General features: G+C 42.1%; 5 protein-coding genes across 8 annotated transcripts in view; 2 read left to right on the top strand and 3 right to left on the bottom strand.

Annotated features, from left to right (window-relative positions):
• Window positions 1-3,254, bottom strand: part of homeza (homeobox and leucine zipper encoding a) — a 6,455-nt gene extending 3,201 nt beyond the window's left edge. The window contains exons 1-3 of one of the 4 annotated variants that reach the window (XM_063218518.1): window positions 2,566-3,254; window positions 1,206-1,307; window positions 1-730 (exon numbers count right to left, since the gene is read on the bottom strand). The exon at window positions 1-730 is cut by the window's left edge and continues 3,201 nt beyond it. In XM_063218518.1, the coding sequence (XP_063074588.1) occupies window positions 1-696 (696 nt within the window). In that variant the 5' untranslated portion in view covers window positions 697-730; window positions 1,206-1,307; window positions 2,566-3,254. Of the gene's footprint in view, window positions 731-1,205; window positions 1,787-2,565 lie in introns of those variants that run through there. The other 3 variants (XM_063218522.1, XM_063218520.1, XM_063218521.1) reach the window with 3 other exon arrangements.
• Window positions 3,255-4,358: 1,104 nt separating this feature from the next.
• Window positions 4,359-9,255, bottom strand: dhrs1 (dehydrogenase/reductase (SDR family) member 1). The gene is made up of 9 exons (XM_063218517.1): window positions 9,123-9,255; window positions 8,490-8,633; window positions 8,149-8,292; window positions 6,714-6,793; window positions 6,450-6,582; window positions 5,987-6,133; window positions 5,795-5,864; window positions 5,548-5,628; window positions 4,359-5,376 (listed from the first exon to the last, which is right to left on the bottom strand). Exons 2-9 carry the CDS (start codon window positions 8,631-8,633, stop codon window positions 5,240-5,242), a joined length of 936 nt encoding a protein of 311 aa, XP_063074587.1. The 5' UTR covers window positions 9,123-9,255; the 3' UTR covers window positions 4,359-5,239.
• Window positions 9,256-21,980: 12,725 nt separating this feature from the next.
• Window positions 21,981-28,607, bottom strand: LOC134465082 (tripartite motif-containing protein 16-like). The gene is made up of 7 exons (XM_063218516.1): window positions 27,903-28,607; window positions 26,708-26,803; window positions 26,072-26,305; window positions 23,718-23,877; window positions 23,546-23,599; window positions 22,310-23,348; window positions 21,981-22,048 (listed from the first exon to the last, which is right to left on the bottom strand). The coding sequence occupies exons 1-6, from the start codon at window positions 28,491-28,493 to the stop codon at window positions 22,783-22,785; spliced, it is 1,701 nt and encodes a 566-aa protein (XP_063074586.1). The 5' UTR covers window positions 28,494-28,607; the 3' UTR covers window positions 21,981-22,048; window positions 22,310-22,782.
• Window positions 28,608-37,747: 9,140 nt separating this feature from the next.
• Window positions 37,748-49,104, top strand: LOC134465960 (cingulin-like protein 1). The gene is made up of 14 exons (XM_063219859.1): window positions 37,748-37,841; window positions 38,474-38,565; window positions 38,690-38,719; window positions 39,104-39,128; window positions 39,308-39,376; window positions 40,574-40,663; window positions 41,535-41,603; window positions 42,617-42,700; window positions 43,075-43,161; window positions 43,531-43,617; window positions 45,721-45,795; window positions 46,327-46,413; window positions 48,528-48,602; window positions 49,010-49,104. Exons 1-14 carry the CDS (start codon window positions 37,763-37,765, stop codon window positions 49,102-49,104), a joined length of 1,044 nt encoding a protein of 347 aa, XP_063075929.1. The 5' UTR covers window positions 37,748-37,762.
• A 6,775-nt stretch (window positions 49,105-55,879) lies between these two features.
• LOC134465959 (paramyosin-like) lies at window positions 55,880-65,441 on the top strand. Its single transcript, XM_063219858.1, has 22 exons — window positions 55,880-56,084; window positions 56,190-56,279; window positions 56,575-56,637; window positions 56,719-56,781; window positions 56,961-57,029; window positions 57,306-57,362; window positions 57,620-57,682; window positions 57,786-57,842; window positions 58,681-58,758; window positions 59,501-59,587; window positions 60,248-60,328; window positions 60,471-60,539; window positions 61,243-61,332; window positions 61,712-61,789; window positions 61,896-61,985; window positions 62,149-62,238; window positions 62,503-62,592; window positions 62,677-62,739; window positions 63,116-63,175; window positions 63,961-64,044; window positions 64,370-64,417; window positions 64,777-65,441. Exons 1-22 carry the CDS (start codon window positions 55,979-55,981, stop codon window positions 65,337-65,339), a joined length of 2,139 nt encoding a protein of 712 aa, XP_063075928.1. The 5' UTR covers window positions 55,880-55,978; the 3' UTR covers window positions 65,340-65,441.
• Window positions 65,442-70,734: the final 5,293 nt, after the last annotated feature.

Raw genomic sequence — 70,734 nt, 5'->3', positions numbered from 1 at the left:
GACCAGGGACGAGGGGTTACATTTTGGCGTGCTGGGCGATTCTGACTTTATTAACGTTGGAAAGGAGCCGGCGGACGCAATGCCCGGCACGTTCGCTGGCTCTCTGTAGTAGTAAGAGTCCTCGGGGGGTGGCAGGGAGGAGCGGAACGTTGGCGTGCCGTTGGGGGGCCGTCTTACTTTGATCACCTCCTCCTCTTCAGCCGTGGTTTTCACCACGTTATTGTTCGTTTGCATGTACTTGCTCGTGCCCTTCTGCTCCCCGATCTTCAGTCGTACTTGTTCTATGTCCTCCGGGGTCCAGCTGATGCCGTACTTCATGCGCTGCACCATGAACCACACCTTGACCTTCTCCAACGGCTTAGAGCTGCTCACGGCCAGCGTGGTGAGTTCGTTCAGCGTGGGATACGGGAAGGCGTTGAACGCACGCACCAGCTCTGGGATGCGGTCGAGGTCCTGGGTTTGGTCAGAGTAGGTCCACACCACCTTCTGGTCCTCAAAGACCAGGGGGAGGCAAACCATCGGTACATGGTTAAAGGTGGCCCCACTATGGCCGCCATCGCTGTCACTGTCGCTGTCGCCCCCACTGTGCGCTGAGGACAGCCGGACGCGGACTTTGGGGTTGCAATGCGGAGCCAGCAGGAGTCGAGGCTTGCCATTGGTGCTGCTGTTTGACAGGGAGCCGCTGTGTGTTGCCATAGGCAAAGTGCCACCGCCTTGTCCTTTTCTCTCTCTATTTGTGGAAAGAAAGAAAGAAAGAAAGAAAGAAAGAAAGAAAGAAAGAAAGAAAGAAAGAAAGTAAGAAAGAAAAAAGAGAGAAAAAATACACGTCAGTACAACAGATTATTTGCCGTACATTGCCCCCCTCTACCTTACTGTGAGAGCGGCCAGATGCTTGGCTGGGTATAAAACCCTATTGTCACACTGCCACATCCTTTGATGAGGAAGTCTCACAGCCAACTTCTCACTCGAAATTTTACAGAGCTAACAGCTGTGCCCCCTCCCCCTCGGCTCCTGACCATCCCACCATGAAACCGCTTGTAACTCTCTCTCTCGCTCGCTCGCTCTCTCTCTGTGCCTACTCACCCCTCCCCCACTTTCACCAGACTATGGGGGACAGACTTTATTGGGTATGGGGTACACAGGGAGGGGTGGGGTATGGTCGGTCGGGTGTGGGGCCTCCTTTGGTTGGCCTCATCTTTACTCACCCTTTCCCAGGGTCTGTTTTGTCTCCTTTTCTCAGTCCAGCACTCCACCGCCCGCAGGCAGATCACCATACACTTTGAGGGGGATGTGTGGAGAAGTCCTATCTGAACGGAAAGGAAGAGAAAGGGTTTTTTTTCACTTACTGAAAAAAACAAACAAACACATGTCTGTGGCTTCAGGGAGAAATAACACGATAAACACTGAAAACACTAAGGAGTTCCCCCATTTAAAAAAGTAACTCATCAATGCTTTGTTGGCTCCTACTAAGCTGAGTATTTCTGGCTACTTTACTTGTTAAAAACAGACAAACAAGTGAGGTTGTTTTTTTAAAGAAATTGTCATAAATGACATTTGGACTTAAGAGTAAGTTAACACCAGGTTTTAATTGTCCTGTTGCACAAACCAGGAGAATATCTAAACACATACAGACTCACAGAGTGTACAATATCAACTGAACTCACCAATACATTCATCGCATTATAAATTCATACACCTGCTCCATTCACTCATAAATATTCAACGGATTGTGCTAACCAGCATGCACACAGAAAGCCAGATCTGTTCAGAATGAGGATTATCTAACCTGTGACTGTCTCAACTCTGATAAAATGGCATATCTGAGAAATAATTTTGCCAAACCCTTTCTTTAAAGTATGCAACATTTCACAAAATAGGCTATAGGCTACAATAACAACAACAACAACAACAAGAAGAAAACAACAACAGTGATAATAATAATAATAATAATAATAATAAACAAAGCTTGTGCAATCAGAGTTTCTTTACAAAAAAAAACTAAATTGGGAAGAACCATGTCTTTACATTGTATCCAACACATTTTGGATGTTTTCTCCACTTGATTTGGGTCTTAACACTACTTAGAACTAGATGTTGAAGTCAATGCATGTTTACATTGACACACCATTGATAGACATCACTGATCAGCATCGGATCATGACGGCCGAACGTATGTAAGGAGATGCTGAACCAGGTGTAGTTCTAGAACTAGTGTTGTCGAACTGAGATTGCATCCATAAGCGTAGATGAGTTACCCCGGAGCAAGCTAATTAATAGCACACTGCTAAGCTAAGATTAGGAAGTTTGACGCAGTTAACGGATGAGCTTGTATTAACAAATGTTGTCACTGAAGACAAACAAACATACAACTTCGTTTGGAAATCACGAAATTCAGAACGCGTCGAGTTTCGAACAATGAGGGGCCCCTCTTCAGTCGACAATGCCTCATCGATCTCACAAACTTGGGTCTTTTGTGGCGTAGTAACTAGTGCCTATGGTCAGAAAATCCACACGACCGCAATACCACAACCACCTCTCATTGCCAGATCTTTAAAATGAACTTACCCGTAAATATTTCAGCTTTATGTGTCTGTGTACTATCGAATGTAAAACGAGTTGTTGATAGTCCGAACGACAAGAACAATGCGGCTGCCGATGCCTGACCCTTGTCGCTTGCCCTCCTCCTCGAACCTTTCCCCGAATGACTGTCGTGTCCTCAACCACCCGCTTCGAATCCACAGCGAAGATTTTTCTTTTTTACAAAGTTAGTCTGATACTTTGCCGCCCTAGTTCCTGGAACATCTCTTTTACTTCCCCATCACTAAACCAGATTCTGTTGAATTATTATACCTACCGCCCAGGCAGTGATCGGGACTGTTGCTTTGAGCCTCTGTTCGAGCTGGATGTACTTGTTCTGGCAATCCCAAAAACTATGCCCCCCCAAATCGAGGCTAGGCGGCGAATCAGGAAACTCGCAGGCTAGGCCCCGTATTCCTTCCATTCGTGACGAAATTGGGGGTATGCCAGTCCAGAGCCATCTACGGCTCTGGCCAGTCCTTGCAGCAGGGCAAATTGCTGGATGGGTGGGGCTGCTTCAGACAATTTTATTCAATAGGCCTACCGTAGGCCTAGTTTTTTCTGGGATCCACACTGAGTTGAAACAAGTTCAGTGACTTAAAGTGTATGAAGAAGAACTAAGCACTCTTATGTAATTTCGGCGGTAGGCCGGCCTATATTACATGGTTTCAAAATTCTAATTAATATCATTGTAATTAGGTAGGGTGACTTCAGGTAATTTGAGCCATCAGCTAAAATGAGCCATTTAAGGTTTTGGGGTTCTAGCCCCTCTGGAAATGAGACCCAATGACTACAAAGTATGGGAATCTGTTGCCACAACAGTTCATTACATGTAACAGGGGATTTTATTGAGTTTTGATTGATATGGTGGGCGGGATACTTATTCCAATGAAGGCTGCACCAGAAAGTTGCATGGAATTTAGCATGGCACGCTAAAGTTAGCCAAATTATTATAAGTATTATAACTTACATATACCAGTAGATATGCACATAAAAACAAAGTATGTTTTCTGTGTGGATGGTATGCACTATATTAATGTTTGTTAGTGTGGCATATTATTACCCTTTTTGGAAAAAAGTATGTTTATGGTGTTTCAACTGTTAGCTCAGTGGGTTAAGGTAATTTGAGCCACCACGTTCAGCTAATTTGAGCCACCATTATAATCAATGGGAGTTTGCTGCTGTTTGCTGCTGTTTAGCGGTAGCTAGGTCATGTTTGTGTACTTTTGGAGGAAAAATTAAAGAAGATGACAAGTGAAAAGAAATGAATGCAGATGAAAAGAGAGGAGACAGAAAAAGTGAAAAAATAGGATGAACACTGTCCAGAGACATGTGGCTGTACAGAATTGTGATTTAGTATGAAAAGGAATTATGAATTATTGACTTTTTCCCTTTTTTATTTAACCGGCTCAAATTACCAGATAAGGTGGCTCAAATTAGCTGAAGCGGCTCCTTCCAAAAAAGTTGCCACATCCAGGGTTTCAAGACTTGTGGGGCCTAAATAATTATGTTTTATAATATAATTCCAACACAAAATGATGAAAGATAGTAGTTATTAATTATATATACACATTAAAAGTGCATAGATGGTATTTTGTTATTTTCCCAAGCGATTTACCAAAAAGTGGCTCAAATTACCTGAAGTCACCCTAGTAGGCCTAAGCCTACCTCTACTTTATACAACTCTGAAGAACACAAATGGCTATTGTCGAGAAGCGACCAAGTAAATGCAGTTTTCCACAAATGAAATAGGCTAAAACTTGATAAAGAGGTAGGATAAAATTTTGGTAAGAGAATAACACTTTTATTTTTACATAATAGGTGTACAGATGAAAATAGTTCACTTCATCATGAATAGTTGTTTTAATAGAAAAAAGTTAAATGTTTAATGAAAAATGTTACAATTAATGTTGAGTATGCTTCACCAATATACATAGTTATTTGAAGTACGTTACATAACAGTTTGAAGTTAAGAGTTTACATTTGTAATATAATGCATTATTTTAACCACACAAAAAAAAACATACTTCATTTCCCAAATTACATCCAAAAGAGGTGGTAACAACTGGACTTCTTTATGAAGCTTGGAGAGTTTCTGGGGTTTTTTTTCCCCCCTCCCCCTCTATTCAGTTATGGTCTGGTCCAGCTATTGGAGACAGGGCAAAAGAGGACAGGTCTTCAAGCTGCCAAAAGGAATCCAGTTGCTTTACAGCTTAATTCTTTTGGATGACATGTCATGAATGAATAAGAATCTGGCAGACATCTTCCCAATCATGAGCCTTCATCTGATGTGCATAGTGTTATGTAGGAGGGAGAAAGGGCGGGGTACATAAAAAATAGGAAGGGTACTACTTCATCATGACTACTGCAGTGAATGGCTCCACAGCCCCTCGTGTCCTCTAAGAAGTTTCCATAGAAGGAGTAGAAGTCCACACACCGTAGCTCCGCTTTCAAGGTTTATTCAGGTCATACAATGTTTCGACGTGATGATGCCTGATGAAGACCCTGTTGGGTCAAAACGTTGTAGGAGCTGAATAAACCTTCAAAGCGGAGCTACAGTGTGCAGACTTCTACTCTTTCTACTGTCAGAACCCCCTTTGTCCGGCACTTGGCATCAGCGAGGTGGGATGTGCGCTGCACACTCTTACTCTAATGAAGACTTCTAGAAGTGTCCACCAGAAAGCGTGAGCATAAATCGAGGCACACGCAGGAATGACGGAGTAATGGCTGAGAGCCAGGACAGGTAAGGCACCTGTGAGATCATGAACTTCAAGGATGTGTAGTCTGCCACACTGCGTCCTATAAAAAGCCAATTTACAGGTCAGGATGCATTCATTTTACAATAATTATTTTAAAATATTGATAAAATGAAAATAACATGCTCAGTTCAACACAAGTAAAAACGAACTGGGTGCTGCTAATTCCAAAAGAGATATGGTTCAAAAGAGAAGAAAGTATTTTTAATCGTACCATCAACATCCTGAAATCCATAACGTCTCGCCAGGTCACATGTCATCAGGACTTTCCCAGTGAGAGAAGTCAAGTGCTTATCTAGTGAACGAGGGGAAGCATTGAGAAAATTGGTACTAATTTATAAAGATATCAATTTTAGTTGATTTTAGTTGATGGAAGAAAACATTTGGAAATGCAGGTAGGTCTTTCCATTCTATTTGTTACTCAGATTGCTGCATTTTACTCAGTTTTCACTGTAACCTACCTTTGGCCAGCTCAACAATGCATCTCCCACTCAACTCTGTAGTCTCCCCATTTGCAAACACGTCTTTGAACTGCAAAAGGGAAAATGACACAAGATGATGCATTTTCAGACCTCCCCTGAACCCTTTCCAAACCTAAAAACAATAACAACACAGCATGAATATGCCTCTGTCCTATGCTCAGGCCGGATTACCTTCACATCAATTCCTGTGGCAGTTATGTCTTTTTGAACGACCAGCTTTGAGAGGAGTTCAGTCTGAACCGCGCCGGGCCACAGGCTTACAGACACCACCCCCCTCTTCTTAAGCTCCACAGCAGTGTCTGCCGCAAGTCGGTCGCACTGGTATGAAACAGAAGCACAGAAGAGAGATGCATCATAATTGTCGCCAAGTCAAGACGAAAAGACACCTGCAACAGCAGCCAGTCCCCCCCCAAACAAACAACAAAATACCTTACTCTTATGTAATTATGCGTATTAACAAGCACTGTAATAATGTGTACATGAGTAAACATAAATCAATAACAGGAACAGTGAGGGGGGAAATACACCGTCACTAACAGGTGCTTTGCCTCCTGTCTTGCAGATACAGTATACACAAGATGGCGAGGTTACCTTCTCTACAGTCTGAATCAAATGGCACACAGCACATACTCACAGCAGCCTTGCCAACTCCATAGGCCACATTGAAGAGGTAACGCAGTCCACCCATGGAAGAGATCATAACGATTAAACCCTGTCCCTGTTCCACCATCAGTCTGGCAGCGTGAACTGTGCAAAAGTAGTGGCCCCTGGTTGGATATGATGAAGACAAGTATTTAGGGCTTTACAGAAATATGAAGATTTGCCTTCGTTGGAAATGGTTGTTTTTGTAAAAAGACAAAAAGAGGGGTCATATTGTTGCTATGACAAAATGCAGTACCTCAGTCCAACATTGTTAATATCATCCCAAATTGACGGATCAGTCTCCCAGAACTTCTTTCCCATGTTGTCAAATATAGCCTGTAAGTAAATAAATATATATATATTTAAAAGTTAGCATTACCTTCACAATTATGCCATCTAGTCCATAGTCCACTGGATACAGGATGTGTAGCGAACACAGCAATATAAGCATTTTTTCAGTGTGAATTTGTTTATTTTACTTTTAATATCTATTTTATATTCTGTAGATTTTTTGGATTATTGTGTGCACACTTTGGGGAAAATTGTTAAATTAATAACATCATCTAACCATGTTGGCAATTACGTCATCACTTGGTCACGTGATGCTTTTGATTGAGTATGAAACGAAACTCACATTTCTCTGTCAGTGTGCAATAGGAAAGACAAAGGTCTGAAGAAATTTACTTCTAGAAACTCCTAACATTGTGGACAATTGAGTCCAATCTTGTGTTTGTATGTGTGTTTTTTTGTGAGTTTCTCAGTTTCTCTAGTGTTTCTCAACTGGTTCTGGAACTGTCGGAAGACAGCTGAGGGGGGTTTAAAAAAATGAGTGTTTTTTTCTTCAGAATGCATCTTCAGTAGAGCAGATTTAATTCATTTGAACACAAAAATAACAGAATAGTAGTGCTATAATGATTAGTTTTGACTGCTCCATCCACCTACTACTATTGACGATTTCCATAAACAAATTCCTTATCAACACCCACTGACAAGAGGTGCATAGCTGTGACCTAACTGCAAGCCATGCAACTGTACTGTATGTGTATAACAGAACCTAAAGAGGGTAGCTAGAAAGGTGTTTCATGTTTCAACAGCATACAAAATCACAGAAACATCAGGCCTACACATGCTTCCATGCTTAATTGTGATTTATTTCTGTTTGACTGGCCGAACTGAATACAAAGTAGAACATTGTTAGCACCTGACGTAAAAATAAATAAATACAGAATCTACGTATATATTGTGCTGTTCATTTTTATATTATTGTCTACATACAACATTCAGAATAACAAATCAAATTCAAAGTGAAATCAACTGCAATGTTTTCATGACACCAATTACAGGCCTTGATCTTCACATTCCTCCATCGTAGTGGTGCCAAGATGTGACATTTTGTGAGACATTGTGACCAAACTCCTCATTAATGAATGAAAAAGTAAATACAGGCTGTAGCTCAAAAGAAGGAGAAGAGGGAAGCTGTATCCCTAAACCATGCCAGTGTAACCAAGGGCATCCTGAGCAGTCCACCACTTAGGGCTCAAACTCAAACTTCCAAATCACAGCCCCACCCCCCAGAATGACCGATTGAGGGCAAATAATACAACAAGCATTATTAATCATTTATATTTTAAAATAAATAAATATTAAGTACTGGGGGAATAGTACCCTGGCACTGCCCACTTGTCTCTTACCTGTACTCCAGCATAGGCATTGTTTACCAAGATGTCAAGCCGGCCATTTTGTTCTTTCTTTATCCTTTCGAAGAGTGCTGCGATTTCATCTTCTTTGGATGAATCACACACCACTGGTATGCAATCACCCCCCCTTTCCTTGACCTGTGAAAAAAGTCTTCCAGTCATTATCTTCCAGTCATATCCACTTTTGAGCTAGGATTGTAATGCTGGCAGCACTTTAGGTCAAGAGTGGCCCATCTTATTGTGTTAATCTGACAAATAGGGCCCTATACTGTATGGCCTGTGCTTTCTGTAGGCTACTATGCCACATGCCAAAAGGGCCCATCATTCCTCCTCACCTCTCCTGCTGTGTGCTTCAGAGTGCTCTCTTGACGACCTGTGATGTACACTGTGGCTCCCGCCTCGGACAATTGCAAAGCAATTCCTCTCCCAATACCTCTGGAGGCACCGGTTACCAGACAAATCCATCCAGAGAGCGCCATCTATCAGCATTAAATTATTATTAATTAGTATCACAAAGAAAGAAAGACAACCAGTCAGACAGACAGAAAGACAGTGCGTTTGAGAAACAGCGCCTACCAAAGGATGTAGGAATACTAGTCAAAGTTATTACACCGTTATGCAAGTTCAGTTGCATCACCTTGACCAGTGTGGTGGACAATTAGAAAAAAATCAGAACCATCTGAACTGCGCAACGCTATCTCAAAGTCAACCTGTGGGATTAAGATAAACTGGAATCTGGCATCGGTTTACCAGCAAAGTGACACTGAATACCATAGCTGACAGTAAGAACGCTTTCAAGAAAATTTTACAAAAGTGATTAAAGGAACGACTTTCTGCACGACGTGAAATTCTGTGCGCAAAATAGCTACTCGCAAAGCGATGGTTGAAGCTATACGAATTATGGCCGTCACAAGCAGCTTCACTCAAATAGTAAAGTAGGCGATTAAGTACTAGAAAGGATCCAATACCTTGGTCGACAAGGTTCACTGACAGTGCGTGCTTCAGCAAAATATTCTCCTTTCACTGAGATCAGTCATTGCTTCCTCCAAGATGACGGTAACTGTGTCCAAGTTCACAACCGAGATAACAGAAAGAGGAGCCGCCTTCTTCTACCGTAATATGTGTATTAGCTGTATTTCTTGGTAGTGGTCCAGTCCAGTGAAGGCTATGTAGGCTATCCTATATGTAGACTTCACAGCATCCACCCTCACCTACAGGTTTCAGGCCCACAGGTGTCCATTTCAGTTAAAGAAAATAAGCATAGCTAAGCCCCCCACATTTGGGCTTGGATGGAGGGCACGGGTTCGAGTAGGGGTGATTTCACTGCCCTGCCCCATCTCCCTCTCGTTTCCTGTCCATCTCCATATAGCAAGCCTCTTACCAAATCTTTTAAACATAGGTTTTTATTTTCACTTCCATTGTGTGCTTATTATTGTCTTTCCAATGTAAAAGAATAACATTCATTTGCTTCTAAAGAAAGTCCATGGACATTTGAGATATCACTTTAAACGAAGATAATATTTTAGTTAATTTGTGAACTACAGATATTTTTACTTAAAAAAAAATCCCTATACATTAAAAAACAAAAAAATTAGGCCATGAGCCTTTTTGCCAGGTTTTACACACAAGGATTATATCCGGGCCTCTTGAGGACCCAGCAAAGACTTCACCACTAGACCGCATTAGGCCTACAGACTCGGATGCACAAGGAGAGGCTGAGGCAGGGAAGCTTCAAAGTCACAGTTTCTTTTGTTTACTTGTCAAAAAAGGGTTTTTACAAAGCTTGGCAGAGTTCAACATCAGAATAATGGAAATAGACCATAGGCAAAAGTCCAAAGCACAGAAGATCCATCCAAGCAAGTAGAAAAGTTCCAAAAAAGTACATAAACAAGAATTCCCAAGTTACAAACAAAATCAGATGCACTTACAGAATCATGTGGTCACAACTTCAAGGCTGACAAAACCAAGACAGAGCGAATGTTAAAAAAACAGAGGAGGCTTATAAAGGACAATCAATCAAGACACATGTGTAGTGCTGATTACATGAGTGCAAAATTAGGAAACATCAACAGGGCAGAGTGACTCAGCAAAACAAAAGATGAAAATGAGGCCATCTAGTGCTCAAAGTAGTTCAAAGCAGTCCAAAACCACACACTTTAACATAATTTCAAACCAATTCCCTGCTGCCAACAGCGATTCCAGGGAACAGGGCCTGAGTGAATTTTGTTTTGATCGTGTGAAGCACATTCAGCGTTTCAGAGACATTGAAGAATGTCAAAATTCCAGCCTTGTGGTCCAGGTACACTCCTATTCTGCCAGACCTCAGATTTGTAGCGCGAGATATGACTCTTCTTGTGTTGTGCCAGAATGTAATGAATGAATCAGCCTTGCTAGACAGGCTCAGCGTCCAGGACTTGTCATTGTGACCAAGCCCACTGTCATGGCCCATGCCTTTCCCGGCAATTCCTTTGTAAGACACTCCTATGCAATTTTCTTCTGACCACTCCACTTCCCAGTAATGTCGTCTGCTCAGGCCTTCCTGACAGAGGACCTGAGGCCGTGTGTCAAACCCCTGGGTTGACTGCAGAGGGCGACACTGGGGTCCCACCACTCACTTTTGTGTTACCCTCGGACAGGTGCAGCCTGTTACTGTGTGTTTTGGGGTCCAGAGTGGGCTCACAGGCAACTGTAAAATAAGGAAACATGCTAAACATCAAAGTTTTAAAATGCTTTTTGGGGAGGCTTTTATGCCTTTCGTGTAGACAGGACAGGAAGCGAGTGGGAGAGAGAGACGGGCAATAGCGGGGTCGTAGGCATGTGCATTTTTTCTCAGTCATTTCAAATTGGTGTTAAAGTTTGGTTTTCACTTCCAAGTTGAAGTTTAGGGTCTATAGAACAATTTGAGTTCGAGTGTCAAACACACAGATAACAAAATGGCCTGCTGGGGGCGCTCTAAAATGTATAAACTGCTATAACTTTTGATTAGTTTAACCAAATGTAACATATGTGGTATGTGTGGATTCAGCATTAAGAGGAGAAACTGGTGAGCTAAGTATTTGGTCACCAGATGAAAGACACACTATGTAATAAACACACTTTTAGCCCATGGACAGCAAAATTCAGGGGGTTTTTTTAGATAAAGGGTGGAAATGCCCCCAAAGTTACAATGAAACATAATTTATTGTTACAAGCTATTGTAAATAAAGCCTGGGATATCATTCAACTTGATTTGTTCAGAATATCCCTGAAGCACAAAGATACCTAGTATACCTATACACAAATATGGCTGCATAAAGCCTATGTCATACTTAGCACCCAACTTGCAACTTTGAGTTTATGAATTTAGGATCATGAGTACCAGCTTTTTTCAATCAAGCCATACTCTATTAACACATAAAATCACAAAAAAATATATCTGGAAGAAAATAAATCAATATTATTATTATTATTATTATTATTATTATTATTATTATTAAAACTGCATTTCCGGAGAGACAATGCTATTAGTATGCTTGCGGCTTCTGCACACACACACACATACATACAGAGCTGTCGTATACACACACAGAAACACGAGGGAAAGAGATAAAGCTCTGTGTGTGTGTGTGTGTGTGTGTGTGTGTGTGTGTGTGTGTGTGTGTGTGTGTGTGTGTGTGTGTGTGTGTGTGCGTGCGTGCGTGCGTGCGTGCGTGCGTGCGTGCGTGCGTGCGTGCGTGCGTGCGTGCGTGCGTGTGTGTGTGTGTGTGTGTGTGTGTGTGCTGGCATGTGCATGTATGTAGATGCTTCAGGTGCCTTTCAGCAATGGGTGGGTAGGGAGAGGTAAGGTTGGGATTCAAACCTGCAACCCTCTGACAGACCAACACCTGATACCCAGTAGGCCACTGCCACAGCAGCATTAGGCCACGGTTGTCCAGGTTCTACAAGGCTGCATGTGTGAGTGTATGAATGAAGATTCTAAATGTGACAGTTTCGCAGTCAATAGCTGCGTAATATGTGCAGCCTTATCTCCAAAAGTTTTACAAGTTGTCAAATGATATTGACACACAAATGGCATAACCCTGTTCTTCATGTCAAAGCTGAGATCACTTTTCTAGGCCAAATGGTTCAGTCAAAAAGTGGACATATTCAGGCCTATGCGCTGAGCTGTTCACACATTTTTTCTAAGTGAATGGGGTCACATCATAGGGATTTTAAAACTGCTCTCTCTCAAACATTTTTGGCTAATGATCTTAACACAGTTTGTATTCAGAGCCAAGACCTCTCTGACAATGCCTTTACCTAGTCGAAAGGTGAAGCGGTTTAATTTATTCTATTAAAAACCCCAGGACAGGTCACCTCTCACGCTAACTGCCACAGTTTGTGACATAATCATCTTGACCATTCTACCATTCATTTCAATAAGGGGAAAACAGAGAGAAAACTGAGGAAAACGAATATGGTGAACGAATGAAAGGGGGTAGGCCAGCGAAAAATACACCACCTTGAGCCCTTTTCCATATGTTCGTTTTGGCACTCAAACCGTGTCTCTATCTCTAACGCTGCAACGATTCAAAGCCACCATACGTAGAATAATAATAAACTGTCCACGAACAATTAGTATGCTTCACCGCAAGCATACTAAATAATAAACTGTCAGACAACAATTAGTATACTTCCTGGGGGCAGGCAGAGGCCTTTGGCAAGCATACTGAATAATACTATAGGACTATTTCATACCTGGAAGACACAATCATCTGCTGTTATGAAGACATCTCTGTCATCTGGGAACTGTCCATTTGTTACCAGCACAGTTGACAGGAATACAAAATCTTATTATCTGCATTTGCCAGAAATGCCTGCCAATCTGGTAACAAATGGACAGTTCCCAGATTTGGACTACACTACCAAAGATGCCGTTGCCAAAGATGTATTCCAACTAGAGGTGAAGTGCAGCTGTACTAGTACTTGTACAAATACACCTGCCAGATATTGGTGCAAGTGCATGAAGGCAGAGTTAAAGTGCACACGTCTGTGCAAGTGCACATGCAATTTCTAAGACTGACCATTGACAGTTATTGTATCTGTTCTCTGTCATAGTTATTGTAGAGTGGAATATTGGGATAAATGTTAGCCATATGTCTTCTGTTTGTTTTTGAATGCCGGAAAAACTGTTGTTCCTCATAGTATATCATCATCATCATTATCCTTATCATTATTATTATTATCATTATGATTATTATTATTATGATTATTATTATTATTATTATTATTATTATTGATTTACTTTCTTTTAGATATAAAGTTTTTTTGTGAATAAAATGATGGGTTGATTGAAAAAAAGCTGTTACTCATGATCCTAAATTCATAAACTCAAAGTTGCAAGTTGGGTGCTAAGTATGACATAGGCTTTATGCAGTCATATTTGTGTATAGGTATCCTAAGTATCTGTGTGCTTCAGGGATATTCTGAACAAATCAACTTAAGTGATAACCCAGGCTTTATTTACAATAGCTTGTAACAATAAATGATGTTTCATTGCAACTTTGAGGGCATTTCCACTCTTTATCTTTAAAAAGCCCGGATTTTGCTGTCCATTGGCTAAAAGTGTGTTTATTACATAGTCTGTCTTTAATCTGGTAACCGAATACTTCGCCCACCGGTTTCACCTCTTCATGCTGAATCCATACATACCTTATATGTTAAATTTGGTTTAAATAATCAAAAGTTATAGCAGTTTATATATTTTAGAGCGCCCCCCGCAGGCCATTTTGTTATCTGTGTGTTTGACACTCAAACTCAAATTGTTCTATAGACCCTAAACTTCAACTTGGAAGTGAAAACCAAACTTTAACACCAATTTGAAATGACTGAGCCTAATACGACCCCACTACAAGGGAGAGGGCCCAGTCCAGAGTCAAACCCGAGTCGCTTGCATAATGTGCGCTGCATCACGGCACCCCTACATATATTAGATTTTTAATTGCCATGTTTAATTTACAAATTAGAATGCCAGGTTTGGTGAATGGCTGTCTGACTTTATTCTGTATTCCAAAATGTGCAGGCAACATAATATCATTATCAATCTCCTTTGTACTGAATGCCGTCAATCTGTTTTACTGTATACATGGGTTCTAAATTTTGTTTATAACCTGACTGCGCGAACCTAGCTGCGCACAACTAAACCTCTGATTGTTAGAAACCGCTGTCAGTCAAAAAAAATGCTCATGTGGTTGGCTGCCACTGTCTTGCCCCTCCTCATACCGTAACATCGTGTTGATAAACACTGAGAACCCATGTATATCAGGGGTGTAAGTAGTTTTCATGTCTTACCGGTGCCACCCGCCACCCACCACCCGCAAAAACAAATATCAAACAAACCAAATAAACATGCAAACAAAAAAAACATGTGCACTACATATTTGACTATTTTGGGTGTCTCTTCATAGGACACTTGTCTCAAATTCCATAGTGTGGTTGTATGTATGTTCTACGAAAATAGCACGTCTTTTTTCAAATGTGGGTTTTTGACCAGCAACCCTATTTTCTTACCGGTACTGTGCACCAGCTGTACATTTTAAACTGGTGCTGTGCACCTGTGCGCACCCCTCTACTTTCACCCCTGCTGTATATGCTCACCTTGCATCAGCTCTGCTCGGACCCAGGTTCTGTCAAACAGATGTGCAGTACTCCATTGACTACTGTACATGGAACACAAAACAATTGAATTACAGAAGTTTTTTCTTCAACAGCAGCAACATATTTTACAGTTTAAATAAATCAAATATGGGCAATGTTATCACCTGATGCATCGCAGCTCCTAGCTGCAAAGGGCTATTATTTTGTCTGTTTGTATTACTTTATTAAAAAAAGTAGACCCATGCGAAGCTTTGTTCATACACCCCAAAACATTACAATTAAAAGGCTACACATTTTCCTATTTTAAAAAACTCAGCATGAGCAATGACTTCCAGAGTTTTTTTCCCTGCAGAAGCTTATTGCTGTTTATAAGGGGTGACATGGGAAGGCACTGGAGCTGCATCGGGTGGAAGGACGGACCCTACATTGTCTTTTCCTGGTCAAAGCATGTGGATTTTATTTGCAGCAAAGATTAGCAGAGAATACACTTCCTGAGAAGACTGAGATCCTAAGGTGCCATTAAGGAGATTTTACACCAATTCTTCACCTCCACCATCCAAAGTGTTCTACAATATGGAGGGGCAGTCTGGTTCTGTGTCCTCTCAGTCCAATTGAAAAACAAAATACTCAGACTCCTGAACATTTGCTCCAAACTGGTAGGCCACACCCTGGAGGGACATTTCTTGGAAAGTTACACGGAACATACATTCACTCTTGTCAGGAAGATGAAGTCACTGAGGCTAGACTTACCTCTATGCAACTGGGTGTTAAATTTTCTTACCAGCCGCACGCAGGTTGTTAGAGTGGGTGGCACAACATCAAGCCCCCTTACCATCAGCACCGGCTCACCTCAAGGTTGTGTGTTAAACTCCCTACTCTACAACATCTACAATTCTACACCCATGACTGCAGAGCCTGCAGCAATGAGAATTCCATAATCAAGTTTGCTGATGACACTGTCGTGGGACTGATCAATAACAACGATGAACACAGGCATACATAAAGGAAGTTGAGAACATCTTACAGTGGTGTTAACTCAACAACTTGGCACTTAACGTCAGCAAGGCAAAGGAAATGGTGGTGGACTTTCGGAAAAAAGAGGGGAAACTACACTCCAGTTTCCATCTGTAAACAACCTTTTGAGAGGGTAGATTGCTTTAAATACCTTGGTGTTCACATCACAAATTACATATCATTAAGAAATCCAGGCAGAGACTGTACTGTTGAGAAAGTTCAAAGTTTCCACACCCATCCTAAAAGCCCATTTTACTCCTCAGCGCTGGAGATTATCTTGACCGGGTCCGTCATCACCTGGTATGGAAATGCCACAGTGCATTAACAGAAAGAACTACAAAGGATAGTGTGCTCTGCTGAGCGCTGTATTCGTCAACCTCTGCCAACCGTGAAAGACATCTATACAAAGACAGTGTTATCTAGGGCCCATACAATTCTCAAAGACCAATCACACCCAGGATATGGACTATTAAAAAAACTGAGATCTGGAAGGCGACTGTGATGTCACAGAGCTAGAACTGAGAGACTGAGAAAGAGCTTTTTTCCTCATGCCATCTGCTTACTGAATTCCTCTTAATGAATTTGATTGAACACACATGCACACACACACACACCTTTTATTTTTATTTTATTTCTTCTTCACCCTTCGTCTGCACACTTGTTTTGCACCGGCCATGCATTTCAATACAAGTGACACGAAAGTGTCTCTTTGTACTTGACAAATAAATGAATCCTTGAATCCTTGACATTCAGAATGGCGGACAAGATTGCATGTCCTTTGCATGTGCTACACGAGGATAAGGGGGCCTCCATTCCGGAAGACTTTTCAGAATGCCTTCTAAAGGAAACGTTGAACTAGACGTTTAGAACTAAATATAAACACTCTTTTCTCCCTCATTCTATAGCATTGCTTAACAAAAGGGGAGGACAGTAGACATTCATTCATAAATTAATTTTAATAACTTCATTAGTAACTATTCTAATTGGCTTTTTTAGTATTTTTAGTGACTTTTTATAGTAACTTAACTTAGTAACTTAATTAGTAACTTTTTAAATTCATTGCACTGTGCTGCCCTCACAGCTTATGGACCTAGATGACCAGACTCTATCGAAGCCATATTGTGTTTTGTGTTTCTTTAATGTGCATTTTACATGTGGATTGTGGAGAAATGTCACGCAAGACAAATTTCTGTGCAAACAGACAAAGTTTATATTATCTTACCTTATCTACAGCCCTGCCCTCCCGCACGTAGCAGTTGGAGGCTACTCAGGCTTCTCGCCAATGTCTCTCCTCACCTATACGTCTCTCAGCTTCACTTAACAACACGGTAGGGCACAGGCTCACACGTGTTCATTCAAAACGCACATCTCACCAAATTGTGTAAACATAGACTTTTATTTTCACTTCAATTACATTGTATTTTCCATGTAAAAGAATAACACATTTCATTTGCTTTAACAAACAGAGCACATTTAAGATATCACTTCAAACTAAGAAAAGAAAATATAGTTAATTTGTGTACTATACAAACAAAAAATCTGTAGGCTATGAACCTTTTACATTATTTCTAACCAATCTCCTCATTTTCTACAGGGAGGGGTACCTGGTTTACACATTTTAATGACTGCATCCGTGCCAACAGCGAATCCAGGGAACAGGGCCTGAGTGAATTTTGTTTTGATCGTGTGACGCACATGTGAATTTAAAGAGGTGCTAACAACTGGAATTCTTTATTGAGCTTGAAGGGTTTTTTTTCTTTCTCAAAGCCCTCTATTCAGTTATGGTTTGGTCTCTTGTTAAAGAAGAGTTCTCCAGCTAGGTTTATTCAGCCCATACAACATTTCCTTCATCAGACCCTGTTGGGTCAAAACGTTGTATGTTGTGAGCTGAATAAACCTTCAAAGCGGAGCTACAGTGTGCAGACTTCTACTCTTTCTACTGTCAGACACGACTTTGTCCTGCACTTGGCATCAGCGAGGTGGGATGTGCACACTCTTACTCTAATGAAGACTTCTAGAATTTTCCACCAGAAAGCGTGAGCATAAATCGAGGCACACGCAGGAATGACGGAGTAATGGCTGAGAGCCAGGACAGGTAAGGCACCTGTGAGATCATGAACTTCAGGGATGTGTAGTCAATCACAGGGCGTCCTAAAAGGAATCAAGTTACAGGACAGAAATGATTCATTTTTAAGTTATTATTTTAAACTATTGGTAAAAATTAATATAACACGCTCAACTCTACAAAAGGAAAAAGAAACTGAGTGCTAATTCCAAAAGAAGTAGAGTTCAAAAGTAGGAACAAAGGACAACACTACAATAAAACTCAAACAGTAATTTGCAGTAGGGCTGCACGATTATGGAAAAAAAATCATAATCACGATTATTAATCACGATTATTGATTTTTGCTGAATTTTCTAAAAATTATTACAAAATGAAATATAACCAAGACTGAATTATATACGGAATGAGCAAAATAAAATGAATTGCAATAATTATGTAAAAGGCAATAACGTGACACTTAGGTGAACAGATTTCTGGCCAGAAACACCAGCCTGTCAGTATGTTCTGGCTTCAAGGACGCTCTCGAAGGTAGGTCACTATTGCCACGATTGAAATCACAATTTCGATTACACGATTATATCACGATTTTCGATTATTGACGATTAATTGTGCAGCCCTAATTTGCAGTGCTGTCAAAGCTTAGACAAAGCTTAAACAAAGCTTAGCTTTATGTTTAATCATACCATCAACATCCTGCAATCCATAACGTCTGGCCAGGTCACATGTCATCAGGACTTTCCCAGTGAGCGAAGTCAAGTGCTTATCTAGTGAATGAGGGGAAGTATTAAGAAAATTAGTACTAATTTATAAAGAAATCAACTTATGTTGATGGGAGAAAACATTTGGAAATGCAGGTAGGTCTTTCCATTCTATTTGTTACACAGATTGCTGCATTTTACTCAGTTTTCATGGCAACCTACCTTTGGCCAGCTCAACAATGCATCTCCCACTCAACTCTGTAGTCTCCCCATTTGCAAACACGTCTTTGAACTGCAAAAGGGAAAATGACACAAGATGATGCATTTTCAGACCTCCCTCAAACATGAAAACAATAACAACACACCATTAATATGCCCCTGCCCGATGCTCAGGCTGCATTACCCTTGGATCGACTCCTGTGGGAGTTATGTCTTTTCCAACGACCTCCTTTGAGATAAATTCAGTCTGAACCGCCCCGGGCCACAGGCTTACAGACACCACTCCCCTGCTCTTAAGCTCCGCAGCAGTGTCTGCCGCAAGTCGGTCACACTGGTATGAAACAGAAGCAGAAGAGAGATGCGTCCTAAGTTAAAGTCAAAAGCCAAGTCAAGGCAAAAAGCCACCTGCATCAGCAGCCAGTTCCCCCAAATCAGTAAAATAAACAAACAACAAATACAGCAACAACAAAATTCCTTTTAACTCTTATGTAATGCAATGTATGTTATGTAATGATGCATATTTACAAGCAGAGTAAACAAAAATCAACTAGAAATGCACTCAGAGAGTGCAGACCTCTGCCAAAGGAAGCCGTTTGCTAGAAAATTTGACAACGTTACGCCTAATTTTTTCAAGTTTCTGTCTTGTTTTTGTGGAGTTAAGACACTGGAATGTCAAAATGTTCCCTATCCTGCAATGGTGAAGAATCTTTTTTTGTAAAAATCACTTGCTCCTTTTGTCATTTCCAGCTCCACAAGGTTGCTTCAAAATCCGTTCATAACTTCTTGAGTTATCCTGCTGACAGACAAACAGACAGACAGACAAACAAACAGACAAACCAACCTGACCGAAAACATAACCTCCTTGGCGGAGGTAATAACAGCAACAGTGAGGGGGAAAATACACTGTCACAGACAGGTGCTTTGCCTGCTGTCTTGCTGATATATGATGTAAGATGGAGAGGTTACGTTCAGTCTGTATCAGTATTGCTGTCTTCAGATCACATGACACACAGCACATAGACTCACTGCAGATTTGCCAACTCCATAGGCCACGTTGAAAACGTAACGCAGTCCACCCATGGAAGAGATCATAACGATTAAACCCTGTCCCTGTTCCACCATCAGTCTGGCAGCGTGAACTGTGCAAAAGTAGTGGCCCCTGGTAGGATGTGAAGACAAGAATTTAGTGTTTCACTCACAGAAAGATGAATAATTGCTTTAATTGGAAATGGTTGTTTTTGTAAAAAGAAAAAAAGAGGGGTCATATTGTTGCTGTGACAAAATGCAGTACCTCAGTCCAACGTTGTTAATATCATCCCAAATTGACGGATCAGTCTCCCAGAATTTCTTTCCCATGTTGTCAAATATAGCCTGCAAGTAAATATTTTTATTTTTTTAATTAAAAAAAAAAAAACAGTAACCATTACCTTCACAAATGATGCCATCTAGTTATATGTAAGTAGATGTGATCTCATTTTCATGTTTAATCAATACAAAAAATATTTGCGGTAATGTGGGCTACCAATTCATGTTATAACTCAAAGTTTATGTAGAAGGGAATAATAATAATAATAATAATAATAATAATAATAATAATAATAATAATAATAATAATAGTAAATGGGGGACAGAATGAAGGCAAATACTGTAATACAACATGTATTACTAATATTTGTTTACATTATTTTTTAATTTATATATATATATATATATATATATATATATATATATATATATATATATATATATATTTATGTATATATATATATATATATATATATATATATATACAGGGTGCGATTTGTAGGGGGGGATTGTCCCCCCTTCTGGTATTAACACCTCCACTTTTCCTACAGGATTTTAATATTTGCGTTATGTAACTCCATTGATAATGCTTAAAATCTGAAACTTATCCCCCCTTCTGGTTCTTCAACAAATCACACCCTGTATATATATAAACATAACATAACTTATTATTATAAACATAATTATAATTATTAGTAAACATTAACTGGAGGAATTGCACCCTGGCCCAGCCCTCTGTTTTCTCTTACCTGTACTCCAGCATAGGCATTGTTAACCAACATGTCAAGCCGGCCATTTTGTTCTTTCTTTATCCTTTCGAAGAGTGCTGCGATTTCATCTTCTTTGGATGAATCACACACCACTGGTATGCAATCGCCTCCCCTTTCCTTGACCTGTGAAATTGTTTTAGAAGAAACAGTGTGTGAGTGTGTGTGTGTCATTTCCAGTCATTTCCCCAATTTTGGGCAAGAAGTGCAATAACGGCTGTCTGCCTTTTAGGTTAAGGGTGACCTATCTTATTGTGTAAATCTGACAAATTTATATGGCCTGTGCTCTCTGTACTCTGCTGTGATGCAACATGCCAAATGGCCCATCATTCCTCCTCACCTCTCCTGCTGTGTGCTTCAGAGAGCTCTCTTGACGACCTGTGATGTACACTGTGGCTCCCGCCTCGGACAATTGCAAAGCAATTCCTCTCCCAATACCTCTGGAGGCACCGGTTACCAGACAAATCCATCCAGAGAGCGCCATCTATCAGTATTAAATTACTAAATATCAGTTAACAGTATTCTTAAAAGAAACAAAGAAACAAAGAATAAAGGAAGGAAGGAAGGAAGGAATTGTCACTGAGAGGCGTTGGTTGATACAGTTAGGAATAGGAATTTCTCTTCACACCATCATTTAGACTTTCAGTTACATGTCCTGAAAAAGGTATAGGCCTATTAGTGTGGAGAGAAAGGGTCCCCATAAGAAGCTAAATACAAGCTTATAAGTTCGGGCCCGCATTTGGCAGGTATTCTGGCAAAATATACCGGTAAGTGAAAAAAAAAGATAGTCAGGCATACACTAACAACCTGCATTCATTCTTCAGCATACAGAGTGGTTACATAAGACATTTAGCAGTTGTGACAGGCAAGGCAACCATTTGAAAACACACGCTCACATATTCACAGACACACACTTGCATACAACACACACTCACACCCACTTGACCAGTGTGGTGGACACAATCAAAACCAGGACTTTGACACCAGTGGTGTAGTCTACGTAGAACGCGGGTATACGGAGTACCCACTTCTAAATTTCAGGGATTTCAGTATACCCACGTAAAATTGATTGATCCATTGTTTTGAATAGCACAAATATATACAGTATACCCATTTCAAAAAAATCTCAAAAATACAGTATACCCACCATAAAAAAGTAGACTACACCACTGTTTGACACGATGGAACTGAACTGCGCATCCAACACCAACCTGTGGGATTGTAACATGAACTGGAATTTGGCATTAGCCTACCAGCAAAGTGTCACTGAATAGACTACAATAAGCGCTTTCAATAAAAAGTTACAAAATGATTTAGATAACGACTTTCAGCACGTAATGAAGCTCTTCTGCATGCAGGACAGCCTACGAACGCACAGAGATGCTGTCTGAAGCTATTTGATATTAAGCTGCCATGAGAAGCTTCAATCAAATAGTTCAGTATAAGCAATTGATAAGATCTAATATCCATACCTTGGTCGACGAGGTTCACCAACGGTGCGTGCTTCAGCTCTGCTTTAGACTCTGGTTTTACTAAGATCAGTCATTGCTTCTTCCACTGTGTCCAAGTTCACAACTGATAACAGAACAAGGAACCGCCCCTTTACCGTAATATTTGTATTAGCTGTGCTTTAAAACTCCAGTGTATGTAGGCTTCTTGTTCTTGCCAATGTCTATCCTCACTTATACGTTTGCTTCACTTAACAACACGGTAGAGCACAAGCTCATCAAATTGTGTAAACATAGGTTTTTTTTTATTTTCACTTACATTTTTGTATTGTATTTTCCATGTGAAAGAATAACATTTTTCATTTGCATTTACAAAAAGACACATTTTGCATATCACATTTGGCATATCACTTCAAACTAAGAAAAGAATATTTAGTTTAGTTGTGATATACAAAAAAAAAATATATGAGCCTTTTACATATTTCTAACCAATCTCCTCATTTTCTCAAGGGAGGGGTACCTGGTTTACAAATTTTGATGACTGCATCCGTGCCTACAGCGAATCCAGGGAACAGGGCCTGAGTGAATTTTGTTTTGATCGTGTGAAGCACATTCAGCGTGTCAGAGACATTGAAGAATGTCAAAATTCCAGCCTTGTGGTCCAGGTACACTCCTATTCTCCCAGACCTCAAATTTGTAGCGCGAGATATGACTCTTCTTGTGTTGTTGTGCCAGAATGTAATGAATGAATCAGCCTTGCTAGACAGGCTCAGCGTCCAGGACTTGTCATTGTGACCAAGCCCACTTTCATGGCCCAAGCCTTTCCTGGCGATTCCTTTGTAGGACACTCCAATGCAAATTCCATTTTCCTCTGACCACTCCACTTCCCAGTAATGTCGTCCGCTCAGGCCTTCCTGACAGAGGACCTGAGGCCGTGTGTCAAACCTCTCCGGGTTGACTGCAGAGGGCGACACTGGGGTCCCACCACTCACTTTTGTGTTACCCTCGGACAGGTGCAGCCTGTTACTGTGCGTTTTGGGGTCCAGAGTGGGCTCACAGGCAACTGTAAAAATAAGAAAACATTCTAAATATCCAAGTTTTTAAATGTTTTTTGGGGAGGCTTTGCTGAATGGCAGTTATCAGGTTTGCTGCATGGCAGTCTCACTCTATTCTGTATTCCAAAATGTGAAGGCAACATAATATCATTATCAACTTCCTTTGCACAGAATGTCGTCAATCTGTTTTACTGTATATGCTCACCTTGTATCAGCTCTGCTCGGACCCAGGTTCTCTCAAACAGATGTACTCCATTGACTACATGGAACACAAAACAATTGAATTACATCCGTTTTCTTCAACAGCAGCAACATCTTTTTTCTCTCGAGTTTAAATAAATCAAATACATGGGCAATGTTATGGACAATGTTATCACCTGCTGTGGAGATGCTTCGCAGCTCCTTGCTGCAAAGTGCTATCATTTTGTCTTTGAAGTTTTTGACAGATGCCATAACACATTCAAAAGATGGGTTTTCATTGAGAATAATGCTGGTGTTGTCACAAAGTGCTTTGTGTGAGGGAAAACGGTCAAAGCCCTACAAGGGTGTGAGGGGAAAGGAGAACAGAATCAGAACAAGTTATTATATGTCATTTTGAATCCCAATGTCAACATTAAGAATAGAGCTGGGAGGTATTCCAAGGGCATTAAGTGATGAATCTGAGTTAACGGAGGTGGTAACATGCAAACAGATAGCCCACAAGTGTCATTTAGTTCAGAAACTAAGGACTCCAGGCTCTTCCGTAAGATTATGTACCACCACTTCTGCTAATTACAGAGACATGTTCTTGCAAAAACTGAAGTAATTATATTTGGGAAAAGAGAGGAAAAAAAGACTGCTACTATCCTTGAAACTAAGACTGCTACTATCCTTGAAACTAAGGGGCCGAAACCAAGGGATACGGTCAAAGACCTTGATGTCCTTAGTGATAGTGATCTAAACTTGAATAGTCACATGAACACCATTACTAAGTCTGCATTTCACCACCTACACATACATGGAGAAACTAATCCAACTTCAACTAATCCAGCTTCAACTAATCCAAATCCAAACTAATCCAAAAGGGTTCTTCCAAAAACAAAGAAGTTTGAAACACATCACGGAGATTGCACCAGAGACGGTTTAAATGCAATTAGATTAGATTAATTAGAATAGAGAATCTTTGATTGCACTACATTGCCTCCCAGTGAGCTACAGAATTGACTTCTTTGTCATTCCTTGAGTTCAATTTTTTTAAAGTTTCTTTGATTCTAATTAGTTAACGTTTTCTTTCTCTATTTCCTTCTTATTTTTTTTTTACTTCTTATGAAATGCGTTATGAATAACCTTGCCTTGCCTTGCTTTGTCATACCCCCCCCCCCCCAAACAGCTTGTAACTATGATGAGGATCAAGAGGTGTGTGGGCCCATGCAACTCTTTGAGAATCAAAAGGTGTAACAATTTGTGGTTGTTCATGATACTACTACAAGTTAATGGTCTGAGTAGTGCATAAACAAATGCCTTATACAAGTTTCATTTTGACCTGAAGTAAACCAGTTCTGCTATAAATATCGCTATACACAGGGCTGGACTGGTCATCTGCCATAGCAGGCATTTCCTGGTGGGCCCCACACCCTGGTGGGCCCCTATTTTCAGAAATGATGGTGAGTCAGTTTTGCACCGCTAATAATACAGGGCCCCTTTAATCCGAAAGTGCCTGGACCCTATTTCTCCCCCAGTCCAGACTATACAGACGGTACATACTGTACATACATACATCACTGATTCTTGAGAATGTGGCGAAAACAGGTTGTAATTTTGAAAGAAAAAAAGCAGTTCAAATCGAAAATATATAGGGATATCATCATAGGCAAAGGCATTTGTTGTGCAGCAGTGTATCAGAATAACCTTCCCATATTTTACTTTTTCACAAAATAGGCTCTTACTTGTTTTTGTCAGACACAATGAAAAGTACAAAAATGTGTTTTTGAATTAAAACAAAGAATGATTTAAATAATTCAACAGCATAGACATAGACAATATGAAGAAACATATTGTAAACATATTTTTAAAACATCAAAAACATGTTAAACTCCCACTGATGTTGCTGACTGTGGCGACACCAAACTGACGGTGGTGATGGGGTAGCTTGTCCCACATTACTGAATAACTGAATTGTGCTGGTTAATGAAACGTTATAAGACATATAAGTAGTACAAAGGAAAAAGAATCTGGTACCACATGGATGTCTATTTTCTGTTATTTATTTTTTCAGTGCAGTAAGACTAACGTTCCGACATGCGTCTTCATCAGAGTCCTCCTTCGAGGAACATTAAATAACATTCATCTAATATAATATTATTATACAAAAGTGATGGTGGTGACATGTTATAGTGACCAGTATCCAAACCAATTAGCAACTTTAAGATAAAATAATAAACTTCCAGGAGCTTCAGTGATGGCAAAGTATGCAGTAGAGCGGAAGGTTTGAATAGGGGTACTCAGTAATGTATGTGACCTGAATTTATTGTCTTTTTCGTAGTCTCTTACTGCAGACGGGGTCGCCGGCGGGCCTATTCACTATTGGCTGAAAATACTCAACTACATCATAACAACATTGCTATGACAGTACCAAGAGCCTCAAGTAACAGACATAGACATCGCCATTACAATTTTGGTGACAGTAAGGTTATAACATGGGCTCTGCGCTAAGGGGTTAAAAAAAGAAAGAATCAGTGACATCCATACATACATGGAGAAACGAGATGTGATCCTGCATCTGAGTGAGTTCGTCCAGCTCAGAGAGGCCAGTCTGCAGCTCTGTGACCTCTCGCTGCAGCCTCCCCCTGACGCCCTCTGCTTGGCTCCCCGCTGCCATGTCTTTCTCCTGGATCACCCTCTTCACCTCTTGACACCCTCGCTCCAAGGCCTGGGCAATCTCAGAGAACATCTTGTCTGTGCAGCTGGTTGCTAAAAAAGCAGAGTCCTACAGTAACAGGAAGGAAAACTACGTGTGTCTTAACTGGTGGCAAGTATTTGAAAGGTGTGTGTGTGTGTGTGTGTGTGTGTGTGTGTGTGTGTGTGTGTGTGTGTGTGTGTGTGTGTGTGTGTGTGTGTGTGTGTGTATTAGTGCTGCTAATGGAGACTCAAGGTAGCAACCTGGTCCCCTTGCCAATGCCTGATGCATGTGATGCGTTTTTGGCACCACACTCAGGCGACCCGAAACACTGCGGGCGGACAAACAAAAAGACAGACAAACACACAGGGTGTTGTGGTTTCAGTTCTTAATACACGCCTGAACGGCTATAGCGATTATAATGAGCAACAGCAAATGACAAGCAGACATGGACAACAACATAACAAAGCAAAACAAACTTTGATTACACACCGTGAGTGTACTCATGGTTTGATCCAGATCATCTAAGGCAATCTCCTTTTCGATTTTCCTCTTCTGGAATTGTTTCTGGATCTCACAGAGCTCCTTCTGTGTAGATACAAACCCCAAGAACATGTTAATGATGACGACTTTCCAGTGTGTGACTCACTAAGAAGGACACTAAGAAGAACATCATCATAGGGGACTGGACTGCCTGAGATGCCAGAGCTGGCCCAGCCCGGGAAACCTCTTGGTGTGTGTGTGTGTGTGTGTGTGTGTGTGTGTGTGTGTGTGTGTGTGTGTGTGTGTGTGTGTGTGTGTGTGTGTGTGTGTGTGTGTGTGTGTGTGTGTGTGTGTGTGTGCTGTCCAATAACTGCACTAAGGAACATTTGACCCTTGATCACTGGACATACTTGTTTTTCCTGATTACCACAAGCAAAGACTTTGATCTGTCGGAGCTGGCCCAGTTACTGGGGAACCTCTTTGTGTGTGTGTGTGTGTGTGTGTGTGTGTGTGTGTGTGTGTGTGTGTGTGTGTGTGTGTGTGTGTGTGTGTGTGTGTGTGTGTTTGCCTAATACACTTACCTGTACTTCACTGTGACATTGTGAGATTTTTCAACCCCTATCATACTCTGTACACTGCCTACTTCTACATACTATACTATATCATAGATGTATCCATCAACACTTGTTCCAGGTCATGTCTACCTTAACTGACAGAGTATGTTTTTTTCTGCATTGGTCTATCCCAACTCACAGAATGTCTTTTTGCACAATTACCTTTTCTACTTTTATTATCTCTACTATTTTATTTTATTTTCCCCGCCCTGATGACTATTCCTGTGTTATTTGTGTCTTGAAATGTCCATGTGGGCTTTTGTGTATTTGTGTATTTATGTAAGCTACTGGATACCTGAATTTCCCCCTGGGGATCAATAAAGTTACTCTACTCTACTCTACTCTACTCTACTCTACTCTACTAGACTAGAGGGATGTGATCAAACTTGCCTGAGCATTATACGGTAATGCTGATCCAGGACAAAGTAAATCTACATGCATTTAGAAGTTTCTCAAGCAGTGCATTATATCTATCTATCTATCTATCTATCTATCTATCTATCTATCTATCTATCTATCTATCTATCTATCTATCTATCTATCTATCTATCTATCTATCTATCTACTTGATTACTACTGTAAACCCTTACCTCCTTTTGGATCCTTGCTGCCTCGGGCAGGAGGTGGTCATGGCCCTTGTGGTCGTCCAAGATGCACTGGTAGCAGATGCACACCTGGTCTGTGGAGCAGTACACCTCTAGGAGCCTCTTGTGCCGAGCGCAGAGTTTCTGTGGCAGCGCTTCGGTGGCCTCGACCAGCTCGTGACTCTGGAAGGCTGGGGAGAGGAGGTGCGGCTGGAGGTGGAAGTCACAGAAGGACGCCAGGCACACCAGGCAAGACCTGACGGCTTTGTCCTTCGCGCCGATGCAGGCGTCACATTCCACCTGGCCGGGGCCCTCTGGAGCACCACTGCTGGCTAAGGGGTGAGCGTGGACGGTCATCCGCCTCACCTTCTCCACCACATCGGCCAGCACGTTGTTCTTCCCCAGGGAAGGCATGGTGGGGAACTCCAGGCGGCACTGAGGGCAGCTGCACACTCTGCTGTGGTCACTCCAGTAGGTGCTGATGCAGGCCATGCAGTAGCTGTGACCGCAGGGAATGGTGACAGGATCCGCCAGCAGGTCGCAGCAGATGGGGCAGGTGAATTGGTTCTCGTCCACAGCAATGCTGCACGCAGCCATGTCTCCCGCTCAAAACTTAACTGCCTCCGTTCAGTTTCGTTTCCCGCTGAAAAGCATTCCAGTGACTCAGAGAGCAGAAGTGGGAGTAGCCCGCTGAATCTGGGCTGGGCTCCAACCCGGGCAAACCGTGAGAGAGAGAGAGAGAGAGAGAGAGAGAGAGAGAGAGAGAGAGAGAGAGAGAGAGAGAGAGAGAGAGAGAGAGAGAGAGAGAGAGAGAGAGAAGCAGACACAGAGAAGGGGAAGACAGGCTGAGAGAAAGAGACAGGAAGAGGGAGAAGGAGACAAGGTCAGGGTAGAGAGAGAGAGAGAGAGAGAAAGAGAGAGAGAGAGAGAGAGAGAGAGAGAGAGAGAGAGAGAGAGAGAGAGAGAGAGAGAGAGAGAGAGAGAGAGAGAGAAATTAAGTGAAATTAAGAATTTAGGCAAGTCTATAACGATTCTCATCCATCCAGGTAATTTTCGTATAAAAAGAGTTATAGGCCCACATTTTAACTCTTTTGACTAACATTTTAGACAGTTGTATTATGGATTCCTACAATATGGTGAATGTCTTGTATTTATTCTGTATGGGCTCTGCTTAGTACTTTGAGACAATGTTAATCGATTTCAGCACCTGAACATGTCTGATAGAATCATCACTTAGAGATTCCATGATAAACCTACATAGAGATGCAATGAGTAGAGTAGAGTAGAGTAGAGTAGAGTAGAGTAGAGTAGAGTAGAGTAGAGTAACATTAATCCCGAAAAATGTAGGTGTCTAGTAGCATACATACAAAAAAATAGATACTGATTGTTACTGATTGTTGATAGCTTCCTCAGAAAGTAAAGCCTGCTCTGTCCTTTCTTGTAGACTGCATGTGAATTAACTGACCAGTCCAGTTTACTATGCAGATGTACCCCCAGCCCCAGGTATTTGTAGGTGCAGACTGTCTCCACTGTCTCCCCCTCAATAGAGACAGGCACAAGGGGTGGGGTTGTTCGCCGGAAATCAACCACCATTTCCTTTGTTTCCTTTTCCTTTTCATGGGCATGTAGTCAGCCGTTATGCACACATGGCAACGTCTCTTGAGCACTGGTGCCTGTTGAGGCAGCACCTCAAAAACAGAATTTCTACAAAGTTGCTTAACTCTGGTAGCTTTAAATATGATGACAAGTAAATTGATAATATTTAATGTATCCATAATAGGTAGTAGGCCCTACATAACTTCTAGCCTATCTTAATATGAATAATAAATTTATGGATAACAATTTAGTGCTGGCCAAATATCAAGGTCATATTTTAATAATCTAATACATCTAATGATAACTTTCATGATAAGAATTTTTTTTTAAATGGGCCCTGCCGTGGCCAACCGGTAGGGCACTCGCCTGCCATGCGGCTGACCCAGGGTCGGGTCCCGGCCCGGGTCCTTTGCCGACTCCTCCCCGTCTCTCTCCCAATTCGCTTCCTGTCCACCTCTCACACTGTCCTATCAAACGAAGAAAGAAATCTCTCTAAAAAAAAAGAAAATGTTTAAATGTGCTTTATAAGAAACAGAAAGTACGTAAAATATGATACTCTTCAACAAGCATTTGAAAAGTGTTTTGATATGTAGCTTATAGTCCGAATTTGTAGCCTATGTGGAAAATTAGAAATTGGCCCCTGTGGTGTAAATGTTGACATAGGCTACAGCCAGTGTCATGTGAATAGTTTTGTAAATTTTATGAACACCTTCTTCATAACAAAACATGAAACTCATTAGAACTACCAAAGGCTATGAAATCATAAATCATAGCACAATCAATATGACCCGACCAGACCATCAACCAGACCATATCTCTCCCCTGTAAACAATAGCGAATAGGCCACCAGAGGGCGAACCTGCTCTACAGCTCTCAAAACTGTAGCTTTGAATGGGTTTAGCCAGTGGCGTTTTTAGCCCAAAATTACCACAGGGGCCTGACAGGGGCCCACATGTTTTGAGGGGGGCCCATGTACCTTATATTCTTCGACCATACTTTTGCCAAAATATCGGCCTTTTTCTAAACCCAGTGTTGCCTAAAAAACCTGCAAAAACACATGCTTCAGCATCTGAAGCACATACTAAGCATGTCATTAATTGAATTAAAAGCTGATTCATTTTGCATTATCACCCATTCATTCAGCTCTAACATAACCTACAAACTTTCTTCATTTACAAAAATGTTGAATTTCATGAGCCTAAAGCTACATCATGCAGCTCCTGGCACTACGGTCAATGATAGTATTTGGCACAGTATTTGGCATCAATGGGTTAACCAACTTACCAATTTCATATTTAATCTAACTGTTAAATCACAATGAGCTGCATGCCTTGTTTGAAATGTGCTATACCAATTATTATTATTATGGAAAAAATATAATGGCAAGAAAATACAAACTAGGGATGGGCGGTTTTAAAAAAAAATGTGTATCACAGTTTTCTTGATGACAATTGGATCTGCACATTTTTTTTAATATATATATATACAGGGCTTTTTCTAGGATTTTTTGGCATGAGGGAGCATCATGGCAGGTTGCGGGGAGGTGAAGGGGGGTGTGTCCCCCCGTGAGTGAGAAATTTACTTGGGGCGCTCAAATATATATACATATGTAAAAAAGTATGAGGGCGCAGTCGCGGAGGTATGAGGGTGGAGCGCCCCTATTTCCCTGTTCAGAAAAAACCCTGATATATAAGTGGCGATTTCCAACCAAACCTTTCTAACGAAAAGACTGAAATTAAATTTAAAAATGAAATAAAATCATGAATTTAAATTAATCTCCATTTCTATTTGATCACTTTTTCATTTCAATAATGTTTTTTATAATTAACAGTTTATATTTCCCTATACAACAAAGTCTCAAATAAGAGAAAATGCAGCATTGCATAAAATAGCCTAAAATCTCCACCACGGGGCATTCAGTCCCAGTTGTAGATCTTTCAAGGAAGAAGGGTTAAATGATTATAAGCAGCTGCTAATTTCTCTGGCAGCTGTTTTGGGCTTTTTTTCTAAGCCAGCCCAAAACAGCTTATTTCTCTTACACCTGGCAACACTAGTTGCTTATTTCACGTTCTACACCTGGCAACACTGGTTCCTACGTCCGGCGTCCTGTTGCTTGCGCTTGACCAAAGAGGCTTGAGACAAGAGGGCTTACTCACGTCATAACAGCGTAGTAGGAAATGATGGCGAGGGGAGTACGGAAATGTTACTCACTGTGGAACAGGTCATAGGACAGCGTGAATGTCTGTCAGCTGTCCTTAATTACCCCCAGCAATTACTGCTGACCAACAGCTGCCGTTACTTGGCCACAAATTACGGAGTACGAAAATGGCATCCATCGTGGATGGATGACCAATGACCATGCGCAAGGGAGTTAATTTTCCATCCACTCGTGTCCTCAGGCAACGCCCCCGTACTACACCGTGGCCAATGCATTCCCCGCCATGAGATTGTTCTTTCTCTTGAGTTTCTTTGCGCTTGACTAGTAGCAACAGAACAGTGGGAACAGAAACAAAACAGACTGAAGACACGGAAAACAAACGGATTTACCGACATTGTGTGAATATTTCATTTGAATTAAAGGCCAAATCCAACGTAGAAGGTATTTTGTCCGGTGGTTTGTGTCATATGGCGATGCATTTCGCTCCTATTTTGCTCCCAAATCATTTCAAACAGCTATGTAGCAATGTTGTCTGTCCATTGCATTTGTAAGCTAGGCTACGTTAGCCTATGACAAAACTCATAAGCAGCCTTAATAGCAGTGCTGCAGCATACACAGTTGAGATGGCAATTAAACACCGTTATGAATCTGAGAACTGTTAATAATTAATAAAATAGCACCACATAGAATTGCCTTTTAACTCGGCCACATACAATAGCCTATTACTAAGTGCCCAAACCGAATGCATGCCACCATTCCGTTTAAAACCGGCTTATTCCTCACCTACAGACACTTAAGGAAATTAATTGTTTCCTCACTTCAGCATGTTATCCAAATCTATTTAAGTCCAGCGATGATAGCTCCAAAAATGAAGAAGTTCTAGCTCACAAGTCTGCAGGTCGCTGCTTGCAGCAGGTGGAACATCTCGCGAATCGGGTGGAGTGCGTGCAGGGGCAGTGGCAGTGGCAGTACCTCATTCGAGCCTGGGGGCAAAGTATTGACGAAGGCCCCCCTACCCAACATGTGTAATGTCACTAGGACCCAATTCTGTACCCCCTATGTGCCTGTGCCTGGGACAACTGACCCTCCTAGTCCCTTCCTGTGTGTGATGCACTTGGAATCCGTCAATGCACGTTGCAAACCTGTTAGACATTATTATTATTTTTTGTATGATTGGCTGGCGCAGGGGCCCTAGGGGGGGCCTGGACCAATCCTACAGGGGCCCAGGCCCACCCTGGCCCCTGTCTAAAAACGCCCATGGGTTTAGCTCATATATAACTGGACTGAATGGACTCATAATTGTAAGCGCTGTATAAATACAACAGACGTCTTTTTAGAAGCACGCCCCATAGGCCCTATCTGTTACAGGCTCGCGTGTCCGCGTTTTTGTGCCAGACAAGCCGGCCGGTAAAGACGCATGACTCCAGCAGGCAGCTCATGATCTATAGGCTATACACAGGATAGGATGCTAAGGTAATGTAACGGAGTTAAAATATGTTTCTGACACGAACACTTCGTATTTGTTGGCCTGTCGCATTCAACAATTTCCAGCGGGCTGTAACATACCTCTGTTTGCGCCTGGTAACTGGAATGTAAATTGATTTTCGCCTGTAGAAAATGTTGGTGGTCTTGTAATGTAGGGAAATGTCCTGCACATCCAGTAGACTAGAATCTAAACTTGGCAGAGCTGTTTCACTGACATTGGATGTGATGATGACCACCTAAAGATCATTGCTGCATTGAGTGCAGTACACTGCACCTGCATTTAATAAGCCCAAGAAGTTAACATCTTTTTTCTAAATGAATGATTTCTTAGTATTTCAAGCATATTGGTTTTTGACATTTGCACAATATATTTAAATTGTCAGTTGTATGGCAAATGTCAGAAACTGTGCTTTGCTTTCAATTTACTGGGCACATTTATGCCCAAAGATGCATCTTTTAACCATCAAGGTCAAGGTCAAGGTCAAGGTAAACTTTATTATCCCTCAAGGGGAAACTCAAGTGGTCAACATTTCACATCTCCTCAGGACATACTACAACACATAGACAGTGGACGTTGGACATACCACATTAAAATAAATAAGGGATAAGAACATTTGATGTAAAATGAAATAACAATAACAATAGGTAAAAACAATAGAAGTAAAAACAGTGCTGTGTAAAAATGCATTAAATAAATAAATAAGGGCAAGTGAGAGAACTAAAGTGCTGAAGTTGCTTTGGGCTTGCTGTTATATAGCCTGATCGCTGTGGGTACAAATGACTTTTGGTATCTTACTGTCCTGATTGTTCTTTGCAGGAGTCTGTCATTTAACCTAGTACTCTTTAAAAACTTTGGGTAAAGGGGATGTGTAGGGTCAGTTAAAATTTGGTCCATCTTTCTTAAAATAAGCTCGTTGTACAACTCAACTGCAGATGTCTGGTCAACACCAATCACTCTGCTGGCCGATTTGATGATGCGCTGCAATTTTTTGTGGTCCTGCACATGCATATTGCCATAGACACAAATAAGTCCAAATGATAAAATACTTTGTAAAAGTGATTGGTAAAATAATTGAAGAATACTGCACTCTAGTTTAAAATCTTTGAGCTTCCTTAAAAAGAACATTCTCTGTTGCAACTTCTTACATTTGTTTTGTGCACATTGATTAAAAGACATTCTGTCGTCCATCTCAATCCCTAGGTACTTATATGATGCGACCCTCTCTATCTGTTCGCCATTGATCTTAGATGGGGAGATGGACATTGGCTTTTTGCTAAAATCTATCACCATTTCTTTTGTCTTTTTAACATTCACTTGTAAAAAATTGTCCGTGCACCACCTGATAAAACCATCAACCTCCCTTTCAAAACATTCAACAGAAAAAGTGTTTGGGTGTAAAAAGCCCACCAGTGCTGTGTCGTCCGCATATTTAAAAAAGGTGTGATCTGAGGAGGATGCTTGGCAGTCATTAGTGTACAGTGTGTATAAAATAGGTGAAATAACGCAACCTTGTGGAGCTCCAGTGTTAATAGTTTTCAGTGAGGAGATGTGGGAGTTACAGGCACTGCAGTGTCCGACATAGGCTTTAGTCAGGAGGACTAGGCTACAGCATTTATTATGCAGGCCTGCTGCCTACTGCAGTTTTGCAGTTACTGCTGAGTAAAAATATCTCAGTCAGTATGAAGCCCTATAGGCCTAACTTTAAATCTACAAGATTAAAGCGTATATAGGGGCGAAATAAAAAAAATCCGGCCCTACCCTAGGCCTACTCCACTCCTCCACTACACGGCTGACCTGGGTTTGATTCCGGCCTGGGTTTTTTGCCGACCCTTCTCTCTCTCCCCACTCACTGTGAGTGGGGCCCACTCACTTCCTGTTTTCACTGGCCTATCAATTAAAGGATTTATCCGGAGTTGGAACAAGTTTGCCTGATTTTTGCATGTTTGGGATGAAATACAGTCACTCTAGAGCAAAATCAAGGCAAAAGGATGCGTTTTGAGAAAGTTTGATAATATCACGTTAGCCTCGTTAGCCATATCAGCTATGCAATATGAAAGATGCGGGCATCGTTTTTCGGCGGTTACACACATTTCAAAAGCACAACATTTTTAAGTCTTGCACAGCTCAAAACAACATCACACGTACCTCATAATATGTTGAGGGTATCCACACATAAACCGAAGTGTCCAAAGTCCTTCATGTATTCTTGAAAGGTCTGCAGAATGTGTTTTGTGAAGCTACTACCTTGAGAATATCTAAATTACGGTCAAGACAACTATTTGACACTAAAGTCCACCAAGTAGATTGCCGAGTGCGTCGCACCATCAGCTGTGGTTACTCGCTATGGAAATAATCATAGCTGATGATGCGACGCACTCGGCAATCTACTTGGTGGACTTTAGTGTCAAATAGTTGTCTTGGCCGTAATTTAGATATTCTCAAGGTAGTAGCTTCACAAAACACATTCTGCAGACCTTTCAAGAATACATGAAGGACTTTGGACACTTCGGTTTATGTGTGGATACCCTCAACATATTATGAGGTACGTGTGACGTTGTTTTGAGCTGTGCAAGGCTTAAAAATGTTGTGCTTTTGAAATGTGTGTAACCGCCGAAAAACGATGCCCGCATCTTTCATATTGCATAGCTGATATGGCTAACGAGGCTAACGTGATATTATCAAACTTTCTCAAAACGCATCCTTTTGCCTTGATTTTGCTCTAGAGTGACTGTATTTCATCCCAAACATGCAAAAATCAGGCAAACTTGTTCCAACTCCGGATAAATCCTTTAAATGTTAAAAAAAACCAAATAGGCCTATATATAGGGCTATGTACAATAAACCCATAAACTGCAGATACAGCATTTTGCTTTATAGGGAGGACCATTTGTGTTTTTGCTTTTCTTTCCGTAGCCTCTTAGTGCAGATGGGGTCGCCGGCGGGCTATTTACTGAAAATACTTCACTACATCATTGCAACATTGCTGTGACATTACCGCAATTAAGTAACAGATTAAGACATAGCCATTACAATTTTGGTGACAGTATAACATGGGTTCTGCGTGAACGGGTTAAGACGAACTGAGAAGGGGGGAGGGGGGTGTACTATATCTCACTTTTGATACAGTGTGCCGATACCCAGGCTAATGGCCTGCAATATTAATGCACTATCCGATTACTAATCCAAGAAAACTATGCCACTTCATTAGCCTGGCGACGCCAACCTATGTACTCCACCAAAAGAACCTATGTAGGCCTACTCCACCCAGAGTCAACAGTCGGCTTTCGCCCAGGATACCACTTCATATCTTCACAAAGGAACAGGCAGTCACAACATTGCGTTTAAGTCCAAAACAAGTCCGCACTAAAATATAATTCAAGATGACAGTGGCAGGATTCATACAATTGTGGAAGTGAGGTTTAAGGAGGATGGACCATCATTTTCACACTTGAATTGGCCACCACAGGATTCAGACCTGAACCCCAATAAAGATCTTGGGATGTGCTGGAGAAGGGCTGGTTTGCACAATATTCCGAACATTTCCCTACAACTACAACTATCCTACAACTCACTAACTCGAAATGATTAAATTAAACCCTTTGCTTCAACAGCTCAATGATCTGACCAATGGCTGTTTGGGGTCGGTCATCATAATTCTGCAGGTCGTATGTCCTGCTCCTCTTTTCCCCGGTGCCAAGACTTCAGCTGCATGGGCTGCAACGAGCACATAGGCCTAGATGGCGTCTGATTGGTCAAGCTGTGCCCTTACCAAAACCACCCCTAAATCTAATCCTAATTAATGCAATGTTTCCAAGTTTTACAATTGTGCCCTACCCAAAACCATTCCTAAGCCTAGGAGTTTTAAATTTGTGCCTTGACCAAAACTTTCCCTAAACCTAACCTGTCACAGACAGCTGCATGACCATTGCGCATATCAGAGATGACGGTGACCTTAAAGGGGTATGCCACTATTTTGTAGCATGCTACACGGATCCATTGACTTTCACTAGCTTAGCGACATATTCCCTCTTTTAACTTGTCCTAAAGCAAGACAAAGCTTAACATGACAAATAAGACACTTTACCACCTTTATAAACCCTGGCCAACGATTTTAACTGAATTAAGCCCCAAAATAGTGGCATACCCCTTTAAGTAGGTATTAGTCGGAACATTAGACTGTCGGGACAAAGGGTTTCATTTTATCGGGTAAAAGATCTGTAAGACTAAGCTGTAGGATCAATGGGAAATTTTCGGAATATTGACACATCGGACCAATGGCGCGTCGGAAAATCGAGCAGACCCCGACTCTGCGGTATTGTTATCCATGCAAGATCCTGGTGAATTTTAATGAATGCACCACTGAGTGGAACATTACACATGCTAACGAAACAATGCCACTGCAAAAGGCGGTTTAAGGAAATAGTATGTCACCTTGTTTTTTAGGTGATAAACTTTTGTTTTTGACCAGACTGTATAGGCCTATATTGTATTGGAGGGACAACTATCCAAATTTTTGACACCTAGAGGCACGATTGTCGTTGGTGTTGTGAAATGGGTGTTGGTTGTCATTGGCTATAAAGGTCTGTGCAGTGGCCTGCCGCATTCAGACAGCAGGCTGAGGAAGCCATGGGTGAGACACAGGCACTGCCGCTGCTGCTGGCTCTCCTCCTCTCTCCTTCCCTGCTTCACATCAACTGCAGACATGGTACAGCAGATGGGTTTTTTTTTTTTCATTTTACAGTTGAAGAGTTCAGATGCAAAACCCCCTAAGTGCCTTTTCAGAAAATAATCTTAATTCATTTTTATTTAATACAAAGCTATCAAAATTGCATATTTTTAAGTTTTATTTATGTAATATAACTATTTATATGTATTATCAAGTACATGAATGTAAACCAAACCAACAACGGGGTTCTCGAAAAAATATAGAAGTGCAGGTCTTCAGAAATGGAGTTAGGGGGTTTTGCATCTGAACTCTTCAGTTGCATATTAGAATAATAGTCAAAAAATAGTATTATAATAGTATTACAATAGTAAACATGTTTAGCAAGGTGTTGGAATCCTGTCCTGTTGTGAGTTCCAGGTACTGTTGCACGCTTCCTGAACCTGTTGTCTTTTCAGGTGGTGATCAAAGTGTTTTTGCTCATGTTTCTAATTGCCTCACAACACATTCGCTGTAATTACTTGCAGTAACTGTTTATGGTCTCCGCTCCTATCCGCTGCTATTGACTATGGCTTATAATCAGCTGTCTGTGAGATATATTCCTGAACAATTTTACACATTTTCACACATTTGTGAGATATATAACTTGTAGACATATATTGTGTACTTAACAGTGGGCACAGCTAAGGAAACTCCTGCATTAGCTCGTGGGACGCGGAGTCTGAGAGACAAATACAAAGACCTGTTCAAAGTCATAGAGACTGAGGTGAGATACACACACTAACAGTCAGGCACACTTGTGAATTCACATGAGACAAACTAAAAAGTTATGATTCCTCAATGCTGTTACGTACATATTCTAAATGTCTTGTCATTTCATGCCCTTCAAGAGATACTCTGACGACAATGTGGAAGTGGAGGTGAGAAGGTTTTTTTTCTTCGTACGTATATTTGTTACCATAGTGACTTTTAATACTTCATCATTACGGTCAAAGGGTCACATATTCAGTAATACCATGCTGTATTACAATGCCATATCCATATCCATATCCAAAAACAAAGGAAAACATTTTCCATGCCTCTCCATATCAACAATCCAGTGTATCCCGAACAGGACCGTGGTATACAAGAAAGCACAGGGGTTCAGCACAGATGTCTTTTACTTTTTAGTTTGCATATATTTTCTTATACAGGGTGTATGACCTTTCTACCTTGAGTAAATAAATAGCATAAAAGCTACAATCACATCTGTGCTGCCGTGATGCTCTTTTTACTCTTGCAACTTGTCTTTCTTTTCTCTGCAGACTACATTCATAACTGCTTGTGTAGGTAAGTTGGCATACTATACTGTACAGTAGCCTATCTGCCTTCTGTGCACACTTATATTACGAAGCATATTGCACTTTATGTATTTATTTGTTCAATTAATATGTCACAGATCCTGGATTTCGGGGGCCATCAAGGCTGCTGTACTTTATGCTGTTACAAAATTGCTGTTGTGTTCTCAGGTCTGGAAGCTGAGGTGAAAGCATTGAAGGGACGCGTGGAAGAGGTGAAAGCCCAAAATAAAGACCTGGGTAGGTACCATTAGTTCAAGATCTCAAGATCCTTTTTATTCGTTTCGAGGGAAATTTGTCTTAGACATACAGTACAAAGCTGCTGTGTAACACACAACACATGAAGCACAAAAAAAAACACAAATTGCAGACATAAAAGTGCCATCATAGAGACATAAAGTGTAAACATGAAGTGCATACCTAGTGCGGCCTCCTACAAACATGGCATTACATGGATGGTAGTTGTTAACACCATTCATTTCCCTCCTCCTAAGGAGCAGGAGCATAGGCCATCCATAGGCCTCCATAGGAGCAGGCCTGGCCTGATGATCTGCCATACATGCCATGTTCCCACTGGGCTCACAGTCCCCAGGGGCAGATGCTGAGCTCAGGGACGGTTTATGACTCCACGGGCCGACCCTGGGTCAGAAAACAGAAGAGCCCCCACCCCCACCCCCCTCCATGGGTCTTAGTAGTTTACAAATGTTGTTGGGGGTTCTGTGGTTTGTCCCCCGAGAAAATGTGAAAATACAGTTTTAAGAAAAAGTGTGATTTTAACACAATATGAAAAAGGAAATGTAGAGGTTTGGCCTTCAGGGCCCCTGAGCCTGGGCCCCTGAGCCTGGGCCAGGTAGGCCCGTGCAGTAATCTGTGCTTGCTAATGCAGTTGGAAATATTTAATTTTTAAAAACAAATTACAATTAACTGGGGTCAGCCCATTGGTCCATATAGACTGTGCACTTTTCTGAGGGGTCTGTGTAAGGCTAAAATGCCAGAGCAGTTTTTTTGGTCCTAGGTCAACCCTGTATATTTTGTCATACTCAGTCCTTCTCAGTTCTCTACTCATAACTACCACTACTATAATTATTACTACTCTATTATATGCAATGCTCTGGTGTCTTTACACAGGCTTCCCTGATGTATTGCTTTCAACTTACCTCACAATCTCACCAATATATTTACAGATTGCATTGCATTACATTGCATTTAGCAGCATCTTTTTTCCAAAGTAACTTACAAAGAGGACAGACATACAGTAGCATGATACAAAGTGTGGGGGGGAAGAGGGTGCAGCATTGCAGTAGGGTTTACATGTACACCGATGGAACCAATTTATGGTGTGACCTTTTATAGTATGACTACAATCGTCTACCCATGCATGCACATGTGCGTACACACACATATACTATCTGTAGTTACGGTACTCTTTATTTTCAGACAATAAGAATTTTGACCTGAAGAAAAAGCTGAGGGATGAGCAGGAGAGAAACAGACAGACTGGTTACGAGGCATTACTGAGAGTGGCTGGTGAGTACCACAGGCATACATTTCACACTGATGTTCTGTAGTAGTCCTTTGGTGCACTTTTGATTGTTGGCAGTCAGGCTCACTCAACTGAACTACATCATAAATTGGTTTGATATTGGTAAGAATCTTAAGCAAAATACTTGGTCGTTACCACAGGCATACATTTCACAGTGGTGTAGCCCTTTGGTGAAATTTTCAGCTTGGAGCAGGCTTCACTCTTGAATACCTCGATTGTGGGCCCTGCCGTGGCCTAACGGTAGGGCACTCGTCTACTATGCAGCCGACCCGGGTTCAATTTCCGGCCTGGGTACTTTGCCGGCCCTTCCCCGTTTCTCTCTCCTCACTCGTTTCCGTTCACGTATTTCTCTGGACTGTCATAAAATAAAGTCCAAAAGAAAAAAATACTTTGATTGTGAGGGTGGTGGCCCAATTGCCCAAACTCAATTTTGCAATAAAAACACTATAGGCAAGGTGCAGGCCTTTTGTGCATATGGGATTGTCGGCAGTCGGGCTCCCTCAATTACATCATATTAATTATCATATTGGTTTGATATTGTAGCGAAAATCTTAAGCAACAGATTTAAGACTAGGTCATTACCATTTTGATAGCAACAAGCACATAAGTGCAGCTCTGCATGAAAGGGTTAACTAACACCTAAATTACTGTAACAGCTGCATCCAAAATGGGACATAAGCACCAATGAAGAACATCTACTGATTCTAAAAAAATAGCACATCGTTAATAATCATTAATATATTGATTAAATAATGATTAAATAATGGCAAAATATGGGATGTTTGGAGGGGGGTTGCGAAATATGGGTTGGTTGTTTATTTTGTTCATTTTATTGTATTTTTTTTTAAATGACAGAAATGCAGTTGAAAGTGAGTGGTTGGATTGACCAGATGGGCCCCAAGACAGTCAAAATATCTAAGTTAAGTAAGTGTTTCGAAACCATTAATCTACACAGTCAATGCACACCATATTCCTTTACCCATTAGCCTGTAAAAATACATTGCATGACTTTGCCCCACTTCACATTGTCGTCATGATCACACTATGTTTTTATATACTTGCATGAACCGCGTGCTGTATGCTCTATGTGTTTATTCTTAAAGGGTAACGTCAGCCAATTTCAACATGCAGTTGTAATGCTCACACTACCCTGGACTTGTCAGTACCTGAGTTTTTTTTCTTCAGCCTTTTCCAAGATCCTGGTCATTGTAATGGGGGCAGGTGTTTGTTTACATTTAAAAAAAACTTTTTTATTTATTCCCAAAAACATCCAAAAGGTTATGCAACATTGGCAGACAACTAGCAAACAGCGATACCTTTTGGGAAAATATTTGGAGTAGGCCTATGTTCTTTTTTTTTTTTTTTAAACGTAAACAAAAGCTGCCCCCATTAGAGTAGCTCATATCTCAGAAAGGGCTGAGCCAAAAAATGCAGCATCACCGCGTACTGACAAGTCAAGGGTAGCGTGAGCAATACAACAGCAAATTGAAATTGGCAGGAGTGCTCCTTTAATGCCTTCTACAAAAGTAAGACTGATTGTTTCATTATACTGTAAAGAGTTTAAGGTTGAAGAGGCTCAAGGCATGTTCATCTTGTTAATTACAGTAGAGTTTTGGAGAGCGCGCACATCCAGATCAAACAGGTGCCGGACTTAAACACGATTAAACATGAAAAGAAGGGAGGTCCGCACACTGCTGCTCCCGGTTTATTAACACGTTTCGACCATGCAGTCTGGTCTTTGTCAGGTGTAGGATCTTGTTAATTACGTAATCAGCTTCAGAAGTCAGTCAATGCTTAAATGAATCAAACAGTAAATTAAGTGACAAATAAACATTAGTGAAAAACACAAGCTTGTGCGTAGCCTCAGTGTGCAGATATGCACATTTCCAGCATCGAAATCTTGACTTGTTGACCTGGTCACCCCTTCACCCCTGTAGCTCTACAGGTCATGTCCAAGTACCTTGACTACAAAAACCTGGAAATGAAAATTGGAAAAACTGAGGACTCCAGTAAACTTTCTGGTATGCTATTTGCACCATATCTTTTGTTAAAGTCTGCTTTATTGTTGTTGTTGTTATGTTATTGTACTTTTTTTACTAATGTGTTTATGGTTGATATTCTTGTCATCATTTTGACTATTATTGTGATTAGTAAGATAATGGAGATGATGAGTGATATTATTATTAGTAGTAGTAGAAGTAGTAGTAGTAGCAATAGTAGTAGCACTAGTAGTAGCAGTAGTTATAGCAGTAGTAGTAGCAGTGTTGGCAAACTGCTTTGTACCAGTTTACCTCTGGGTGTGCGTGTGGTACTTATGGTGTGTGTGCGTTGTTGTTGTTGTTGTTGTTGTTGTTGTTGTTGTTGTTGTTGTTGTTGTTGTTGTTGTTGTCGTCAGCCATGAGGAAGGAGCTGGAGCAGAAGAAGAGGGAGCTGACCCAGGCGGAGCAGGAGCTCATGGCCTCAGGAAGGGCCTCAAACCTGGGTGGGTGCGCTCAAAGGGACACGCACACAGGATGCATAGACACACACCTTTTCACAGAGGATTTTTATTTGCACTGTTATTTTTAATTTTTGTGTATGTATGTGTGTAGGCCTATGTATGTATGTACGTACGTATGAAAATGTATATACTGTATTCTGTATTTTCACAATCTGCAATTAATTGTGATGATACTTGTCAACCAACTACAGACAGACAACAAATACTTTGGGAAACACACCAGGAAACACACCACTGTATACAGCATTTTGTTATCATGATTATGATTAGTGGATGGTAGAGACGTGACACTACAGTGGATTGTAAAGATCTGATCCCTTATGTTGGTGTTTCTCCCTTTTTTTCTTGCAGTTATTCAAATTGTCACTTTGCAGAAGAAGATTCATGAGCTGGAGAGCAAAGGCAGTGATGATGAGAGCATATTGAAGCAAATAGCTGGTATGAAGAAGTCTCAGTCCATACTCGTGTGTTATGCTCAGGTAGAGCTGTAGATGGATGGTGCTGTCCTAAGGTCAAAAAGTACTCTGCCCTACAAAGGCAAAATGCAGTACCTGTTGCCAAAATGGAGTTTATAAAATAGTCTTCATAACCCCTCCTTTATCTTGTGACAAAGCCGTATGGTCCAAAAGTGTCCCAAGATATTGCTATGTGAAATATCCAACCTAATACGACTACTTTGAAGGCTTTTTTCTCAGTTTCAATGTTGGCTTAGTGGGTGCACTTGGTGTAGTTACTATAGGGCAGCTATGAACACAGGTTTTAGAGCTCCAATTAGAAGGTGGCCCAGCAGACAGTGGCTTTCTGCTGGTCTGTTAACAAATTAATAGTTTGACAGTTGGTGATGGCACTAATGAGGTATTCTGCACTGTAGTTTCAGTGGGAGTTTCATCCGCACCAGCAAATGAATCTTTATTCAGTCGCTCTCTCTGTGTTTGTCTGGCGTTACAGTATTTGACCTCAGTTAGTGTGTTTGCTTTCTCCTGAAAATAATAGGCAGACTGCAGCAGCCATTGTGTTCACAGTTTTTTATCATCGCTCATTTCATGAAAGCTGTTTTTGGAATGATGGATAAAAATCGGAAAAAAATAGAAAAAAATAAAGCACTTAGTGGTCTGTGGAATTTCACCTTATTTTTGCCATTTTTGGGAAAATGTGTCCCGCATCAACACATTGCATAGGCATGTCACACCGCAGGAAAATGGAGTCACACCACAGGGAATTCACTGCATTATGGCCATTTTAATCCTTTTGTATACATGACTGACATCTGAGCTCATGCTAACTTGATAATGATATTGTGTTTAATCTTAATGTGTGCTTTCATTTATAAAAAAAAACTTTTTTTCCTTCTATAAGACCAGTCACACCACAGGACACCATAAAATGAACCTAAGCATTGCGTGACAGAAAGATTTCAATATGAAGACATATTAAGAGGTTAACTTGAGTCACCTTAAACTTCCACTGCACTCTCCAATAACTGAGGTACTGACTGGTTAGGAGCCAGTCTTTCAGACCCTTGTAGTTGGCCTTGCAGCTGCCCATTCACAAACATTGACATACATGTCACCCCACAGGACGCAATTTGTGTTACGAAATTGAACTTGTAGTTAATATTACTGTCTTGAGTTTTTTCACATTCACATATCTTAATATAAAGTTAATATTTATGCGATCATGCCAAATGCTTCATACATTATTCAAAATGTTGTTGCTTAATTTATATACGTATATGTTATATTCCAGGTTTCATTAATGTTACAGTCACAACACAGGATATTTGACATATTAACCTTTACATAAATCTTAACAAAAATGTTTCTTCTCATCTAAGACTAATATGAAACATAATGTACCACATCTTCTTTCATTGACATTTGTTTTTTAAAGGAAAAATAACAGTTTTGTAGGTTTTTAACCAATGTTACGAAAAAACAAGGCGTCACGTCTCCCACCCTTTTGCAGAACTCCTTACACGAATGCAGCAACCTCACACCAAATCAGCAAAACTGAGTGAAGAGACATTGCAAAACCCAACACGGTGTGCTTATCTCGACACACAGCTGTAAAGGGAAATGTGTTATATCAAATTACATTTTGTTAACACACCAATCGCATTACTAGCTCAGACAGTGAACATTAAAAACACGCTTTCCCCCTTGGTTTCTCTGTATGTATGTCATATTTAGGAAGTTAGTGATCTATGAGTGTGTTCATCAATTGGGAACTGTGTGTAAAGGTAAAGCAGTGGGTTGTGTTCACAGTTATGCAAAATGAGTGTTGGTGTCATCGATTGTTTTTAAAGTGCAAACAGAGTGCAAAGCAGTTTTGAGATATTAGTTTGACTAATTTGTTTGGAGGTTTGTGCCTTTGCGTGAACAGATTTTTTTTTGTAAAATCATCAACTTCAAACATGTGAAACATGTGAAAATGGTTGCTCTGCCCCATTGTCGTAATTTTACTATTCTTAAAGATGTAAAGTATACATCTGAACATTGAATTTTGTTGTTATGCCTGATCTTTTCTTGTTTGTTTCAACAGATCTGAAGAAAGAGCTTGAGGAGAAAACTGCAGAACTTACGAGCAGCGGGGGCAGTGATGTTAGCACTGTGTTAAGTAAGTGAGAACATACAGCACTGCAGCGAATGATGCATACAAGTAATGCCTTCACCTGGATTCTGGTGTATGGCACATACTTAGCCTGATGATCATCGACTTTCAAATCTCTTCGAGAATTGATCTGACCAAGAGCATAACAAATAGCCTAGGTTTGCTACTGGTTGCTACTGGTTTAGGGACACGCACACAGGATGCATAGACACACACCTTTTCACAGAGGATTTTTATTTGCACTGTTATTTTTAATTTTTGTGTATGTATGTGTGTAGGCCTATGTATGTATGTACGTACGTATGAAAATGTATATACTGTATTCTGTATTTTCACAATCTGCAATTAATTGTGATGATACTTGTCAACCAACTACAGACAGACAACAAATACTTTGGGAAACACACCAGGAAACACACCACTGTATACAGCATTTTGTTATCATGATTATGATTAGTGGATGGTAGAGACGTGACACTACAGTGGATTGTAAAGATCTGATCCCTTATTTTGGTGTTTCTCCCTTTTTTCTTGCAGTTATTCAAATTGTCACTTTGCAGAAGAAGATTCATGAGCTGGAGAGCAAAGGCAGTGATGATGAGAGCATATTGAAGCAAATAGCTGGTATGAAGAAGTCTCAGTCCATACTCGTGTGTTATGCTCAGGTAGAGCTGTAGATGGATGGTGCTGTCCTAAGGCCAGAATGTACTCTGCCCTACAAAGGCAAAATGCAGTACAGTACCTGTTGCCAAAATGGAGTTTATACAATAGTCTTCATAACCCCTCCTTTATCTTGTGACAAAGCTGTATGGTCCAAAAGTGTCCCAAGATATTGCTATGTGAAATGTCCAACCTAATACGACTACTTTGAAGGCTTTTTTCTCAGTTTCAATGTTGGCTTAGTGGGTGCACTTGGTGTAGCAGCTATGAACACAGGTTTTAGAGCTCCAATTAGAAGGTGGCCCAGCAGACAGTGGCTTTCTGCTGGTCTGTTGACAAATGAATAGTTTGACAGTTGGTGATGGCACCAATGAGGTATTCTGTACTGTAGTTACGGTGGGAGTTTCATCCGCACCATCAAATTAATCTTTGTTCAGTCGCTCTCTCTGTGTTTGTCTGGTGTTTCAGTATTTGACCTCAGTTAGTGTGTTTGCTTTCTCCTGAAAATAATAGGCAGACTGCAGCAGCCATTGTGTTCACAGTTTTTTATCATCGCTCATTTCATGAAAGCTGTTTTTGGAATGATGGATAAAAATCGGAAAAAAATAGAAAAAAATAAAGCACTTAGTGGTCTGTGGAATTTCACCTTATTTTTGCCATTTTTGGGAAAATGTGTCCCGCATCAACACATTGCATAGGCATGTCACACCGCAGGAAAATGGAGTCACACCACAGGGAATTCACTGCATTATGGCCATTTTAATCCTTTTGTATACATGACTGACATCTGAGCTCATGCTAACTTGATAATGATATTGTGTTTAATCTTAATGTGTGCTTTCATTTATAAAAAAAAACTTTTTTTCCTTCTATAAGACCAGTCACACCACAGGACACCATAAAATGAACCTAAGCATTGCGTGACAGAAAGATTTCAATATGAAGACATATTAAGAGGTTAACTTGAGTCACCTTAAACTTCCACTGCACTCTCCAATAACTGAGGTACTGACTGGTTAGGAGCCAGTCTTTCAGACCCTTGTAGTTGGCCTTGCAGCTGCCCATTCACAAACATTGACATACATGTCACCCCACAGGACGCAATTTGTGTTACGAAATTGAACTTGTAGTTAATATTACTGTCTTGAGTTTTTTCACATTCACATATCTTAATATAAAGTTAATATTTATGCGATCATGCCAAATGCTTCATACATTATTCAAAATGTTGTTGCTTAATTTATATACGTATATGTTATATTCCAGGTTTCATTAATGTTACAGTCACAACACAGGATATTTGACATATAAACCTTTACATAAATCTTAACAAAAATGTTTCTTCTCATCTAAGACTAATATGAAACATAATGTACCACATCTTCTTTCATTGACATTTGTTTTTTAAAGGAAAAATAACAGTTTTGTAGGTTTTTAACCAATGTTACGAAAAAACAAGGCGTCACGTCTCCCACCCTTTTGCAGAACTCCTTACACGAATGCAGCAACCTCACACCAAATCAGCAAAACTGAGTGAAGAGACATTGCAAAACCCAACACGGTGTGCTTATCTCAACACGCAGCTGTAAAGGGAAATGTTTTATACCAAATTACATTTTGTTAACACACCCATCACATTACTAGCTCATATTGCAGCAACTAGGCACAGACAGTGAACATTAAAAACACGCTTTCCCTCTTGGTTTCTCTATCCAAAATGTATGTCATATTTAGGAAGTTAGTGATCTAGGAGTGTGTTCATCAATTGGGAACTGTGTGTAAAGCAGTGGGTTGTGTTCAGTTATGCAAAATGAGTGTTGGTGTAATGGATTGTTTTTAAAGTGCAAACAGAGTGCAAAGCAGTTTTGAGATATTAGTTTGACTAATTTGTTTGGAGGTTAGTGCCTTTGTGTGAACGGATTTTTTTTTTGTAAAATCATCAACTTCAAACATGTGAAACATGTGAAAATGGTTGCTCTGCCCCATTGTCATAATTGTAATATTCTTAAAGATGTAAAGTAACCTCTGAATATTGAATTTTGTTGTTATGCCTGATCTTTTCTTGTTTGTTTCAACAGATCTGAAGAAAGAGCTTGTGGAGAAAACTGCAGAACTTACGAGCAGCGGGGGCAGTGATGTTAGCACTGTGTTAAGTAAGTGAGAAAATACAGCACTGCAGCGAATAATGCATAAAAGTAATGCCTTCACCTGGATTTTGGTGTATGGAACATGCTTAGCCTGATGATCATCGACTTTCAAATCTCTTCGGGAAGTGATCTGACCGAGAGCATAACAAATAGCCTAGGTTTGCTACTGGTTGACTGGTTTCCGACAAAGTGGGTGGAGTTCCTGATTTTTCTGGAGATCAGAAACGATATTTACATTGCTCTTAGCTCTTAGTTGTTGCGTCGCTAGTAGGGCGTGGCCTGGCTATCACATACTGTCATATAGGCAGAAATATAATGTCTATACAGTGGTTCCTTTCAATCACCTGATGACATACTGCATTTTGATACTTCACAGTTATAGATGCTTATGTTTTTTGTGATGTCTGCCGTAGTTCCACAAATTGTTGCATCCCAAGATGATATCCTGGAACTCTACAACAAGATAAAGACTTTAAAGACTCAATCTAAGGACAAAATTGCAGGTTAGTTTTCATTATTGTTTCATGCCAACGCAATTTTATGATGAACATGAATACTTGTATAGTAAACATTTATAGATTACAAAGTGCAAAGTGTGTGTGTGCGTGCGTGCGTCTCAGACTTGGAGAAGCAGTTGGCAGACAAAAGCAGTAAACTGGAAAGCCTGCAAGGATCTTCAGATTCCTCTGCATGTAAGTACTGATGAAATCTGTTGGCAAATCTGGATTAGATTGTCACGGTTCAGACAGACGACCAGAGGACCACAATTGCGTCACACAGAAAGTTTATTGAAAACTTGAGGGGAAAGGGAAGTTGGGAGAGTGAGGGTTCCGCGGGTTCCAAGAATTACCGGGATTCCAGGGTTCGTCCAACGTGCTGTGTGTGCGTCCCCCCCAGTGGTAGAGATTCGTCCAAAGGAGCCGGTGGTAGGTGGTCCGGAAGTCCTGGGGGGGGGGGGGGACACAAACACAACAGCACGGTGAAACAGAGCAGAAGTACAGTTCAAGGAGAATCCAAAATCGTTGTGCAGAGACAGAAGGCTGGTCAGAATTACCGGGGTAGAAGAGTGGTCAAGAGTCGTGCAGGCAGAAGGCAGGTCGGGTTTTCCGGGGCAGAAGAGTAGTCAGGATACAGGCAGGTTCAGGGTCAAGATTCAGGAGTCAGAGAGAAAACAGCAAACTGGTTCCGGGTGTGGGATTGCAGACGATCTGACAAAGTAGAGCTGTGAGAAGAGGCTTTAAATACTGGGAGAGGTTAGTGGGTAATGCAGCGCAGCTGGCAGAGTAATCAGAGCAGAGTGGTGCAAGGAGAGGTTGGTGAGTGGATAATGTAGCGCAGCTGGCCAGGTAATTAGAGCAGAGCAGGGAAGAGACAGGTGGGACTAGTTTGGGTGAGTAGAGAGAGCGGTGAGCAGAGTGGCAGGTAATGGGAACCAATTAAGGTGGTGAACTGGTGGAGTGAGAGGGCTCATGACAGAACCCCCCACCCAAGGGACGGCCCCAGAAGTCCCAAGAGCAACATCACGTCGGGCGGGAGGAGGGGAGCCGGCGGAGGGTTAGAACTCCTCCGAACGGTCAGAGCGAGCGCCCTCATCCTCCGAGGAAGCCGGAGGCCCAAGGTCGGGGACAGGGCCCAAGACAGGGTCAGGCACAGGACAGGTGGCCGAGCGGGTAGGACGACCAGGGGCCCTTCTGAGATGGCCCCCACGGGTCACAGGCTGCGGGACAGGGTCAGGGTCAGGCACAGGACGGGAGGCCGGGCGGTCAGGAACCCCTCTGGGGCGCCCCCTCCGGATCGCAGGCTGATCAGGATGCCGCTGGTGGAAGCTGGTGATGAGGGTCCGATCCACAATCCGACCAGCCGGCACCCAGGTCCTCTCCTCTGGTCCATAGCCCTCCCAGTCGACGAGGTAATGGAGGCCCCTACCTCTCCGTCTGGACCGAAGCAGGCGGCGGACGGTGTATACTGGACCACCATCGACAAGGCGTGGAGGAGGAAGGAGGAGGTGCAGCAGGAACCAGCGGACTCTCATGAAGGGGTTTAATCTTTGACACATGGAAAGTCGGGTGCACCCTCATGGAATTGGGCAGTCGGAGCCGGACAGCAGTTGGGCTGATCACCGTCTTGATGGGGAATGGACCAAGGAACCTGGGCGCCAGCTTTCGTGACTCCACTTTGAGTGGGATGTCCTTGGATGACAACCACACCCTTTGGTCCACATGGTAGGCGGGCGCAGGGATTCTCCGACGGTTGGCCCCGGTAGTGTAGCTGGTAACGGATTTGAGGAGTGTGGCTCGGGCTTGCGACCAGGTGCGACGACATCGACGGGCAAAAGCAAGTGCAGATGGGCAGGTAACCTCCCTTTCCTGGCTGGCAAATAGAGGAGGCTGGTATCCATAGAAACATTGGAAGGGGGACATACCGATGGCAGAGCTGGTCAGAGAATTGTGTGCGTACTCCACCCATGTCAATTGCTGTGACCAGGAGTGAGGGTTGCGGGACGACATGCATCGCAGTGCCTTCTCAAGCTCCTGATTTGTCCGCTCTGACTGCCCATTGGATTGGGGATGAAATCCAGAAGTTAGACTGACTGTGGCTCCCAGCAGGTGGCAGAACTCCTTCCAAAAGGCAGAGGAGAATTGTGGGCCACGGTCAGAAACTACATCCTTGGGCAGACCGTGGATGCGGAAGACGTGTTCCAGGACCACCTAGGCAGTCTCCTTGGCGGTTGGGAGCTTGGGGAGAGGAATGAAGTGTGCCATTTTGCTGAATCTGTCGACTATGGTGAGAATGACAGTCATGCCACTGGAAGGGGGCAGGCCCGTAACAAAGTCAAGGGAGATGTGAGACCAGGGACGTGTGGGCACAGGCAGGGGCTGCAGCAATCCGGCTGGGGGCTGGCAGGACGACTTGTTTTGGCTGCAGATGGGACAGGCTTGGACGAATTCCCGTACATCCTTTTTCAGAGAGGGCCACCAGAATCTCTGGTCAAGCAGGTCGTAGGTGCAGTTGGAGCCAGGGTGACAGGCTAGGCGGGAGTCGTGTCCCCATTGAATGACTTGGGACCTGAGATTTTCGGGAACAAAGAGGCGGTCAACTGGAACAAGTGCTGGGACCTGGCTGGTTACGAAGAGCTTTCAGCACCCGTTCTTCGACATCCCAGGTCAGGGCTGCTACAATGCAGGGACTGGGCAGAATCGGCGCAGGATCCCTGGAGGGAGTGTCACCTTTCTGGAATTGGCGGGAGAGGGCATCTGGCTTGGTGTTGCGTGATCCAGGCCGGTATGACAGAGTGAAGTTAAACCGCGTGAAGAAGAGGGCCCAGCGGGACTGCCTGGAGTTCAACCGTTTGGCCGTGCGGATGTACTCCAAGTTTTTATGATCAGTCCAAACGAGGAATGGGACGGTGGACCCCTCCAGCCAGTGACGCCACTCCTCCAGGGCAAGCTTTACAGCTAAAAGCTCTCGGTTCCCTATGTCGTAATTGCACTCAGCGGGGGACAACCGACGTGAGAAAAACGCACAGGGATGGAGCTTCTTATCCTCTGCAGCCCACTGGGAAATCACAGCACCAACTCCCACATCAGAGGCATCCACCTCCACAATGAATTGCCGGTCCACATCAGGCATCTGGAGAATGGGAGCGGAGGTGAACCTTGCCTTGAGGATACTGAAGGCCTTGTCGGCTGCTGGGGTCCAGGTGAAGGGTTGCTTGGTGCTGGTTAGAGCAGTCAGAGGGGCGGCAACAGTACTGTAGTTCCTGACAAACTTTCTATAAAAGTTAGCAAACCCCAAGAACTGCTGCAGCTTCTTTCTGTTCTCCGGAACTGGCCATGAACTGACTGCTGACACCTTGGCTGGATCCATTTGGATAGTTCCCTCTGCCACAATGTACCCCAGGAAGGCCACAGTCTTGACGTGAAACTCACATTTCTCCGCCTTGACATAGAGGGAATTCTCCAGGAGACGATGAAGGACTTGCTGGACATGGCGGGTGTGGTCAGACAGGCTTCTGGAGAATATTAAAATGTCATCGAGGTAAATGAAGACAAATTGGTTTAACATGTCCCGCAGCACGTCGTTCACAAGAGCTTGGAACACACCAGGAGCATTTGTGAGGCCAAAGGGCATAACCAGATACTCGTAGTGGCCTGTTGGTGTATTGAATGCGGTCTTCCATTCATCCCCCTCCCGGATCCGCACTAGGTGGTATGCGTTTCTGAGATCCAATTTGGTAAAGACTGTAGCTCCCTGGAGTAACTCAATGGCAGAGGTGAGCAAAGGCAGAGGGTAACGGTTCTTCACCGTGATGTCGTTGAGGCCCCTGTAATCGATGCAGGGGCGAAGGGATCCGTCTTTCTTCCCCACAAAGAAGAAGCCGGCACCAGCAGGAGATGAAGATGGACGGATTAACCCTGCGGACAGAGAGTCATTGATGTAGTCCTCGTTGGACTGTCTCTCAGGAGCAGACAATGAATAGAGGCGGCCCTTGGGAGGAGCTGTTCCAGGGAGGAGGTCGATGGCACAGTCGTATGGCCGGTGAGGGGGCAGGCATGTGGCTCTTGCTTTGTTGAACACTTCTCTGAGACCGTGGTAGCATTCCGGGACATTGGCAAGGTCTGGAGCAGAGTTGGTGGGTACTGGCCGTTTGGGTAAGCCGGCAGCAAGCAGGCAGGTTCGATGGCAGTCTTCTCCCCACGCCCTGATCACCCCGGTCACCCAGTCGAGCTGAGGGTTGTGCCGGCGGAGCCATGGGTAACCCAGGATGAGGGGCTGGCCCGGGGAATGGAGCAGGTGAAACTGGATGGTTTCTTGATGGTTTCCGGACAGATTCATTGAGACAGGGGCTGTGACATGAGTGACCGATCCGAGTAAGTGTCCATCCAGCGCCCGGGCAGGAATAGGGGGGGTCAAACGGTGGCTCCCTAGTCCCAGTTGGCGTGCCAGCTTGATGTCTATTATGTTGGCTTCGGCACCAGAATCCACCAGAGCAGCCAGGGTGTGAGTTGAGTCAGAGAGACAGAGGTGAACTTGCAGCAGGGGTTTGCGGTCGGAGGACTGGACGGTCATTGAGCTCAACCGGACTCCCCCTAGGTCCGGTGAGCTTCGGCTTTTAAAGGACAGGTGGCAACACAATGTGAGTCACCGCCACAGTAGAGACAGAGGCTTGAGGTGAAGCGGTGCTGGCGTTCTGCTGGCGTGAGAGAGGCTCGCCCAATTTCCATGGGCTCAGACTGGTCAAGCTGGCTTGGTTGGGTAGCAGTAGATGACAGGGGCCCAGTCGAATTTCTCCGAATGCTGGAGGTTGGTGGAGTTTGGCGCCCCCTCTCACAACGGCAGGTTGGTATTCTTCTGTCGATCTGGACAGCCAGTGCGATGGCTTCATCAAGGGTGGAAGGCAGTTCATGGGAGACCAACTCATCCTTGATATTGTCGGCCAAGCTATGGAAGAATGCGTCCACCAACAATGGTGTGCTCCAAGAGCATTGTCTTGCCAGGCTTCAGAAGTCGATGGAATGGTCTGCGACTGTTCGTCTACCTTGCCGAATGCTAAACAGTTCACGGGATGCCTCTGTGGTCGGTGAATGCAGGTCAAACACCTTCAGCATCCCCTCCGCAAACAGGTCGAAGGTTGCACATGCAGGGCTTTGATGTTCAAACTCTGCTGTTCCCCAGAGTCAAGCTCGGCCCGTCAGGTGAGTGATGGCATAACCGACTTTAGCCCCTTCCGTGGCAAAGGTCCTTGGCTGCAAGGAAAACTGAAGTCGGCAGCTAATCAGGAATGGCCGGACCTGGGATGAATCGCCGTTGAACCGCTCTGGGTTTCCAATCTTGGGTTCTGGGGCAAGCGCCGCGGCTGCAGTGGCTGGGGCAGAGGACTCGGTTCCGCGGGTTCCAAGAATTACCGGGATTCCAGGGTTCGTCCAACGTGCTGTGTGTGCGTCCCCCCCAGTGGCAGAGATTCGTCCAAAGGAGCCGGTGGTAGGTGGTCCGGAAGTCCTGGGGGGGGGGGACACAAACACAACAGCACGGTGAAACAGGGCAGAAGTACAGTTCAAGGAGAATCCAAAATCGTTGTGCAGAGACAGAAGGCTGGTCAGAATTACCGGGGTAGAAGAGTGGTCAAGAGTCGTGCAGGCAGAAGGCAGGTCGGGTTTTCCGGGGCAGAAGAGTAGTCAGGATACAGGCAGGTTCAGGGTCAAGATTCAGGAGTCAGAGAGAAAACAGCAAACTGGTTCCGGGTGTGGGATTGCAGACGATCTGACAAAGTAGAGCTGTGAGAAGAGGCTTTAAATACTGGGAGAGGTTAGTGGGTTATGCAGCACAGCTGGCAGAGTAATCAGAGCAGAGTGGTGCAAGGAGAGGTTGGTGAGTGGATAATGTAGCGCAGCTGGCCAGGTAATTAGAGCAGAGCAGGGAAGAGACAGGTGGGACTAGTTTGGGTGAGTAGAGAGAGCGGTGAGCAGAGTGGCAGGTAATGGGAACCAATTAAGGTGGTGAACTGGTGGAGTGAGAGGGCTCATGACATAGATGTATTTCAAGAATCATAGAGGATCTATTAGCAGACATGTCATTAATGTAGTAGTGTCATTACATTTAATGTCAGCCTGTCAAAAAATCGAAGGTACTTCCAAAACCACATACAGAAAATATCCATAAAAAACATCTGTTTGTACAAGTGATTACATGTGTAAATCGATGTAACTAAACTTTTGCTGGATTGCACAACTCAATATGTTCCTATCTTGAAAGCAGCAGAAATAGCTAAACTGGAAAGGGAAGTGGCCATATTAGGGGGTAAGATTACGGACGAGAGGAAGGATAAAGCAGCTACGATTAAAGGTACGTCACCACCCTTGCATTGTAGCGACGGTTTCTGAGTGAGTGAGTGAATGAATGAATAAATGAATGAACGAATGAACGGGCATGCCATTACTCTGGTATTGTGAACAGTTGTGAAAGCGTGTGTCTCTCATCATAGCCAACATTTGGGGAGACAGCAAGTCTTGCACGAGAAGTATAGACATAAAAGGGGCATGCACAGTATACTGTGTATTGCATGGACATAGATGCCTGGAGACAAAGACGAGTATACTTGCTGTCTTACAAACAATGAGAGCATTGAGTTAAAGGAACAGTCCATCATGTTTCCATTCTGAACTATGTTCTTGTCTGATTTGAGACGAGTGCATGCAAACCTCTCTGATTTTTGTGCGTGTCTGGCCTGCAATCAGTCTGGAGGGTGATGTTATTTTGTTAGCATTTACGAGTTCAGCATGGCATTGAGTACAAATGCGGCTTCCACATTAACAAAAGCTCTTCCACATTTTCCCATTGAAACATGAGGCGAACTGTTTTTATCTATGTATTTATACTGAAATATGAATTTCACATCAGAGTTGGAAAAGGCTATACAAAATAAGAAAGACCAACTGCAAGGCAAACTCTCAGAACTCCAGAACAGTCATGACACAGACTACAGTCTCAGTGAGTTGGTTTTAAATGTGTTACATTTTTAAATGAACAATTTCAGGCTGATGGATTTGTGATCAGAAATGATGACAGTGGTTTTACAGTCTTCTTTTTCTTTAGTCCTGAAGTTACTGACCAAACAAGTGGAGGTGGGAGAGGCACAGAGTGAAGTATGCTCTGGGCAGACCGACTCAGAAGATCTACTCACTGGTATGTGTGGATGAATTAGCTTGAAATCCATATCACTGATGCTGGTGATGCATGTTTTACATGCAAACCATGTCTTGTGCATCAGTACAAAAAAGCGAAGGGAAGCCATATACAGTTCAGTCTTCTGTCTGCAAGCAAGCCCATGACCAAAGACTTCCCTACAAGAATTATCCTCTGCAATATTGTCCAGTTACTGCTGGCAAGGGTGTGAGGGATTGATAGATAATGTATAGGCTTTATGTGTGAATATGATAATAATGGTTTGTTTCTACAATGTATTTCTTAATGGAAACAGGAATCAACAAGAAACTGGCAGCAAGAGAGGAACAAATCCGAAGTCTTGAAGCTCAGATCAAAGGTAATATATCATATCATATATCATATCATATCATATCATATCATATCATATCATATCATATCATGTGCCACTCTTCCACAGGGCTTCAGGAACAGCTAGAAGCGCGGTCTGAAGAAATATCTGGACTTTCAGACCAATTTAAAGGTGATAAATGGTTGAAAACAGTTGGTTAAGTAAACACATTGTTGCTTCCTCATATGCCTTAGGCCATGATATTTGCCGACCAGTTTCCAAATAAATATGTACAAAAAAGAGGGGCAGTGCTGTCTTCCGTAATTGTATGTACATTGCTCTATTTATTTCATAATCCTTCCGTTTCTTAGCTGTGCAGAAGGAACTCACAGAGAAGAATGGACAGCTGGAGGAAGCAGCTAAAGGCAGAACAGAACAGGGTAAGCAATACGTTCATCACAGGAACAGTACAAACGGCTAAGAGCATGCAAAAAATGTAGGGCGAACACTGATTTCTTGTTCTTTGCCACTAAGGCCTTTATTGGCGAGATAATCGTAATAAGGACCTAGTTGGCCCTTTATTTATTTTATAAGTAAAATAACAACTTATTATCTTTTACTGTCTGTAAGTGATTTTGACATATTCAAGTGCTGTGTGCTTAATAAATGAATGCATCTGGGTGTATTAGTGTTTATTAGTTTCATCTGCCGTTTAGACCTAAAAGCCCAAGAGACAGTGGAAGAGAATGCCAAACTGAAAAACAGAATTGCAGGTACGTTTGTGGTTTACTATGACTCTTAACACTACTACACACAACATACCAGATTTCAATGTACATTTTGATGAGCATTTAGTCCCACATGATTTGTGTCATGTCTGTCAAAAACAGTGAACAGTACTAACATGCACAAATGTATGAATTGCTTGTGCATACCTCTGTTAATTATTGTTTCTTTGTTTTGACTTAAATATTATGACTCATTATAACTCTGTACATGTGTTTCGTTCATGTCCCCATACGTCTCTCAGCCTTGGAGAAAGACAAGGCCCAAATGGAAAACAGCTGTGCATCCCTTCAGGACCAGTACACAGGTGCCATGGTCTTGATTTCTACCTACACGTGTATTTGACTGGTCCCAGGCGCCATCTATACTGAACAAATGTCTTATACTACGTCAACCCTTTTCTCATGCAGATCTGAAGGAAAAGTTTGAAAAAGACATAGCTGAAATTGAAGGTGTCCCTAAATTAGGTATGTTGGTAAGGTTTCATTTAGATTTTAGCATTCATTTTGTCATTCTAAACAGACCATATCAAGTCAAGTCAAGTCAAGTCAAGTTTATTGTCAATTTCTTTACATGCACTGGTCATACAAAGAATTTGAAATTGCGTTTCTTGCTCTCCCATGCAGACATAGACTAATCTAGGTAAGGACATAGACAGTATAGACATAGACAGTACTCATACATGGACATAGACAGTATGGACGTAGACATTGCTCATACAGACATTTAAAGTGCAAGACTGGACAACAGAAGACTTGTAGAGAACATACATTAAGAGGAGGTATTTTGTTGTTCTTTTTCTAAAAGTCCTTTATAGCGTTCTGACATAGTAATAGTAGCATTTGAAGAAATAAATAATTAAAAAAGGTTTTTATTAAATACACCAGCAGCAGTATGTGTGTGTGTGTGTGTGTGTTTTGTATGTGTTTTGTGTGCGTGTGTGTGTGTGTGTGTGTGTGTGTGTGTGTGTGTGTGTGTGTGTGTGTGTGTGTGTGTGTGTGTGTTTAGTGCAGGTAGAAAGTGCGGTGTGCGTCTGTGTGTGTGTACCTGTGTATGTGTGTGTGTGTGTGTGTGTGTGTGTGTGTGTGTATGTGTGTGAGTATGAGTTGTGTGTCAGTGTGTGTATGTTTGGGTTTAGTGCAGAAAGTGCAGTGTGCGTGTGTGTGTGTGTGTGTGTGTGTGTGTGTGTGTGTGTGTGTGTGTGTGTGTGTGTGTGTGTGTGCGCATGTGTATGTTTTGAGTTAGTGCAGGTTGGAAGGTATATCCATACCTTTGCATTTATTTTTATTAACATTTTGTTCGCAGTACTCAAAATAAACATGCTGAACACTGAAATTGCAAGCCTTCAGGGAGCCGTAGCCCGTGAGTCTGGAGATAAGACGGGTAAGAGTTCTGAAGATGATTCAGGATGATAAGTCATAAGATCAACCCTTTATCCACAGGCAGGGCTCTAAATTAACTGTTTTCGTCACCAGCCAAAATGGCTAGTAGATGTTAATCTCACCGGCCAAACACACACTCAGTAAGTGGCTAGTAACTTGGTCTTTTCTATCATTCAAACAGATATTTCATCAGCATTTGGCGGGTTGGCTGGTGTTAATTCAGAGCCCTGTGCATAGGAATGTTAGTTGGTCTAAACCAGGGGTGGGGAACCGTTTTCATTCAAGGGGCCACTTCAAATTCATCCGAGGGCCGTAACAGTCCTCAGAGGGCCATACTATGAACACAAACCAGGATTTCTCCCTGCATTTTAGGCCTATATAGAAGGCACACACCTTTAAAACAGACCCCACCTTCTCTAGGTCCCCTGAAGATAACTTAATTGTATTGCAAGTGTATTTTCTGCTATGTGCAATAATGTGTGTTAGGTCTTTGTCTATGTCTTGTATCTATGTATCTATGTAAGCTGCCAGACACCTTAATTTCCCTCGGGATTAATAAAAGTACTCAACTCTACTCTACTCTACTCTACTCTACTTTTCTAAGATATGCCATATTTCGTGTGAAACTGCATAACATTAAAATTACATCGGGGGCCGGATAAAACGCCCTCAAGGGCCACAAACGGCCCCCAAGACATAGGTTCCCCACCCCTGGTCTAAACAGTTGTGCAACTCTTTCTCAGAACTAAAGAACATGTTAGCAGAGAAGCAGAAACAGTTGGAGGATGCAGAAAAAGATCTCGGAGACAAAAGTCCATCATCTACATCCAGTGAGTATACATCTACTGTACTGTACCTTTTACAGGTAGCACGCTAACATAGCCTACCTGTCCACATCACATGCAGGCTCATTGCCCTTGCGGACTAAGGCCAGAGTCCATCCTGTCTCCAGCAGAGTCTCTCTCTCCCACTTCATTTCCTGTCTGGTATTCACTGTTTTTTGTTTTCCTATTTTTGTAAGTGTTTTGAGGGGGTGGGGGGTACTGCCTTTTGCCCTTTTCACAGACTGGATAGTGGAGAGATTAAAACAAACGCACGAGACAGAAAGATGGGCATGGGGTACCAAATGGCCGAACAATCCGAGTTTTAAGAGCAAAAAGAGCAATCCTGCATGCTTATGGCTGTAAGCACTTGGGTGTATGTTTTATCCCGGCCATGCACAATATATTCCCATAATTGGGAATGGCCGTTTCACTTAACTTAACTTCTATTAACATACCTGGACAGTAGTTTCAATGATCAAATCACAACAATATAATGATTCAATACAGTGTCCCTACATTCAATATGTTATGTAAGGACATTACAAAGAGCTGAATATACATCTCTTCATGTGTATGTACCTTGTATTCAGTGATGTGTGCATTATGCGACTACAAAGATCATTTCCACTTAACTCATCTGTCTTTACTTTGATTTACTGTCTTTAGTAAAGCAACTCATTGCCATAATAAAGGAAAGAGCTACCATAAATTCAGATACAAACTCGGACTATTTAAGACAAATATCAGGTAAGGAAAACAAAGCACACACGACACAGTCCAGTCACACATTTTAAATACAGAATATGTCAATAGTCCAATGCATGTTTTTTTTTTTTTTTTTTTACATTTATTAAAACAATGACTCACCATGTCATTAACTCCCTGATAGAACTGGAGCGGGAGCTGGATGAGAAGATTGAGGCTCTGAATGGAAAAGATGCAGAGAAGATGAAAGCTAGTAAGGAGACCAATGCCTCTAAGCTACATTCACATGCATTACTCACCTCTTGCTCACTCACCTACTCGCCACTCACTCACGGAACAGACGCTAAACATAACTGCCACTGCAAAAACGAGTGGCAGTTAACTGTCAATATTCCGAACTGTGCATTCCGATTGGTTACTTACTCACCTCGCTTGAAGTTAAAATGTTTTCATTTTGGAATCCGACCACATCACATCGCTTGTACTCTCCCCGCCTCCTCGCCTCGACGGAACACAAAGATATTTTATTGACTTCACTCATTGAGCGAGTAACTAGTAGTGATGTGTGTGAATGTAGCTTTACACTGACCTCCGCATTTCAGCAGCTAACCAAAGGGGAGCTGCTTTAGCTGCCTTGTACTGCAGTGTACTTTTCTACATGCACACACACATGCACACACACACACACACTGAACCAAACACAAATTAACTCACCTGCATTCAATAATTCTGGCACTAGTAGCACTAGCACTAATCTCTGTGTGTGTGTGTGTGTGTGTGTGTGTGTGTGTGTGTGTGTGTGTGTGTGTGTGTGTGTGTGTGTGTGTGTGTGTGTGTGTGTGTGTGTGTGTGTGTGTGTGTGCACTAATGTGTGTGTGTGTGTGTGTGTGTGTGTGTGTGTGTGTGTGTGTGTGTGTGTGTGTGTGTGTGTGTGTGTGTGTGTGTGTGTGTGTCAGTGATCAGGGTGGTGGAGCTGCAGGATGAGATATCCCTCCTGAAGAGGAGACTGTCCAAAATAACACAGGAGTCAACCCAAGAACTCGCCGGTCGGTCACGCAAACCCTGTAGTTGGCATCGTCAACAAATACACACTTATTATTGGTTGCTTGCTTTGTTTTGCTTGTTTTCATAGCCTCATGATATACAGCATTCCCCTTCATATACACCAACAGAACACTGGAATAGCCACTGGAAAAAACGACTACCATAGAGGGCCTACAACACTACGTACTAGACCTGCGCAATTACACAAAATGTTTAATAATACATTATGACTTGCTCATTGCCATTCTGGTAACAACACATTTATAACAGGGGGGCCTTGTCTTAATAAATTAAACAATACTGTCATAGATCAGCGAGTCTTTGGCAATGCTTAGGCACATCAAGAAGACATGAACTGTGTTTGTTTTAATTTATTTTTAGCCAAGGAGGCAGAGCTGGAAAAGAAGAGACATATGATCAATGAACTGATAGCAAAGGACTGTGGATCTAATGAAAGACGTAAGAATAATGTCCATTATTGCAAAACTATTCAGGATACACAGCTGTTTGGAAAGGTAAAATTAAAATAAATCTCCCATTGAATGCTGCATGTTGTGATTTTTAGAGGATGAGATCGCCGCTCTACAGTCTGAGGCCAAGACGTTGCAGACAGAAATAAAATCGCTGAGGGAGTTGTCTCAAAAAGACATAGCAGGTGATAGATAGTCATGATCTTGCAATTATTACACCGCAAAGCAGCTGTTAAGTGTCCTATTATTTCACATATATCCTCACTTTTACTGAGAGTGCTATCTACATGTACTGGATGTGTATGAATTGGCATTGAAACTGATGTTAACTCTTTGTGTGTATGGCAGAGTTGGAAAAACGTCTGAAGAAGAAAGAAGATGACCTGAAAACCAGCAATGAGAAACTCGAAAGCTTGGATAAGGAGAATGGAGCTCTAGGTAAGTCGCCTAATTCCACCCATCTCCCAATTCCGAACCCTGACTTATAAGTCATGATAGTTAATTATTTCTCCACTATTCAAGTCAGGAACGGATAACCTCATGATACAGAGTCTGTATGCTTACAATTTGAACCGGTTAAGACAATGAAAACCGAGTCAAATGGCCATAAACAACATTCATCACTACATGACCTGCAGTACAGCACAGGTGTCTGCAGATTGGTAAGACATACAGAATGACAATATTGTTTTGACTGAATAGTTTCAAAGGCCATAGAACTACAAGATAGAATGAAAAACCTTCAGATTGCGGAGACAACCTTGAAGCAGAGGACAGCAGACGAGATGGCAGGTACGATTATTTGATCCCCTTTGTTTTGAACTGTACAATTAAGAGTTACTAGCTGTTTATGGGAGACTATGACATTCTTTTCAGACCTCAAGAAACAACTGCAAGAGATGGAAAGGCAGAATGTTGATCTAAAAGCTAAAAATGAAGGTAAATCATTTTGTTTAAATGACCCATCGTTTTGTTATTTCTTTGTAGTACTGTGTGATGGTGGTGATTAACTCATTGGATGCTAGCCATTTTGAGGTCATACAACCCTGCAGCGCCAGAGCATGTAGCATGTTCAGCATTTTTTTCAGCGTTTAAAAAATAAAATAAAATGATCAACACCCACAGAAAATTGAATTATATGCCAACAGAACACCACACCATAAACAACTGAATCAACACGCTTAAGCATCATTGGTTCTTAAGGATCCAAAATGATGCACTTAGGTGTCATTGGCATCAAGTGAGTTAAAATGTAATGAAAAACCCATGACAGTTGGTTAATTTTATTGAGCTGCTTTTGCATTATCTTTTGTAGAGCTGGCAGACGCTGCCAAGGAGGCTGGGGCATGCACTGCTCTGAAAGACGCAAATGAAGATGAGCCTCTTTCTGTCCTCAGGAGCCCATGTCTGTTTTTTTAAATTACATAACACTTAGCTGACGCTTTATCCAAAGTGACTGACAGTTATTTACACAGGGTATTGGTTACAGTCCCTGGAGCCGTGTCAGGATAGTGCCTTGCTTAAGGGCACCTCAGCCATGGATAGGGAGTGGAAGAGTGGGAGTCCCTCTGATTTAAAGACTGTCTCCTTAACCATCAGGCCATGGCTGCCCAATTTTACCCAATGTTTTGGGCAAAACTGTGCTTTTTTTGTCCCTTACAAATCTACCTGTAGTACCCACAATTTAGATGGGACAGGCCGTTGGTGCCTCCTTAACATATACAGTACAGTGGACTGAGCACATCATAGTTATGGGGGAGGGGCTGCACGGAGCGTTCATCATCAGAGGTAGTAGAGTAGAGTAGAGCTGCCCAATTTGGCACTTTATTTTTGGCCCGTTTCTTTTGTTCCACTTGTGTCCTGCTTTTGTGAAATCTTGTATAAAATACAGTATCATTTTGTCAGGCACAAGAGGATGTTACATGGCCATTTGCTTTCTGCCAAAGTCCCACCCACTGTATTCACTTTCAACCCACCGCAGGGAAGATATTGGGAACCGTAGTCTTTCTATGGCTTTGTTGGACACTGTCCTGGACCATAGTTTGTCAGAGAAAAAACTAAGCTAAACTAATTAAAAGTAACAGCAAGTGGACACATTGCAAACTGTGGCATCTACGTACTATATATCAACTAGACTAATGTTCCTTTTTTATGTTACAGCTTTGAAGGGTGACAAAGCCAAGCTCCAGGATCTGTTGACATCAAAAGAGAATGAGAACAAAAATCTCCTGAATAAAATTGATGGTGAGTTGACGTCAATTACGCTACTGATGATGCGGCCATTCCAGTTCCATGAATTAGATTCTAACATTCTTCCACACGTTACACAGGAACGTTCTTTCACACATAACTGTCATAATGTTCCTAATGGTGAACTGTTCCTTACTTGTTTTACGAATGCCAGTGTGAGACATTTGATGTTGGAATTCTTAACCTAAAGTCTTGCTTATACTTGTGATGGGAAGTTTGTTCTATATTATTTTAAGCTGTAGAATGACTCTTATGGTTATTGGACACTGTGTGTTGGGATCAAATTAAATTGATTTACCCGATTTTTTGTTCTTCACAGACCTTGAAAAGCAAGCTGCACAAAAGAAGGACAATGAAATACACATTGGTTAGTCTGCTTTCTTGAGATATGAGCATTACCATGGGGTAGGGGGTTGAACTGTGAGGTCCTAAGAGGATCTAAAGCACCTTCTCATTCCTACATAGAGAAGAACTCCAACTAGAACTAGAGCAAGAACTAGAACTGAAGACATCTATTAGAGAGACAGAGGAGCACCTTAAAGCTCCAAAAATGTCCATTGGCCCACAAATTAACTCTTAAGTAGAAAGTAATAGTTCAGGATGCAGGACAGAAGATGCATGGTGCACTTGGCATGGTGTCAGTTGGCATGTAACCATTTTCGGTGTTTCAATGTGGTTTGTATATCATTTTTGCAAATTTACTCATGTTTGACCTCTTATCCACAGTTCAGCCAGCCATTGACCCGGACACTGCGCACGAAAAGCTCCAACTGTCCAAGGACTTCAGAGAAATGACACTTCTTTCGAATCCATTGAATGTACCTGAGGTCTCGGCAAGGTACGACATCGCCCTGGCCGCCTTGGCTAAGACAGGGTTTGACAGTGGCCGGCAGTACTGGGAGGTGTCGGTGGTGGGAAAACAGTGCTACAACCTGGGAGTGGCGGCGGAGACGGCCCAGAGGAAAGGGCCCATAAGATACAATCCCAGATTCCTCTACTGGACAATTCGCCTGACGAGAGGCGACGAGCTCATCGCTATAGGCAAATCGCAAACCAAGCTGAGAGGGCAGGGTACAGACAAGCCCACGACCATTGGCGTGCTGTTGGACTTCAAGAAGAAGGAGATCTCGTTTTATGATGTAGGCCGGAGAGCTCACATGTACACCTTCAAGGATGTTGAAAGCAAGTCGAAGCTTTTCCCGTTCATGAGCACTTGTGAGGACACTGGTGTGGGCTCTACCCCGATGGTGTTCAGCTCAGACCCCTATGCTGATTGGATAACCTCCTGAACTGGATGACCAATCAGCAGCATGCACTGTTCCATTTATCTCTTATGCTTGTATCAGTCTTTACTTGATTAATGCTCTGCTACCCAATTTGTGCTTTCTGAAAATACAGTGCCCTCCATAATTATTGGCACCCCTGGTTGAGATGTGTTTTTTAGCTTCCAATTATTTTATTTTTTTTCTAAACAATATGGGACTTTAATGGAAAAAAAGAGAAAAATCCAACCTTCAATACAAGTGCATTTATTCAGTGGGGAAAAAATCCCACATAAAGAAATAATTATTTGACATCAAATAATGTGTGTCACAATTATTAGCACCCCTGGTGTTAATATTTTGTACAACCCCCTTTTGCCAACAAAACAGCACCTAATCTTCTCCTATAATGTTTCACAAGATGGGAAAAGACAGAAAGAGGGATCTTCAGCCATTCCTCTTTGCAGAATCTCTCTAAATCATCCAGAGACCTGGGTCCTCTACTCTGTACTCTCCTCTTCAGCTCACCCCACAGGTTCTCAATGGGGTTGAGGTCTGGGGACTGAGATGGCCATGGGAGGAGCTTGATTTTGTGTCTGGTGAACCATTTCTGTGTAGATTTGGCCATATGTTTAGGGTAATTGTCTTGCTGAAAGACCCAGTGACGACCCATCTTCAGCTTTCGGGCAGAGGGCAACAGATTTTGATTTAAAATGTCCTGGTATTTCAAAGCATTCATGATGCCATGCACCCTAACAAGGTTCTCAGGGCCTTTGGAAGCGAAACAGCCCCACAGCATCACTGACCCACCCCCATACTTCACAGTGGGTATGAGGTGCTTTTCAGCATGCGCATCTTTCGTGGCACGCCAGACCCACTTATAGTGTTTGTTGCCAAAAAGCTCAATCTTGGTCTCATCTGACCAAAGCACACGGTCCCAGTTGAAGCCCCAATACCGCTTGGCGAACTCCAGACGTTTGCGTTTATGATTGTGAGTGAGGAAAGGTTTTCTCCGTGCATGCCTCCCAAACAGGTTGTTGGCGTGTAGACAGCGCCTGATGGTTGATTTGGAGACTTTGTGACCCCAGGATGCTTCCATTTGTTGTAATTCTGTAACAGTAAGCTTTGGAGATCTTTTGATTTCTCTTACCATCCTCCTCACTGTGCGTGGTGGCAAAATAAATTCGGGTCCTCGTCCAGGCTTGTTTACCACTGTTCCAGTTGTTTTGAACTTCTTAATTATTCCTCTCACAGTGGATATGGGCAGCTGCAGTTGAGTGGCAATCTTCTTGTAGCCTCTGCCTGACCTGTGAAGGTCGACGCACATCTGCCTCACTTGTATGCTGTGTTCCTTTGTCTTTCCCATGTTTAAGAGTGGATAAGAGAAATGGCCTCGTGTCACGTCATATTTATACCCCAGGGAAGCAGGAAGTGATGAATTACTAATTAAATTTTCCTACATACTCTGGTAAACTTTGTAAACTACTGTAGAAATGACAGAAATGCTTCAATTATATTTATTTCCTGGGAATTGTTAAGGGTGCCAATAATTGTGGAACAGGTGATTTAATGAAAATAATTATTTTTTAGTCAGGGATTTTTTTATTTTCTTACAATTCATTTGAGTTGAAGGCTACATTTTCCTACAATTTTCAGTGTGACAGTATTCTTCTGCAATAAACACTGAATTTATTTTAAGGCTTTTAACACATCTCAACCAGGGGTGCCAATAATTGTGGAGGGCACTGTACATTAAATCCATATTCATTCATTCAGTTTTGGAATTCAAGGTTTTGATTTCTCTCTTTCTTTCTCTCTCTCTCTGTCTCTCTCTCTCTCTCTCTCTCTCTCTCTCTCTCTCTCTCTCTCTCTCTCTCTCTCTCTCTCTCTCTCTCTATCTCTCGCTCTTTGTTTGTGAGTGAACAAACACACACACACACACACACACACACACACACACACACACACACACACACACACACACACACACACACACACACACACACACACGGATGAAGAACATTTCAAAGGTAGTATCCATTCTCACATGGTTAACAGGTTAACAGACATCACTAATCATCACACAGGACACAGAATTAATAAAATGAACAGTGCCTATTACAAGACTACACACCCTTGTTCAAAAGTTTTTGTGATGTAAAAAAAATAACCAACAGACAAATAATTTCAGTGCTTTTTCCACATTTACTATAAACTATAAGCTGCCAAAGGTAATTGAAAAACAAACTCAAATCTTTTAAGGGAAAAAAGAAAATGAAAAACTTTATTAACATGGTTCCATAAATATACACACCATTAAACAAATACATTGCTGCAGGACCTTTGTCTTTTATTACAGCACTCAGATGGTTTGGGAACTCTATCAGCGTAGCTGTAACACATCTTGATGTGGCAATATTAGCCCAGTCTTCTCTGCAAAGGCACTCCCAATCTGAAAGATTGTGTGTGCATCTATAGTGCACAGTCCTCTTCAGATCATCTGACAGATGTTCAATGGATTTCAGCTCTGAACTCTGCCTTGGCCATTACAAAACCTCAATTTAATTTTGGTGAAGCCGTCCTTTTGTTAATTTAGGTGTGTGCTTAGTTGTTCTGAATGATTATTTTCCTCTTCATCTTTACTTTCTAACAGTTCATAAAATCAGATATTTTTCTCTACCAGCAGTTAGTAGCACCTAGTGTTCCTTAAACTTGCCACAGTCGAGCCATTGGTAATGCTCAGACTTCAGTCCAACACGCCTACAGTATAGTTTGTAGTAGCCATTGTGGTTGGGCCACTAAGACAATCTCTGTCAAGATAGCCGAGTTTCAGTTTATCAATCCCAGAGGTCTTCCATGATAAACCAAGGGTTTTACCTGTGGGTCTGGTGAGAGCCTGGTAACATTCTGAGATGAATTTGAAAAGGAGTAGATAGCCAGGTTGGTCACTGTCTTGGTCAACAAAATCTGTTGCAGCGTCACAGGAAATATTGGTCGGACTACACCACTGGTGAACACATCGAATAATTTCCGGGTGCACATAAAGCATGTCTATGTGATCCAATGTGATTGTTAGAAGCGAGGGGAAAGATGAAGCATTACAGATGGAGGTGGAAAAGCTTCCTCTCCTTGTAGGGGCCGGACTCTCAGCCTAGAGGTACCACATAGTGTGTCCACACTCCACATAGGGAAGCTGACAGAAGGGTACAAAAGGGTTCGTTGTCCTGGGTGCAGAGAGAGGGAGAGCCAAGAATTGAGTCCTCATTATATTGTAGGCTATCTATTTGATGGTGCACTAGGGGCACGGGGCGCTTTCAGATTACTTTGTGCTGGGCCTGGCCAAAACTATTGTGGCTGTGCGTCCGCAAGAGGCAATGTTATACAGCTTCCCTAGATGCTACATGCACCTGTAGTCTACAAGTCTCACTGATTCTGCCGCTGTACGCCGTTAGCCTACCACTAACTGGCTGATAAGAGATCAGTGAATAAAGGGTGGTGGTTACAAGTAGAATGATAAGGCTTGTGCCATTTGACATTTGGAGTTAGGCTGTTGCAACCACCCTTTGAGCCTATTGCGCAGAAAATATGACTAGTGATTTTCACAATAGAGTGGCCGCTAACAGATAAGATTACTGCAGATTCAGACTTACTCATCGTGACTGGTTTGTGTGTGTGTGTGTGTGTGTGTGTGTGTGTGTGTGTGTGTGTGTGTGTGTGTGTGTGTGTGTGTGAGAGTGTGTGAGTGTGTGTGTGTGTGTGTGTGTGTGTGTGAGTGTGTGTGTGTGTGTGTGTGTGTGTGTCTGAGTGAGTGTGTGCGTGAGTGTGTGTGTGTGTGTGTGCGCGTGCGCGTGCGTGCGTGCGTGCGCACATGGGTGGGGTGATGGAGAATGAATAAGTGACATGTCTTCACTCAGATGAAGCCATAATTCTAGCAGAGATCCATTCCAACCTATCCGATGGGTAGTTTCACGGTTCTGTACAAATGTGATGGTTGGACCACCCTTCATGTAGGCTACGTTCATAATATTATATGTTAAGTCAAGATTCAAGATTTATTTATTTTTGTCCTGCAGGAAATTTGTCTTGGACAATCACAAAGCTGCTGCCACATACAACACATAACACAACAAACTGTCATTGCATAGCGTAGTGCACTCTCTACAACAGCGGTGCGATAAAAAGAAGCATTAGCCCTTGTTGCACACCAAACACCCTGAGTGTACATGAAAAAAGTGGAGCCGCTGCTGGATCCTGGTACACCCAACAAGTTATGTCACAATATCCTATCAAGGGTCAACTCAAGTATCAACGACTAACTGAATTAATCTCTTTGTGCATTCACAAGTCTGTTGTAGGACAAGATGTAGGCTCCTGATTTAATTAAAAATACACATTCTTATTTCCAGATTTAAAGGAAACAGTATGAAGTATAAAACTGCTTAAGCATACAATACTCACATGAATATAAACCCACAGCCCAGCATCTACTGATAGTCTTGATACTAGCTGGTAGTTTGATAGGTTTATGCAGTGTGACATTAGCTGTATGGATGTTTATTATTCTGTAATTGATAAGAAAATTGTGCACATCCCTGGTCAAGGTGTAGGACAAAGGCTAAGGTTTTTGATTGAGAGGTCAGAACTATATTTCAACCATTGAAAGGCCAATGGTCAAAATTAAGTTCTGCGATGAGATAAAGGGAAAAAAAGGATTTCTCGTGTGTGGACCTCTAAATTTAAAAAAGTGTTTATTTCCTGGGCCATGCAGTCTAGAGGACAGAGCCGGACAGATCGGGCCGAGTCTTTCCATGTGTTTTTCTTATATGTGCTTTCAAAACGTGATAAAAGAAAACAAGCATGAATTTGGAGTGTTTCAGGGTATTCACCTTTTATTCCTGGGTGCTTATCAGAGTAGGGTGTATACTTTTTATTTGGCCACACAATGCTCATGTGATTAGCTCTCTCACTTCCTAACCCTGGGGTGTCTACCTCTGGACCAGGAGATGAGGGGTCACAGGCCACCCGACCATGGTATTCAAGGCCTTGCTATTCAGGGTCCCTGGGAAGTTAGGCTATCAGACGAAAAATGTTTTGCATGTAGTGTATCAGTCAGTGTTGTTAAGCTGTTAAACTCACACCTGTTAGAACTATCAGCAAGGGCCAACACTATCACTCTCTTCCTTGTTTATTTGCTGTCCTGTCTGAACATCATACAGTGGTCAAAACCATTAATGGAACGATAACAAAAACCAAGTTGGCAAAAAACAGGGGAAAAAAACATTAGAAAGTTGCTGTAATGACACTACAAGTTGCATCGACCGTTGGTGTTGTGAAATGGTTGTTGGTTGGCATTGGCTATAAAGGTCTGTGCAGTGGCCTGCCGCATTCAGACAGCAGCAGCCATGGGTGGGACACAGGCACT

Source organism: Engraulis encrasicolus, chromosome 16, assembly GCF_034702125.1.
Source record: "Engraulis encrasicolus isolate BLACKSEA-1 chromosome 16, IST_EnEncr_1.0, whole genome shotgun sequence".
NCBI lineage: Eukaryota > Metazoa > Chordata > Actinopteri > Clupeiformes > Engraulidae > Engraulis > Engraulis encrasicolus.
Note: the sequence above shows the minus strand (reverse complement) of the source record. Positions and strands in the feature narration are given on the sequence as shown.

Bases quoted from the DNA above. Each gene is read 5' to 3' on its own strand.
- LOC134465960 (XM_063219859.1), top strand. From the start codon at position 37,763: ATGGGTGAGACACAGGCACTGCCGCTGCTGCTGGCTCTCCTCCTCTCT. The intron at 38,566-38,689 runs GTGAGATACACA...ATGCCCTTCAAG, and splicing joins TCAAAGTCATAGAGACTGAG to AGATACTCTGACGACAATGT. The intron at 43,162-43,530 runs GTGGGTGCGCTC...TTTTTCTTGCAG, and splicing joins AGGAAGGGCCTCAAACCTGG to TTATTCAAATTGTCACTTTG.
- LOC134465082 (XM_063218516.1), bottom strand. From the start codon at position 28,493: ATGGCTGCGTGCAGCATTGCTGTGGACGAGAACCAATTCACCTGCCCC. The intron at 26,306-26,707 runs GTGTGTAATCAA...CTGTTACTGTAG, and splicing joins AAACCATGAGTACACTCACG to GACTCTGCTTTTTTAGCAAC. The intron at 23,878-26,071 runs GTATGTATGGAT...ACACCCTTGTAG, and splicing joins ATCACATCTCGTTTCTCCAT to GGCTTTGACCGTTTTCCCTC.
- LOC134465959 (XM_063219858.1), top strand. From the start codon at position 55,979: ATGAATTTCACATCAGAGTTGGAAAAGGCTATACAAAATAAGAAAGAC. The intron at 57,030-57,305 runs GTAAGCAATACG...TCTGCCGTTTAG, and splicing joins TAAAGGCAGAACAGAACAGG to ACCTAAAAGCCCAAGAGACA. The intron at 57,363-57,619 runs GTACGTTTGTGG...TACGTCTCTCAG, and splicing joins ACTGAAAAACAGAATTGCAG to CCTTGGAGAAAGACAAGGCC.
- dhrs1 (XM_063218517.1), bottom strand. From the start codon at position 8,633: ATGGCGCTCTCTGGATGGATTTGTCTGGTAACCGGTGCCTCCAGAGGT. The intron at 8,293-8,489 runs GTGAGGAGGAAT...CTTTTTTCACAG, and splicing joins TGAAGCACACAGCAGGAGAG to GTCAAGGAAAGGGGGGGTGA. The intron at 6,583-6,713 runs GTACTGCATTTT...ATATCCAACCAG, and splicing joins ATTAACAATGTTGGACTGAG to GGGCCACTACTTTTGCACAG.